The sequence below is a fragment of the Callospermophilus lateralis genome, chromosome X, assembly GCF_048772815.1.
Source record: "Callospermophilus lateralis isolate mCalLat2 chromosome X, mCalLat2.hap1, whole genome shotgun sequence".
In the NCBI taxonomy this organism is placed as follows: domain Eukaryota; kingdom Metazoa; phylum Chordata; class Mammalia; order Rodentia; family Sciuridae; genus Callospermophilus; species Callospermophilus lateralis.
The window spans coordinates 37,583,407-37,655,495 of record NC_135325.1 but is presented as its reverse complement, the minus strand read 5'-3'; the positions used below and the strand labels follow the sequence as shown (position 1 = coordinate 37,655,495).

Sequence of the window (72,089 nt, the reverse complement as noted above, 5' to 3'; positions counted from 1 at the left end):
ATAAGATCTATTTTCTTAGCCAGTTTCAACTACATAATATGGCTTATTGAGCATAGTCACCATGCTGTATATATATCTTCAGTACTTACTTATCTTAAAACTGATAGTTTGTACACTTTAAGGCAGGCATGGTGGCACATGTGGGTAATTCCAGTGACTTGGAAGGCTGAGTCAGGTAGATCACAACTTAATGAGATTTAACTGTTACTCAAGAAAAAAAAATAGGTAGGGATATAGCTTCAATGGTAGAATGTCCCTGGGTTCAATCCCCAGTACTGAAAAAAAGTTTGTGTCCCTTCATCCATTGCTCCCCATTCCCCTGCAGAGCACCCAGCTCCTAGCAACAATTATATTCTTCCTTCTGGGAACTTGACTATTTTAAAATCCATATATATAAGTAAGATCATATAGTGTTTGTTTGTGCCTGGTGTATTCCACTCAGTATAAAATTTCCTGGCTTCATCCATGCTGTCACATAGATCTATATGTTTGTTTTTGTGCCAATATCATACTGTTTTGATTACTGTGGCTTTGTAATATGTTTTGAAGTCAGGACATGTCAGGCCTCTAGTTCATATTTGGAGTCATTTATGTTTTTAGAAATTTTTTCTTCTGTCCCAAAATGCCATTGTGATTTTAATAGTTATTGCATTAAAACTGTAGGATGCTCTGGGGATACATTGAAATAACACTTATTCTTTTAAAGAGCTTACATATTTACTGAACACAGTTTTGTTACAAAATGTAACAGCATCTAGGTGTAGTGGTACTAGCCTCTAATCCCAGCTGTTCTGGAAGCTGAGGCAGAACAACTGAGTTCAAGGCCAGCCCATATAATATATGCTACATGGTAAGACCCTGTCTTTTACCCAGGGATGTTGAACCACTGAGCCACATCTTCAGCCCTTTTTAATAGTTAGAGACAGGATCTTGCTGAGTTGCTTGGGGTGTCACTAAGTTGCTGAGGCTGGCTTTGAACTCACAATTCTCCTGCCTCATCCTCTGAGCTGCTGAGATTACAGGCATGCACCACTGCACTCACCACAAGACCCTATCTTGAAGAGGAAGAGGGAAAAGAAAAATAGGGAGGGAAGGATGGAGAGAAAAGAAAAGAATAACAGTATTCAATCAGTGAATTCAATTTGCTCTACTTGTCTATAGCTAAGTGCTATAGCACTTGCCTAGCATACACAAGGCCCTGGGTTCAATCCCCACCACTAAAAAAATTGCCCTATATTCTGAGAACACTTGCTTAGAGCTATGCTCAGTACAAGACATTTTTCATAAATTACTGACAGTAAGTTTTATTAAGTTTGTTTCCAAGTGAAGGGACTGATGTAGGAAGCAGTGGAACCAGAGTTACAAAGCTGGGAGGCTAAGTAACATTCTGTGGTAACTTGATTATTCATGTCTCTGTCATATTCTCCTCTTTTGCAGGGGAAGAAGGGAGCTGAGGTCCTCCATTTTGCCTGCCTCACATTTCCATCTTTGAGGATTTCTGCTACAATAACTCTCCTGGGCTCTCTCCCATCCTCTCCCTTCACGTGGCAAATGAGTTGGCAAATTGGTGTAGCTAAGTGGAAGACTACTAGGAGTACATCATGGCTATCTCTCTTTCTTTCTTTCTTTTTTCATGGTTGTTGTTGTCACTGGGGATTGAACCCAGGAGCACTTAACCACTGAGCTACATCCCTAGCCCCTCTTTTAAAATTTTTATTTAGAGACAGGGCCTTGCTAAGTTACTTAGGGCCTCACTAAGTTGCTGAGGCTGGCTTTGAACTTGTGATCCTCCTGCCTCAACCTCCTGAGTCACTGGGATTATAGACATGCACCACCACACCTAGCTATGCCTACCTTTCTATTTCCTATCTTCCAATACAGTAATACTCTGAAAAAAATAAATATATGAGAAAGTGTACTGGGATTGAATCCAGGGCCATGCATGCCAGGCAAGTGCTGTACCACTTACCTATATCCCAGCTCTTCACTGATATTTTTATTCTCTATTTCTCTCCTTTTTGTGTCTATCAATTGGTTCTGAATTTGAGAGTGGGAGAGAGAGACATTATTACTCATCACTACCCCCACATACATCTGCCCAATCCATTTTTACTCAGACTGTGTGTCTTTCTGTCCACTTAATCTGTTCCCTATTGTCTCCTGAGTGTCTATGTGGGACTGTTCCTGAATACACTCTGATTGCACCTCTGATTGCCTAGAGGCCGCCTTTGTGTGTGCACGTCTGTATAACAGGAAGTGTGTGTGGGTATTAGGCCCAAGACTCCACAAGGTCCTAAGGAGAATTGATCTGAACATTGGTGGCAAGAAGAGGGAAAGAGAATGAAGGCATGTTCCTTGAACTTGGATTTAAGGGTCACTTTTCCATAATTATAATGATTTTTGTCCTTCTCTACCAGAAGCAGGCTCTATCTGGAAAGGCTGCTCAGACCCATTTATTTTCCTTTTCTTTTACTCTGGGGCCAAAGACTTCTGTCCTCCCATCTCTGTGCCAGCAGGGTCAGAAGTAGGAGACTAGTTGCTATTTCAGAACCCCTTGTGGTTCAATGATTGTTTGCAGATTGTTCACTGAACAGGGAGGTCTCATTTTTTCATAGGCAAATTATCATATTAGAGAAATTTAACCCGAGTTTTGCAGTTGTTATTTAGTGTCCTGTGATACATACTTCTACAATATTTTGGTCAATTTTACCAAGTCATTTTTTTAGTATTTTATTGTTCAGTTGTACATAATACCTTTGTTTTATTTATTTATTTATTTTTATGTGGTGCTGAGGATCAAACCCAGGGCCTCGCACATACTAGGTGAATGCTCTACCACTGAGCCACAACCCCAGCCCCCCAAGTCATCTTAATGTCATCACATCCTTGGGGAAAAATAGGGTGAGTCAGGATTACAGTCCCTACTTTATGGATGAAACCAAAGGTAGACTCAGTTAATTGCTTTGCTAATCATCTTTCCAATGCTTCCTTAGTAATTTGAGTGTTGGTGCATCCAGACTATTCCTAAGCTAGTTGACTCTTCAGGCAAAAGAAAACTCAGATCACTCTTTTGAAGGGTGGAGCTTAAAATAATTATATTTAAGAGGCTGGGATTGTAGCTCAGTGGTAGAGCACTTGTATAGCATGTGTGAGGCACTGGGTTTGATTCTCAGCACTGCATATAAATAAATAAAAAAATAAAAATCCATCAATGACTAAAAATATTTAAACAATAATTATATTTAAGAAGCACAATTAATTATAAATGCTATCTTATAATTAATGATTATTAATATTGACATTACCCTGAAAAGTAAACTGGAAGTAGTATTAAACTTATATATAAATATAAGCCAGGCATGGTGACACATACTTTTAATCCCAGTGACTCAGGAGCCTGAGGTAGGAGGATTACAAATTCAAGGCCAGCCAGAAGAAATTAATAAGACCCTGTCTCAAAATAAAAAATAAAAAGGACTTGGCATGTAACTCAGTGGTAAAGCACACCTTGCTTCACCTCCCAGTTCCACAATAAATAAATAGTTGTTGTAAAAAAATATTGCTAGCCCAGGAAAAGGTCAAAATTCCAAAATTCAAAGTGAATATCTTTTACTTTCACACCATTGTAAGTTGGGGACTCTATATTCTACTTGGGTAAGACAGAAAATAAGCACTGAACATTGTGACTAGGTAAATTACATAGTGTATTGGAATAAAAGCAATAGGTGCTGTGGGAAAAAAATAGAGCTGAACACGGAATGCATAAGTGGTGTTTGGTGTTAGTTTATAATATCAAGCAGTTTTCCAGGAGAGACCTAACTGAGAAGGTAGCATTTGAGGAATTATTTGAAGAAGGTACAAAGGCCCCCAGGCTAAGGATCAGTAAGGAAGACAGTAGGGCAGGAGCAGGTGAGCAAGGGGAAGAGTGGTTCGGAAATGAGAATGGAGACGTAAGAAGTTTGGCTGGGTTTTGTAGATTAAGGATTTCTCCAAGTCTGTATAAGGACTTGACTCCCAAACTAGATGGGACCATGCAGCCTTGTAAGCAGAGGAGTGACATGATTTTGAAAGGTTCATTCTTGAAGCTAAATTGGGCCTAGATTTCAGGGCTCACAGGTGGAAAGCAGGGACACAACAATGGCCCATTCCAGTAATATATCCAGACCACTCTGTTAGTGAAGCAGATCTCCTTAGAAATAATATCAAAACATGATCTTATGTTTTTTATTGATTTTGGTGCTGGGAATGAACACCAGGGCTTCAGACATACTAAGTGCCCAACCACTGAGCTACATCCTACCCCCCAAAGTGTTAGTTTTTAGCCTCCATAGTTGGATCTATCAGACTATTCTACTTGGATTTCTGGGGCTCCTGTTTCTCCCCTTCTCCATTGACTTCACCCTGCCCAACAATTATCTCGACTCATCTGGATATTTCTCACAGGGAGGAGATCTGGGGCAATGATAGTTTTAGTGGAGAAGGAAATAAGAGTCTAACATGGCAGATTACATGGGAACAACAGCAAGCTCCTCCTTCCCAAATACCTATGTATCTCAGAGTGTGTTGCAGGTGGGGGTGCAGTAAAGTAGGGTGGTCTCCTTGAAACCGTCTTTATCTAATTCCTTGGGAATTTTGCCTAGGGTGCAGGAAGATTTATGGTGAAGGACAGTTTCTTTTTAGTTATACATGGTGGTAGAATCCATTTTGATATATTTATATAAGAATGGAATATATCTTATTCTAATGAGGACTCTATTCTTGAGGATGTACATGAGAGTGGGATTCAGTGTGGTGTATTCATATGTGTACACAGGAAAATTATGTCAGATTCATCCCACCATGTTTCCTTTCCCTACCTGCCCTCCCTTCCTTTCATTCCCCTTTGTCTAATCTACTGAGCTTCTGTTGTTCCCCTCCCCACTATTTATTGTGGGTAGCTTCCACATATCAGGAATGGAACCACGATTTGACCCAGCTATCCTGCTCCTCAGTATATTCCTATGGATGTAAAATGAGCATACTACAGTGACGCAGCCACATCAATGTTTATAGCAGCTCAATTCACAATTGCCAAGCTTTGGACCCAGCCTCAGTGCCCTTCAACAGATGAATGGATAAAGAAAGTGAGGACAGTTTCTTTTGAGTTAACATTAGTATTAGTATAACATTAGTTCGAAAAATACTATAGCCTGAATACTATCTTGGTGAAATAAGATCTTACAAGTATATACTGCTGCAGAAATCTGGACTGTATGTTTCTCCTTGGGTAACTTTATGGAAATGATTTCTGTTGCAGAAATATATCATTTAGATCATCCTATGCTTTTACCCATTCAGAAAATACCCACTGTCTGTGGACTCTTAGGATCCATGTCTTTCTAATTGGTTAGAGACTCTAAGTTCAGAGCCTCTACATGCTCTTCATCCTCTTGAGCTGAGAAATCTAGACACTGTGTGTGTGTGTGTGTGTGTGTGTGTGTGTGTGTGTGTGTAAGAGGCTGCCATGTGTGATAGTTGGTGCTCTCAGAGAAGGCTTGTTGGAACAAGTGTTTGTTTGTGTTCCAAGTTCACACTCGTGTCAGCTCAATTGGAAATCCTTGATTTGCCCTTGGGAATACCAATCCCTTGCTACAAGTTCAGCTGAGCTGTGATGAATATTTGCCATGAATATTTGTGGTGAATATTTGCTCTCACACAGTTTATGCCAGTGACTGACTCTTTCTCCTATCAAGGATGTGAAAATTAGATAAACTTCTCACATCCAATATGTGGACTAAAGATGACCTCTTGGTGACTTCCTGTGAGCTGTATGTTCACCAATCTGTGCTGCTTATCAAATGCTGTTTCCAGTGAGCCATTACTCCTTGGTAATCCATAAAAATGTTTTTGGTACATATTAAGCTTTTACCTTGACTCCTCCAGAGATAGAAAGAAAAAAATTCGGAGCTCGAAGAAAGATGGTGGTGAATAAGTATATCGCGTCACTGTGCAGGTGAATAGCAAGTTAGAACGGCCAGAAGCTATCTTGTTAGGAATTTCTAGCAAAATTGGGGTGCATTGAAACCTAGAGGAAGGATTTCCAACACCCTAGAAGTCATTAGACAGCTCAATCACGAGTGAACCGTGCGCCTAGAGATTCAGGCTAATTGATCAGTGGCCAGCCCTGCAGCCGGAGCCTGCGCGCTGAGAAACAGCGCGACAGCAACGCAGAGAAACGGTGCAATGGATTCTGTGGGTCCTGCCAACTGTGCCCTCATACTGCTCCAGGCTGAGTTCTGGGTTTGAGATGGGGGAGAGAAACAGTCCAGATCTGCCCTCCACACTGGACAACCCACCAGGAAAGCCAGTGGCCACCATCTTGGAGAGCTGATGTCACCATTGCCAGTTTCCGACAGATCCGACCCCATTGCTGCAAGTTCAGCAATCGAACAGGTGTGTGACATTTAGCCCTTCTCCCATACAGCGGGGAAATCACATAAAATCTCTCCCCGGCTTTCCGGGGGCGTGATTATCAGAGTGAGCGTGAATAGAGGCATGGGGAAAGGTAAAGGCACCTGACCTCCAATTCCCCCCTCCCACCAGCAGCGAAAATGAAACCTGTCTCGCCAGCTCCCGGAGGAGTGGCTATCGGAGGGAATCAAATAATAGGGGGCTGGTTCCCAATAGCCGTGCTCCACATCCAGGAAACTGCAGGCCCAGAGTGTAGCTTGAACTGCAGAGAGTTATCACACTGGGGAAGGCCTGTCTGGCAGGAGAAGGAAGGAGAGTAGAGGCCAGGAATAAACCTAAGTGAACAGGATTGGAGAGACACCAGGTGGGGGAGGAGGGAGTGGCCTCATACGGATTGTTTCCTACAGCCCGAGGGCAAAATCTTGGTCCGGAAGGCACAGCTCCACCTACTGGAAGTGAAGAAAATAGAAGCCTAACAGTGCCTTTTTTTTTTTTTAAATTGTAATTTTTATTTTACTGTATTTTATTATTATTATTTTTTTATCATTTTTTCTTTTTCTTTTCTATTTTTTTCTCTTTCTTTCTTCTCTCCCTCTCTCTTTCTTGGTTTGCTTCCTTACCTTTTCCCTATCTTTCCTCCCAAGCATGACCACTCCGATTACGTGTAATTTACTAAATGCAAATAGATGAATACTATGAGTCGGTCTATAGTCTGCCTAAGCCCTTAACTACCCCCAAGTACTCCTGTCTATTCTCTTGTTAATATCTGCCTGCATTTGAGCAACCCCCCAAAGAAGGTAAGATATACTAACCTCCATACCATCAAATCACCCGACCTTAACATAAAATCCTAAGTTCAAACCTCAATTCTCTATATGCCATCAAAATATGTAGGCCTTTAATGAAACTAAGGAATCTATCTTAAATCACAATTAAATCCAACATCTCTAAACATTGTCCCCCAACACAAAGGAGAGATCTTGGAGCTACACAAAACCAAAACAAATTTATAGGAGAAAACAGAAACACAGCACTCAGAGTTGGAAAGTAATGTGAGCACCATGAAAAAACAAGGGAAAAAAAGGATTAAAAACAATGCAGGATAACTTAAATTTACAGGAGAACCTAGAGGCATCAGAAGAAGGGACAGAGAAAGAACTCAAGGCATACCTGACTCAGATGGAATGGAATCTTAAAGAAGTCATTAGACAGCAAGTCCAAACAATGAAAGAATACTTTGAAAATGAATTACATAAGCAGATACAAATAGCAAAAATGAACTCTACCAGGAGATAGAGATTAAAAAAAATCAAACAGTAATCCTGGAAATGCAGGAAACCATAAAACAAATCAAAAACTCAAATGAGAATATTACAAATAGACTAGATCAAATAGAAGTCAGAACATCAGATAATGAAGACAAAGTTTGTCAACTCGAAAAGACTATAGCTAACGCAGAAAGGCTGGTAAGAAACCATGAGCAAAAAATACAAGAGATATGGGATGTCATAAAAAAAAAACCAAACTTAAGAGTCATTGCGATAGAAGAAGGTATAGAGGTCCAAACCAAAGGAATGAAAAACGTATTGGATGAAATAATCTTAGAAGACTTTCCAGAAATGAAAGGTGGAATGGATTGCAAAAATCCTGGAAGCCTACAGGACCCCAAACATACAAAACTGTAATAGACCAATATCAAGACACATTATTATGAAGATATCCAACATACAGAACAAGGAGAAAATATTAAAAGCTACAAGAGAAAGGAGGCAGATTACATTCAGGGGTAAACCAATTAGGTTAACGGCTGATTTTTCATCACAGACGTTGAAAGCGAGAAGATCCTGGAACAACGTATTTCAAACACTGAAAAATAATGGATTCCAACCAAGAATATTGTATCCAGCAAAATTAAGCTTCAGGTTTGACAATGAAATTAAAATATTTCACGATAAACAAAAGTTAAAGGAATTCGCAGCCAGAAAACTAGCAATGCAAAGCATTTTGAGCAAAACACTACAAGAAGAGGAAACAAAAAACAGCACCCAAAACTAACAGTGGGAGGTAACTCAGTAAAGGGGGGGAATAACCAAAGAGGAAAAACTAGCCAAATTTAAATAAATAAATAAGTAAATAAACATGACTGGAAGTACAACCATATATCAATAGTAACCCTAAACGTTAATGGCTTAAACTCACCAATCAAGCGACATAGGCTAGTAATTTGGATTAAAAAAACAGACACAACAGTATGCTGCCTTCAGGAGACTCATCTGACAGGAAAAGACATACACAGGCTGAAGGTGAAAGGTTGGGAAAAATCATACCACTCACAAGGTCCTCGGAAGCAAGCAGGAGTGGCCATACTCATATTGAATAAAATCAACTTCAAACCTAAGTTAATCAAAAGGAATAAGGAAGGGCATTATATACTGTTAAAATTACTAACATACGGGATGAAAAAGGCAATATCACAACAGACACTACAGAAATACAGAACCATTCACCACCAAGACATTACAATTATCAATATGTATGCACCAAATAATGGTGCTGCGACGTTCATAAAACAAACTCTCCTCAAGTTCAAGAATCAAATAGACCACAACACAATAATTATAGGTGACTTCAACACACCTCTCTCACCATTGGACAGCTTCTCCAAACAAAAGCTGAATAAAGAAACTATAGAACTCAATAACACAATCAATAACCTAGACTTAACTGACATATACAGAATATATCAACCATCATCAAGTGGATACACTTTCTTCTCAGCAGCACATGGATCCTTCTCAAAGATAGACCATATATTATGCCGTAGGGCAACCCTTAGTAAATATAAAGGTGTGGAGATAATACCATGCATCTTATCTGATCATAATGGAATGAAACTGGAAATCAATGATAAATGAAGGAAGGAAAAATTCTGCATCACCTGGAAAATGAACAATATGTTACTGAATGATCAATGGGTTACACAAGACATCTTGGAGGAAATAAAAAAATGCTTAGAGATAAATGAAAATACAGATACAACATATCGGAATCTATGGGACACAATGAAAGCAGTTTTAAGAGGGAAATTCATTGCCTCTAGTTCATTCCTCAAAAAAAGAAAAAAAAACAACACATAAATGAGCTCACACTTCATCTCAAAACCCCAGAAAAGGAAGCACAAAACAACAGCAAAGGTAGCAGAAGGCAAGAAATAATTAAAATTAGAGCAGAAACCAACGAAATTGAAACAAAAGAAACCATGGAAAAAATTGACAAAACTAAAAGTTGGTTCTTCAAAAAAATAAATAAGATTGACAGACCCTTAGCCATGCTAACGAAGAGAAGAGAGAGAACTCAAATTACTAACATATGGGATGAAAAAGGCAATATCACAACAGACACTACAGAAATACAGAAGATATTAAGAAATTATTTTGAAACCCTATATTCCAATAAAATAGAAGATAGTGAAGATATTGACAAATTTCTTAAATCATATGATTTGCCCAGATTGAGTCAGGAAGATGCATACAATTTAAACAGACCAATAACAAAGGAGGAAATAGAAGAAGCCATCAAAAGACTTCCAACCAAGAAAAGCCCTGGACCAGATGGGTATACAGTGGAGTTTTACAAAACCTTTAAAGAAGAGTTAATACCAATACTTTTCAAGTTATTTCAGGAAATAGAAAAAGAAGGAGCTCTTCCAAATTCATTCTATGAGGCCAACATCACCCTGATCCCAAAACCAGACAAAGACACTTCAAAGAAAGAAAACTACAGACCAATATCTCTGATGAACCTAGATGCAAAAATCCTCAATAAAATTCTGGCGAATTGGATACAAAAGCATATCAAAAAAATTGTGCACCATGATCAAGTAGCATTCATCCCTGGGATGCAAGGCTGGTTCAATATACGGAAATCAATAAACATTCACCACATCAATAGACTTAAAGATAAGAACCATATATCATCTCGATAGATGCAGAAAAAGCATTTGACAAAGTACAGCATCCCTTTATGTTCAAAACCCTAGAAAAACTAGGGATAACAGGAACATGCTTCAACATTGTAAAAGCTATCTATGCTATGCCTCAGGCTAGTATCATTCTAAATGGAGAAAAACTGAAGGCATTCCCTCTAAAATCTGGAACAAGACAGGGATGCCCTCTCTCACCACTTCTATTCAATGTAGTTCTTGAAATACTGGCCAGAGCAATTAGACAGACAAAAGAAATTAAAGGCATTAAGATAGGAAAAGAAGAACTTAAATTATCACTATTTGCGGATAACATGATCTTATACCTAGAAGACCCAAAAAGGTCTACAAAGAAACTACTAGAACTAATAAATGAATTCAGAAAAGTGGCAGGATATAAAATCAACACGCATAAATCAAAGGCATTCCTGTATATCAGCGACAAATCTTCTGAAATGGAAATGAGAAAAACCACCCCATTCACAATATACTCAAAAAAAAATACTTGGGAATCAACCTGACAAAAGAGGTGAAAGATTTATACGATGTAATCTACAGAACCCTAAAGAGAAATAGAAGAAGATCTTAGAAGATGGAAAAATATACCCTGTTCATGGATAGGCAGAACTAACATCATCAAAATGGCGATATTACCAAAAGTTCTCTATAGGTTCAATGCAATGCCAATCAAAATCCCAATGGCATTTCTTGTAGAAATAGATAAAGCAATCATGAAATTCATATGGAAAAATAAAAGACTCAGAATAGCAAAAGCAATTCTAAGTAGGAAGTGTGAATCAGGCAGTATAGCAATACCAGATTTCAAACTATATTACAGAGCAATAGTAACAAAAACAGCATGGTACTGGTACCAAAACAGGCAGGTGGACCAATGGTACAGAATAGAGGACACAGAGACCAATCCACAAAATTACAACTATCTTATGTTTGATAAAGTGGCTAAAAGCATGCAATGGAGGAAGACTAGCATCTTCAACCAATGGTGCTGGGAAAACTGGAAATCCATATGCAACAAAATGAAACTGAATCCCTTTCTCTCACCATGCAGAAAATTTAACTCAAAATGGATCAAGGAGCTTGATATCAAATCAGATACTCTGTATCTGATAGAAAAAAAAGTTGGCTCCGATCTACATATTGTGGGGTCGGGCTCCAAATTCCTTAATAGGACACCCATAGTATAAGAGTTAAAAACAAGAATCAACAAATGGGACTTACTCAAACTAAAAAGTTTTTTCTCAGCAAGAGAAACAATAGAGAGTTAAATAGGGAACCTACATCCTGGGAACAAATTTTTACTCCTCACACTTCAGATAGAGCCCTAATATCCAGAGTATACAAAGAACTGAAAAAATTAAACAATAAGAAAACAAATAACCCAATCAACAAATGGGCCAAGGACCTGAACAGACACTTCTCAGAGGAGGACATACAATCAATCAACAAGTACATGAAAAAATGCTCACCGTCTCTAGCAGTCAGAGAAATGCAAATCAAAACCACCCTAAGATACCATCTCACTCCAGTAAGATTGGCAGCCATTATGAAGTCAAAGAACAACAAGTGCTGGCGAGGATGTGGGGAAAAGGGTACTCTTGTACATTGCTGGTGGGACTGCAAATTGGTGTGGCCAATATAGAAAGCAGTATGGAGATTCCTGGGAAAGCTGGGAATGGAACCACCATTTGACCCAGCTATTGCCCTTCTCGGACTATTCCCTGAAGACCTTAAAAGAGAGTACTATAGGGATACTGCTACATTGATGTTCATAGCAGCACAATTCACAATAGCTAGACTGTGGAACCAACCCAGATGCCCTTCAATAGATGAATGGATAAAAAAATGTGGCATTTATACACAATGCAGTATTACTCAGCACTAAAAAATGACAAAATCATGGCATTTGCAGGGAAATGGATAGCATTAGAGCAGATTATGCTACGTGAAGCTAGCCAATCCCTAAAAAACAAATGCCCAATGTCTTCTTTGATATAAGAAGAGCAACTAAGAACAGAGCAGGGAGGAAGAGCATGAGAAAAAGATTAACATTAAACAGGAATGAGAGGTTGGAGGGAAAGGGAGAGAGAAGGGAAATTTCATGGAAATGGAAGGAGACCCTCATTGTTATACAAAATTACATATAAGGGGATGTGAGGGGAAAGGGAAAACAAAACAAAACAACGGAGAGAAATGAATTACAGTAGATGGGATAGAGAGAGAAGATGGGAAGGGAGGGGAGTGGGATAGTAGAGGATAGGAAAGGTAGCAGAATACAACATACACTAGTATGGCAGTATGTAAAAACGTGGATGTGTAACCGATGTGATTCTGCAATCTGTATGCGGGGTAAAAATGGGAGTTCATAACCCACGTGAATCTAATGTATGAAATATGATATGTCAAGAGCTTTGTAATGTTTTGAACAACCAATAAAAAAAGAAAAAAGACACACACACACACACACACACACACACACACACAGGCCCCTTTCCTTTCAGAATGTTTCTGTCATGTTGCCCTCCTATAGTAATAGAGAAGGCCCACAAATTTATTAAAGATTTGAACAAAATTCAACCACCACAGCAGTTTTGGTTGAAGCTCTAGAGAAGTACAAAACTCTTGGTCAAAAAATTATTTGTGGTGTCAAATACTTATGAAATATTGGCTAAAGAGGAAGCCATTTGATCTGCCTCAAATCCAGAAAGTCCTAGCCCAATGAATAAAGAATACCAAGCTGCATTTGTTCAGGAGTCTGATGGGCTTCAGAAAAAGATGACTTTCTTCAAATGTTTTCTTTGGGGGAGGTGGTCACATGCCTAGATATCTCTTAATCATGGAATGGGAAATGAGAATTTTCCCACCTATTATGGCCAATAGGACACCTCAAAGAGGCTCCACTAGTGGCTCAGAACCCAAGAAAAGGGCGCTGAGACTGACCCAACTCCAGACATTTACCAACATATGATACTTGAAAACTAATAACAAAATGAAAATATGTAAAAAGTTGGCTGGTTTATAGGGAATACTCACTGTAATCTCTCTCTCTCTCTCTCTCTCTCTCTCTCTCTCTCTCTCTCTCTCTCTCCCCCCTCTCTCTCTCTCTCTCTCTGTGTGTGTGTGTGTGTGTGTGTGTGTGTGTGTGTGTTAGTGTGGATTGAACCAGGAACACTCTACCACTAAGCTACATACTCAGCAGGTTTTATTTGGAGATAGGGTCTTGATAAGTTGCTGAAGCTGGCCTCAAAATTTTGATTCTTCTGTCTTAGCCTCCCAAGTTGCTGGGATTATAGGTATGTGCCACCAGCAGTCTTCTTTTCTGAAAATAGTTTTGCATTTAATGCTTTGAAACTTTTTTGTGCCTCCATGGTGCTGGTGATCAAACCCAGGGACTCCAACATAGTATGCATGCCCTCTGTCATTGAGCTATACCCAGCCCACTGTCATCTTTTTAACAGCATTTTGGGTACTCCAGAAATTGGCCACTGCTTGGCTCTCCAGCTTTGTGTCTCCCTGCTCTGACTCTCACTCAATTCTCTGGCTCCACCAAACAGCTTAGAGTATCCCTTATATTGCAATGTGCCTCATGTTTCTGCTCATGCTCTCTGTCTGCTTTTGTTAGGTAACTCTTACCAACACTTTAAGACTCAGCTCAGACCTTACTTCTTCCAGGAAAACTTCTCCAACTACACAACATGCACACATGCACACACATACACAGAGTCTAGATGGATATCTATATGAATCAGGACTCTTGGTTGCAAGGGACAGAAATACAACACAAATAAGCTTAAGCCAAAAGAAAGGGGTGATGCAAATAAGAAAAGTTCAAGGCTAACTTTTGGCATGGCTGGATCCAGATGCTCAAATGATGTCATCAGCAATCTTTCTATCTCTTGGCTCCAGTTTCTTCTATGTTGACTCAGTTCTTAGGCAAGCTCTCCCACATGATGGCTGAGATAGCCACCAATGCTATAGATATGTATCTGTCCACTTATCAACCTCATTGGAAACACTGACATACTTTCTCAATAATCTTAGCAAAAGTTTCAAAATTGAGTCCATGAACCAATTACAATGGCCAGAGAAATGGATTCCTCTGATTGCTCATAGCTAGGTGATATAGCCATCTAGGAGGGATGCAATCTGTTATCAGAAGAAAACGGAGTGGGCAATAAAAGCACTATACACTTGTATTTAGCCCCATGTTCTTTTCTCCGATGAGACTGAATCACCAGTACTTTTTTTGTGTGTGTGGGGTACCCTCCTGTAGACTGAGTTCTTATGCCTATTTATCCCTCTATTTCTAGAGACAGTATGGGGGTTGGCTTTTAGTAAACGTTCTAAATCAGTGAAGGATGAATGAATGGCTCTGCTGTGCATTTTTAGCAGATGATTAAATTACAGGGAGCCATACTGAAGGCCAAGTTCAGGCAAATTTGATATTTAGACAAATTAATAACATGACTCTATTGGTTAAATGCACAATTGTTACTGGGTTCTATGGTAAAGAGGCATAAACAGTGAATGAGTCATTCAGCATTTCAAAATTATGTAGTAAATGCCTTCTATGTGTCAGGGGCTTTGGTAGACACTAAGATTAGCCTCTGTCAATTAATTAACCCCTTCCCATTAATGAGAGTCAGTATAATACAGTTATTGGGTGTGTAGGCTCTAGGACACTGAATTAAAATCCTAGCATCTGTATTTACTAGTTCAATGACCTTCAGCCAGTTACTCAACCACTGTGCTTAGTTTCCTTTTTTTTACAAATGGGAATAGTAGTTTTTTAATATTTATTTTTTAGTTATAGCTGGACACAATATCTTTTATTTTTTTATTTTTATGTGATGCTGAGGATTGAACCCCATGCCTGACACATGGTAGGCGAGTGCTCTACCTCTGAGCCATAACCCCAGCCCCAAGGGAATAGTACTTTCCATAGAGTATGTTGTGAGGATTAAATGTAGCAGTGGATGTGAAACATTGAAATATCAAATGTTTAACAAGTTAATTCTTATGATTAACTATTAATAGAAGCTCCTTTCTACCTAAGTATCACTTTACCTATTATACTTGACCTGAGGCAAGGCCCTGGGTCACTGACTTCAAATTGAGTTTAAATATAACTTCTGAGCTTCAAGAAAAGAGCATAGAATAGAATAGAATGGAAGCTTATCTAAGTCCAGGAAGGTCATATTTTAACATAGAACCTAGGATCTTGGCTCTCTTAGCATAAAATGATCATGTTCGAGGACTGAGGTGTAATTCCATGGCAGAGTGTTTACCTAGCATGAAGGAGGCCCTGAGTTCCATCCCCAGAACTGATCTATATATCATATATATAATTTGAATAATGGGGCTAACAATGGCACTTACATTTGGGGTTGTTGTGAGAATTAAATAAGTTAAGGCATGCAAAGTCCTTAGTACCATATACTGTACACTGAATGTTTTCCCCCATCCCAATTCAGATGTGGAAACCTAACCCCCAATGTTAGGGTATTCAGAGGAGGCACTTTGGGGAGATGATTAGGTCATGAGGGTGGAGCCTTCATGAATGGGAATAGTGCCCTTATAAAACGAGGTAGGAAAGAGCTTGCTTCACATTACTGTGTTCTCTGCCATGTGAGGACACAGCAAGGAGATGGTCACCAATGAACCAGGCAGTCTTCACCACACCCTGAATCTGTCAGCGAATTAATCTTGGACTGTCCAGTCTCCAGAACTGGGAGAAATAAATTTCTGGTGTTCATAAGCCATCCAGTCTACGATGTGTTTTATAGCACCCCAAACAAACACAGAGTACGTTGTACCCTGTACAGGTTTGGCATTTACAAGAACAATACTAGCATTTACCTCATAGGGCTCACTGTGGTGAAGGGGGAGGATAAATGTCAAGTGCCTGGCCAAATAGGTGCTAAATGTATGGTAGCTTGTCATCATCAAAATTGCTGCACTGTGAAGTCTCTTCCAGTAACAAAATTAATGGATGAGCTGGGTTTGGTGGCATATGTTTTTGGTCCCAAGTTACTCAAGAGACCAAGGCAGGAGGATTACAAGTTTGAGGCAAGCCTGGGCAAGCATCTCATAAAAAAAGATGATAGAAGGGGCATTTAATGCTAATATTGATATCAATCAGACTAGTTCTTGAAGAGAACAGGTACCTGTTAAAAATTTCTCAGCTGGGTGCTGTGGCACATGCCTGTAATCCCAATGGATTGGGAGGCTGATGCAGGAGGATTGTGAGTTCAAAGCCAGCCTCAGTAAAAGCAAGGTGCTAAGCAACTCAGTGAGACCCTGTCTCTAAATAAAATACAAAATAGGACTGGGGATGTGGCTTGGTGGTTGAGTGCCCCTGAATTCAATCCCTGGTACCAAAAAAAGTATTTGTCTCTCTACAATTAAAATTAAAAAAAATTCTAAATAATATGAAGTGTGGTGATCTGAAGTTAAGGGGTCCATGAGATGGTGACTTGGAAGGGAAAACACACAGAATAAAGCCAAAGCTCTTTTTAAAATCATGAAGAAACTCTAAGTAAGCAGAATGATTAATGCAGGTTATAAAAATTCATTGAACAGAACCCCAAGGAGTATACTGAAAGGTCAGAGGCAAATCAGTCAGAAAATTTTTAGGCAATCTTGAGGGAGCCAGGTGCAAGTGGGAAGTATGATCTGAGTACAGAAAAGAGAGACTAATGATAATAGCTAATTTCTAGTCTATATTTAGAACTTACTATGTGTCAAGAATTGTGCTAAATGATTTATGTACATTCCTTATTGTCCTTTGAGATTCATCCTTATTATTATCCCTATATTGTGGTCTGGACCCAGTAAGTGTACATGACTGTAAAACCATAAATCATATCAAGTCCCAAAAGAGTGGCTCCTGGAAATAAGTCAATGAATCAGGTTTAGAGTATCCAAAATGGAATTCATCATCTTTTCCCAGGGAATCCATCGTTCATTCTGTGTACTGTGTGATCAGAACATTACCAACTACCAAGTCATCTAAGTAAAAAAATATGGGAGTCAATCTTGAATTTTTATTCTTTTATTGAGTCAGTTACTAAGGAGTTACAATTTTGCTCTCTAAATATTTCTCAAATCCTTCTTTCCGTTTTTATTTCCTGTAATCCAGGTTCTCATCTTCCCTCACCTGGACCTATTCTAGCAGCGTACTCTCTGGATTCTCCAGCATACTCTCTGGATTCTCCGCCTCTAGTTTTTTTTTTCTTATTTGTTCTTTTTAGTTATATATCACAGTAGAATGTATTTTCACATATCATATATGCATGGAGTATAACTTCCCACTTTTGTGGTTGTAGACAATGTGGAGTTATACTGGTCATGTATTCATATATGAACATAGGAAACGTATGTCTAGTTCATTCTACTGTCTTTCCCATCCCCACTCCCCATCCCTTTCTCCACCCTGTCCAATCTGGTGAATCTCTCCCCTACCCCCACCTGGACCTGCTGTGAGTCAGCATCTGTATATCAGGTTTTGGGGAACTGGTTTATTTCACTTAGCATGATAGTCTCCAATTCCATACATTTACCTGCAAATGCCATAATTTCATTCTTCTTTATGTCTGCCTCTAGTTTTGACTTCCTTCTACTTATCCGAAAACTGTAGTAGCATAATTTCTGTCTTCTTTTTTTTTCAACAAAGAAACCTTTCTAAGATGCAATCTGATCATATCATTTCCCTCTTGAGAACTTTGTTATGGCATAATTTTCCTCTGAATGATGTCAGTGATTTGACTTTCCGTTACCTGAACTTGGCCTACTTCTCTGATTTTACCTACTGCACTCTCCAGCCCCTAAATTCATAAAGTTCCTTCTTACACACCTCAGTAGTTCATGGTCTTGTGACTTTGCTTATATTTTTGCTTCTGCCAAGGTCATTGTGCCCATGTCCTTTCCTCTTAGCTGCTGAGTCACAGCTTATGCCTCAGCACCTCCAGAAAGCCTTCCCCAATCCTTGTCTTTTCTAAGTGACACTCCTTTACTCTCTGCACCCTCACCTCATGTCTGATCTCTTACGACAATAGATTGAAAAGATCCTTGTGGTCAGGGGTCATGCCTCATTCATTTCTACACTTCTCAAAACCTAACAAGTGCTTGATCCATATTTGAATGTTTGTCTTTGGTCATTGATGAATCCTCAGTGCAAATAGAAGAACCTGGCACATAGTAGATTACCAGCAAATAGGTTTTTTTTTTTGATACTGTGAATTGAACTCAGGGGCAATCAAATACTGAGCCACATCCCCAACCCTATTTTGAATTTTATTTAGAAACATAGTCACACTGAGCTGCTTAGTGTCTTGCTTTTGCTTTGAACTCATGATCCTCTTGCATCAGCCTCCCAAGTTGCTGGGATTACAGGCATGCACCACCATGCCTGGATAGCAAATAGTGTCTGAACAAATGGAATATGTATGCACTTTCAATGCATAATCTTATTTAGACCTTACGGCAATCCTGCAAGGTAAGTACTAATAGTATTCAAATTTTTACTTTATAGGCAAGCAAAGTAAAGCTCCTCATCACTGTTCAGAATTACAAAGATTTTGAGTAACATGTTTTGATCCTATAGGTTCAAAGATGATTGACTCAGATCAGAGTTGGAAGATCATGCCACAAGATCATTGTGTCATGCAACAAAAATGTCAGCCCAATCAAATCACCAATTAAGAAGTGAATCTTGGTCAAGCTCAAAAGAATAGAAAGACTATGAAGTCCCTCCCCAGATATCACACATTCTACAGATAGAATCAGTTTTGTAACCTTAATAGTTTATTCTGTATCTTCTGTTCTAAGGGATATTTGGGGGACTTCAGAGGATTTTCATAGGAAAATTCTGCAGCTTGGCCATTGCAGTAAAGGTACAATTTTTGTAGACTGGCCCTTAAGGATTTGTAGAGAACAATTAGTTCATGGTACTGAGAACTAGGGTGCCTATTGTGTGGCCTCCTTAATTTCAAAACACCTACCTCTATAAGGATAGTTGAAAACCAAGCACTTTGCAAAAGGTCTTCCAAGGCTGCTTTTAGTCAGGGTCTAGAATTTCATCATTGTGTATGGAAATTGATCAATTTTCAATAAAGGTGACATACCCCCAGGACCTTTTAAGTCAAACTCAAGTTTGGCTTCTGCAGTTCCTCATTTTAGCTCTGGCTTCTTACACCCATTTGAGACTCATTTTCAAGTCTCTATAGACTAACTGCACTTATCAGATAAACTAGAAGGGGAGGAAAACATAGGCTTAGGACAGGTAGAAATGCTCCTTCCTATGTATTCTTGCTTCTTTTATTTCTTCAGGGCGGAAAACTTTCTTGAAATTTTCTAAAGTATGACAAAATAATTTTTCTCTGCATTAATTCCTCTCCCAAACAAAATATCTGATATCTGGCCAGGCATGCTGGCACACCCCTATAATCCCAGTGGCTCAGGAGGCTGAGGCAGTAGAATTGCTAGTTCAAAGCCAGCTTCAGGAAAAGTGAGGCACTAAGCAACTCAGTGAGACTCGGCTCTAAATAAAACACAAAATAGGGCTGAGGGTGTGGCTCAGACAAAGAAATGCTATGTAAATGTTCTATATCAGAAGACAATATGGATATATAATAACAAAGTTCAATACCTGATCCTGGGCTGGGGGTGTGGCTCAAGCAGTAGCATGCTCACCTGGCATGTGTGTGGCCCGGGTTCGATCCTCAGCACCACATACAAACAAAGATGTTGTGTCTGCTGAAAACTAAAAAAAAATAAATATCAAAATTCTCTCTCTCTCTCTTTAAAAAAAATACCTGATCCTAACCTGGATCCTTTATTGGCAGGAAAAAATGAACAAACATGCTATTAAGGACAGTTAATTGCTACAATTGGAATATAGAATATTTATTATGTGAAATGTAGAAAGTAGATTATATTGAAGTATCATATCAATGTAATAAATTGATATGATACTTGAATATATGGTAATAAAATATACTGAGGCTATGTAAGAAAATAGTAAAGTATTCATGCTTAAAAATACCATGATACATACAACAGACTTCCAAATGGTTCAGGAAACATCAACTATTATATGTGTGTGAATAGATGATACATTGATATATTGGTAGAGTGAGCAAATAGTTTTGTTGGCAGGGGATTGGGGATTGAACAAATACTGGTTTCAAACTTGTGATCTTCCCACCTCACCCACCCAGCTGCAGGGATTACAGGTGTGTGATATCACACCCTGAGCCAATTTATGAGCAATAGAGTTCTACTCAACCATAAAGAGTAGAAATCATGTCATTTGCTGGAAAATGGACAGAACTGGAGCACATCAAGCTAAGTAAAATAAGCCAGTCTCAGAAAGTCAGGGTCAAATACTTTCTCTCACATGTGGAAGCCAGAGAGAAAAAGGGGAATTAAAAAAGAGGATCTTGCAAAAATAGAAAGGAGATCAGTAGAGTAGAGGCAGGAACCAAGGGGAAGGAGGAGGAGAGGGAAAGGGGAACAACTAGGGAATGAAACTGACCAGATTATGCTCTGTGACTATAGGACTGCATCACAATGCATTCCAGTTTTATATATGACTATAATGTACCAATTAAAAAATAAATGGGGGTGTGTGTGGGATTGTGGCTCAGTAGTAGAGTACTTGCCTAGCACGGGTGAGACCCGGGTTCGATCCTCAGCACCACATAAAAAATAAAGGCATTGTGTTGTTTTAAAAAATAGTTTGAAAAAAATAAATGGAAGTAAGACCAATAAAGTAGAGAATATATATATCTGATATCTGTGTTATATTTCACACTTTGTTGAGTGTTTTCTATTTACATAGGGCAGTTTAATCAACAATCATTTTTTTTGGTACCAGGGAGTGAACCCAATCACTTCACTGAATATTTACTATCTTGTCTCTTGTTTCTGTAGGAAGATACACAAAGAACCGGCAAATAACCTGATCCTTACTAAATGACCCTAGATTTAGTGTCCACTGGTCCTTGCCAGAAATGATCTTTACCACGATGGTTGTAAAATTATTTTTCCAACTCTAGCATACCCTCCATGTTTACCAGTCAGCCCTTAGTATTCTACCCTTCCTTCTTCCTTCTTTATTTATCTATTTATTATCATCATAAGCTCATGGATTCCTATTTTTTATTAATGATGTATAATTCAATACTCTTCTTTAATTATTCGGATACTCAGATTGTTCCAGTTTGGATATTGTGAGCGTCTACAATCTGGTTCCTGTATCTTCGTGCCATGTCCATATCATGGCAGGCATGTCCATGATGAGGACATGGAATATGTATATATATATATATATATTTTTTTTTTCCTCTTATCTTCACCATCATGCTTCAACTATGAAATCAGTCATTTCTCTTAAAAAGCCCTGACTTCTTTTAGTGGGAAATAGTATTAGAGACCAAAATCTGGTGGGCACTAGGTTTGTTGAGCTTCACTTTTAAGAATAGATGATAGCACCTGTGGAAACTGGCCAGATAGACAAAAGTTGTCCTACCCATGGGGAAAAGAGAGGAGTATAGGGGTTAAGGATGTTCTCAAGAACATGCCCAGCTACCGTCACAAACACTGGTGGTTGCTCATATGACAGTTTTACATGTTTCTCTTCATGCTAAAAGAAGAAACCAGAATTGTTTCTGCCCAGCCCTGGAAAGTGAATGAAGCATTATTGGTTTAAACCAATTCTGGTAATCCCATTCCCATTCTCCTAGTGGGGTCTGCTCCTAAACAAGTGATCAGATGTGATTAGTGAAACCTTAGGGAAAGCCTATTGTAAGGTTTCAAGGAAGATTGTTCCTCTGATGAATGTGCAAGCCTTAGAATAAAATAGTGCCTTTTACCTATGTGCCTTTTATGCTACTTAACTGTTGTCCTTGTAGGATGTGAGGTATAGTGCTGCAATGCTAATCTTCATTCACTCATTTCATTCATTCACTCAATAAGTATTTATGGTGCATCTTATGTACCAGGCAATGTTCTAGGTACTTGAAAAAAGAGGAGTAAACAATGCAGATGTAAGTCTCTGTCTTTGTGGAGTTTTCATTCCAGTAGGAGGGAGGAAACAAATAAAACAAGTAAAAAAAATATGGAGATATTTGAGAAAATATGGAATGTTTCATGATTCAGATATAATTTTCATAGAAGGCTATGAAAATGTTGTGTCAATTTTAGGGGATATATACCATTTAAGAAAAGGTTGACATCGCTACATCCCTAGTATTAGAGACACTGAGCAGAAAAAAGGAAAGGGCCAAGTCTTTCATGACATCATCGAACTGCTGCATTAAGCCACCCTGGACAGCCAGACCGGAGGAGGAAGACGCCAGGCGCCCAGCCAGACTGGAGGAGGAAGTCCGGCCCCCGCCCCAGTGCTAGTCCGGAGGAAGCACATCAACCCTTAAAACCCATCAAAGGGGGTGTGGCTACCAGCACGGTTCTGCGGCTGATCCAGGTACCCGGTTTCCAACTCCCCCACCCTTAGCTGCGATAACTCAAATTATTTCCCACAAGCTTTTGGGGGTTGTAGCTATCAACGAAAAACAACAATTGTACAGGCACCTGGTTTCTACCTTAGAGACTAGAATAGGGAAGATACAGGTGGAAGCTCATTTCCTTTCACACTGGCTATACACCACCCTGAATACAGAGGCTCAAGCTAGGAATAGACAATGCCACCTACTGGAAGCAAGGAAAACGGTGTTCTGAGAGACTTTTTTTTTTTTGCTCTCTTTCTCTTTTCTTCTCTCTCTTCCACAACTTCAGCATATGTGAAATCAAGAACTGTACATGAACAACCGAATTACCAAAGTAATATAATATAGAGGAATTGCATATATCCCACCTCCCCCCATTTTTTTCTTTATTTCTCTCTTACTTCCCTTTCCCTTCTCTTATTTCTCTTTTCTTCCTTGTTTTTTTTCTTTTTTTTTATTCGTATTCTCTCTATCCCACTTTCAATCTCCTAACTTTTGCTATCTATACATAGGGTCACTATCTAAATAGATAGGAGGTTGAATATATACATTCTTCCATAAATTACCAGTCTAGTGGTTAGAGTTCTCCAAAGGTGCTAAGTTAGTTTAACCTCATACCCTCACTCCTTTCCCTCTAAGTATAACATCCTTTGTCTGAAATTAAGTTTTCTATATGCCACCAGATATAGTACGCCTTTTATGAAACTAAGGAATATATTCTTAAGTAATAATTAAAACCAATATCTATAGACTTAGATTCTAACTATAAATGTATTAATAATGAAAACTTGTGCCTAGATAATGTACTGTTGATATTGGGATCTGTTAACATTGTCTTTCTCCGCAAAAGAGGGATTTTGGAGCTATACAAGAACAATACAAATATATAAGGGGAAAAAATTAGCACAACAGTTTCACAAAGCTAGAAAGAATCATGAGCAGTATGAAAAGACAAGGAAAGAAAGGACCACAAGCAATACAGGTCAATTCAACATTAGATGAGGTAATATCTGCAGCTGATGGAATGTCAGACAAAGAGTTCAGGATATACATGCTTCAGATGATCTGGAGTTTCAAGGAAGACATTATTCATCAAATTCAGACAATGAAAAATCACTTTGACAATGAATTACATAAACAAATCCAAGAAGCAAAAGATCAACTCTATAGGGAGATAGAGGATAAAAAAAACCAAACAAACAGAAATCCTGGAAATGCAGGAAACAATAAACCAAATTAAAAGCTCAAATGAGAGTATTAGCAGCAGAGTAGAACACTTAGAAGATAGAACTTCAGACAACGAAGACAAAGTTTTTCAACTTGAAAAGAACATAGACAGCTCAGCGAGAATGTTAAGAAATCACGAGCAGAACATCCAAGAATTATGGGATAACATCAAGAAACCAAACCTAAGAGTTATTGGGATACAAGAGGGTACAGAGGTCCAAACCAAGGGAATGAGCAATCAATTCAATGAAATAATACTAGAAAACTTCCCAGACTTAAAGAATGAAAAAGAAATCGAAATACTAGAAGCCTACAGGACACCGAATATACAAAATCATAAGAGATCCACACCAAGACACATAATAATGAAGATACCCAACATACAGAATAAGGAGAGAATCTTAAAAGCCATAAGAGAGAGGAAGCAGATTACATATAGGGGTAAACCAATCAGGATAACTGCTGATCTTTCAACACAGACTCTGAAAGCTAGAAGATCCTGGAACAACATATTTCAAACGCTGAAAGAAAAAGGGTTCCAACCAAGAATCATGTATCCAGCAAAATTAAGCTTCAGGATAGAAGATGAAATAAAAATCTTCCATGATAAACAAAAGTTTAAAGAATTTGCAGCTAGAAAACCAGCTCTTCAAAACATCCTTGGCAAAACATTACAGGAAGAGGAAATGAAAAATAACAATGAAAACCAACAGCAAGAGGTAGTACAGTAAAGGAAAAACTAAGCATAGAGGAAAAACAAATCATGTTAAGTATGGTACATAACCAAATATGGCTGGAAATACAAACCATATCTCAATAGTAACCCTAAATGTTAATGGCTTAAATGCACCAATCAAAAGACATAGGCTAGTAGAATGGATTTAAAACAAAGATCCAACAATATGCTGCCTACAGGAGACGCATCTGATAGGAAAAGACATACACAGACTGAAGGTGAAAGGTTGGGAAAAATCATATCACTCATACGGACCCCGGAAGCAAGCAGGGGTGTCCATACTTGTATCAAATAAAATAGACTTCAAGACAAAGTTAATCAAAAGGGATAAACAAGGACACTACATACTGCTCAAGGGAACCATACACCAAAAAGACTTGACGATCATTAATATATATGCCCCAAATAATGGTGCAGCTACGTTCATCAAACAAACTCTTCTCAAGTTCAAGAGTCTAATAGACCACAACACAATAATCATGGGAGATTTTAACACATCTCTCTCACCACTGGACAGATCTTCCAAACAAAAGTTGAATAAAGAAACCATAAAGCTCAATAATACAATTAATAACTTAGACTTAATTGATATATACAGAATATACCACCCAACATCAAGCGGATACACTTTCTTCTCAGCAGCACATGGATCCTTCTCAAAAATAGACCATATATTATGTCACAGGGCAAATCTTAGCAATTACAAAGGAGTTGAGATACTACCATGCATTTTATCTGATCATAATGGAATGAAATTGGAAATCAATAATAAAATGAGAAAGGAAAAATCCTACATCACATGGAGATCAAATAATATGCTACTGAATGAAAAAAGGGTTACAGAAGACATCAAAGAGGAAATTACAAAATTCTTAGAGGTAAACGAAAACTCAGACACAACATATCGAAATCTCTGGGACACTATGAAAGCAGTACTAAGAGGAAAATTCATTTCATGGAGTTCATTCCTTAAAAAAAAGAAAAGCCAACAAATAAATGACCTCACCCTACACCTCGAAGCCTTAGAAAAAGAAGAACAAATCAGCAGCAAATACAGTAGAAGGCAAGAAATAATTAAAATTAGAGCTGAAATCAATGAAATCAAAACAAAAGAAACAATTGAAAAAATTGACAAAACTAAAAGTTGGTTCTTTGAAAAAATAAATAAGATTGATAGACCACTAGCCACACTAACAAAGAGAAGAAGAGAGAGAACCCAAATTACTAGCTTACGGGATGAAAAAGGCAACATCACAACAGACAATTCAGAAATACAGAAGATAATTAGAAACTATTTTGAAACCCTATACTCTAATAAAATAGAAGATAGTGAAGGCATCGATAAATTCCTTAAGACATATGAACTACCCAGATTGAGTCAGGAAGATATAAACAACCTAAACAGACCAATATCAAGTGAGGAAATAGAAGAAGCCATCAAAAGACTACCAACCAAGAAAAGCCCAGGACCGGATGGATATACAGCAGAGTTTTACAAGAACTTTAAAGAAGAACTAATACCAATACTCCACAATCTATTTCAGGAGATAGAAAAAGAAGGAGAACTTCCAAATTCATTCTATGAGGCCAATATCACCCTGATTCCCAAACCAGAGAAGGACACCTCAAAGAAAGAAAACTACAGACCAATATCCCTAATGAATTTAGATGCAAAAATCCTCAATAAAATTCTGGCAAATCGTATACAAAAACATATCAAAAAGATCATGCACCATGATCAAGTAGGATTCATCCCTGGGATGCAAGGCTGGTTCAATATACGGAAATCAATAAACGTTATTCACCACATCAATAGACTTAAAGATAAGAACCATATGATCATCTCGATAGACGCAGAAAAAGCATTTGACAAAGTACAGCATCCCTTTATGTTCAAAACATTAGAAAAACTAGGGAAAACAGGAACTTACCTCAAAATTGTAAAAGCTATATATGCAAAGCCTCAGGCTAGCATCATTCTAAATGGAAAAAAACTGAAGGCATTCCCTCTAAATTCTGGAACAAGACAGGGATGCCCTCTCTCACCACTTCTATTCAATATAGTTCTCGAAATACTGGCCAGAGCAATTAGACAGACAAAAGAAATTAAAGGCATTAAGATAGGAAAAGAAGAACTTAAATTATCACTATTTGCGGATGATATGATCCTATACCTAGAAGACACAAAAGGGTCTACAAAGAAACTACTAGAGCTAATAAATGAATTCAACAAAGTGGCAGGATATAAAATCAACACGCATAAATCAAAGGCATTCCTGTATATCAGCGACAAATCTTCTGAACTGGAAATGAGGAAAACCACTCCATTCACAATATCCTCAAAAAAAAAAAAATACTTGGGAATCAACCTAACAAAAGAGGCGAAAGACTTATACAATGAAAACTACATAACCCTAAAGAGAGAAATAGAAGAAGATCTTAGAAGATGGAAAAATATACCCTGTTCATGGATAGGTAGAACTAACATCATCAAAATGGTGATATTACCCAAAGTTCTCTATAGGTTTAATGCAATGCCAATCAAAATCCCAATGGCATTTCTTGTGGAAATAGATAAAGCAATCATGAAATTCATATGGAAAAATAAAAGACCTAGAATAGCAAAAGCAATTCTAAGCAGGAAGTGTGAATCAGGAGGTGTAGCGATACCAGATTTCAAACTGTATTACAAAGCAATAGTAACAAAAATGGCATGGTATTGGTACCAAAACAGGCAGGTGGACTAATGGGATAGAATAGAGGACACAGAAACCAATCCACAAAATTACAATTATCTTATATTCGATAAAGGGGCTAAAAGCATGCAATGGAGGAAGGACAGCATCTTCAACCAATGGTGCTGGGAAAACTGGAAATCCATATGCAACAAAATAAAACTGAATCCCCTCCTCTCGCCATGCACAAAAGTTAACTCAAAATGGATCAAGGAGCTTGATATCAAATCAGAGACTCTGCATCTGATAGAAGAAAAAGTTGGCTCCGATCTACATATTGTGGGGTCGGGCTCCAAATTCCTTAATAGGACACCCATAGCACAAGAGTTAATAACAAGAATCAACAAATGGGACTTACTTAAACTAAAAAGTTTTTTCTCAGCAAGAGAAACAATAAGAGAGGTAAACAGGGAGCCTACATCATGGGAACAAATTTTTATTCCTCACACTTCAGATAGAGCCCTAATATCCAGAGTATACAAAGAACTCAAAAAATTAAACAATAAGAAAACAAATAACCCAATCAACAAATGGGCCAAAGACCTGAACAGACACTTCTCAGAGGAGGACATACAATCAATCAACAAGTACATGAAAAAATGCTCACCGTCTCTAGCAGTCAGAGAAATGCAAATCAAAACCACCCTAAGATACCATCTCACTCCAGTAAGATTGGCAGCCATTATGAAGTCAAAGAACAACAAGTGCTGGCGAGGATGTGGGGAAAAGGGTACTCTTGTACATTGCTGGTGGGACTGCAAATTGGTGCGGCCAATATGGAAAGCAGTATGGAGATTCCTGGGAAAGCTGGGAATGAAACCACCATTTGACCCAGCTATTGCCCTTCTCGAACTATTCCCCGAAGACCTTAAAAGAGCGTACTACAAGGATACTGCCACATCGATGTTCATAGGAGCACAATTCACAATAGCTAGACTGTGGAACCAACCCTGATGCCCCTCAATAGATGAATGGATAAAAAAAATGTGGCATTTATACACAATGGAGTACTATGCAGCACTAAGAAATGACAAAATCATGGAATTTGCAGGGAAATGGATGGCATTAGAGCAGATTATGCTAAGTGAAGTTAGCCAATCCCTAAAAAATAAATGCCAAATGTCTTCTTTGATATAATGAGAGCAACTAAGAACAGAGCAGGGAGGAAGAGCAGGAGGAAAAGATTAACATTAAACAGAGTCATGAGGTGGGAGGGAAAGGGAGAGAAAAGGGAAATTTCATGAAAATGGAAGGAGACCCTCATTGTTATACAAAATTACATATAAGAGGCTGTGAGGGGAATGGGAAAAAAATAAGGAGAGAAATGAATTACAGTAGATGGGGTAGAGAGAGAAGATGGGAGGGGAGGGGAGGGGGATAGTAGAGGATAGAAAAGGTAGCAGAATACAACAGTTACTATTATGGCATTATGCGAAAATGTGGATGTGTAACCGATGTGATTCTGCAATCTTTGTAATGTTTTGAATAACCAATAAAAAAAAAAAGGAAAAAGAAAAGCCACCCTGGAATTGAATTGCTGTGAGCAGGCTGACTGACATCTAGGAAGGCCACACCCACCTCATGTGTTGTGTGGGGATTATAGGCAAAGCAAGCAAAAAGATGCTTATGTCACCCGCACAAATAGAGGGGCAACGTCAGTTCAGTCCACCCTGTACGCTCAATGCTCATAGTACACACACACACACAAAACCCTTGGCTGGCTTGCCCCATCTCCACACTCTCATTGCTCCAAGCTAAGGAGCACTCACTTCCCATGTGGCAGTTCCCAACAATATATTGCTTTACTTTCTGATAATTGAATGTATTTACATTCTGTGGCAAAATTTGGGGACTGAGTTAAATCTGAATAATTATGATTTTTTCTAGAAATATCAAAGTGGCAATAATAGGTGTGGTTATGCAAACACTACAAAGAATATGTTGGATATATATCCAAAGGAATTGAAGTAAATTTGTTGAAGAGGTATCTGACCTCCCATGTTCAAGCAGCACTGTTCACAATAGCTAAAATATGGAAACAACCTAAGTGTCCATCAAGAGATGATTTGATATAGAAACTATGGCATGTATACATAATGGAATAATATTTATTTAAAAAGAAGGAAATCCTGTGATTTGCAACAACATGAATGCATCTAAAGGACATTATGATAAGTGAAATAAAAAAGCCAGCCACAGAAAGACAAATACTGTATGGCCTTGATTTTATTATCATTATTATTATTATTACTATTATTTACACTCTACCACTGAACTACATCCCCAACCCTTTCAACTTTTTAATCTCTCACTAAATTGCCCAGGTTTGCCCCTCAAAGTTGTGATCCTCTAGCTTCAGCCTCCCAAGTTGCTGGAATTACAGGCATGTGGCACAACACCCAGCATGACCTCACTTTTATGTGGAATCTTGAAGAGGCAAACTCATAGATGAAGCAAATAGAATGGGGGTTACCAGGGGCTAGGGAGTGTGAATGGAGAAAGGGGAGGTGTTGGTAAGGAAGTAAAAAGTTTCAATTAGGAGGAAAAACTTCTGGTCATCTCTTGTATAGCATGGTAACTTTAGTCAATAATAGCATGTTGTATATTTCAAAATTGCTAAAAGATTTTAAGTGTTCTCACCAGAATGTCATAAGTACGTGAGAATGGATATGACTGGTTCATCTTAGCTAACATTTAGCTAACAAGATGTTTATATCATGTCATTTTTCTTGTCATTGGTTATATTCTTAATTTTGCATGTTTCATGGTTACCATTTTATCCTTAATTCACAAAATGCATCAATGGCTCAAATGTGGTTCATTGAAGTATAAATATAGTGATAAAAATTAATAGCAACTGAAAGTGACATTTAAGACATAGTGACCCAAAGGCATCCCCATGTCTAGGTGGTGGTTGGCTTTACCTGGAGCTGGGTGCTTCTGCGAGGGCTAAATTCAAAGAGGAGCAAAGACCTCTAAAAAGTCTTTGGAAATCTTTGTAATGGTGTATAAGCAGCTAAAGAGGAATCGACCCCAAAAGAACTAACTGAATAATTGAGGTAGGTTTCTGTGTGTCATCAAATTCTGTCCAGAAGTCGAAGAATCTTCCTTTGAACTCAAGACTGGTGTGCATTTAATAAGAGGATGAAATTTCAATTTAATTTCACTATAGAAGACCATCTGGAAAATGAATTAGCGCCTGCTGGGGATGGAGATTTGACTCTGGATTCCTCGAAAGCATCATCAGCGTCAGAAAGTCAAAAGGGAGAACACTCGAACAGAAAACATAGCCCCAGGAGTACCTGGGGAAGCACAAGTCAGTGGGGAATGCAGCCCTCACCCTTCAGATGCGGTCCCACCCAGGGCAGCTGAGAGCTCAGGGGGTTCTGGGCCACATGACGAACTGAACAGCTTTGCTTGAGACTTGCCAAAGAGCATGCTGTGCCTAGAGATTTGAAGAAAGTGCTGGAAAATAAAGTCATAGAAATATTGCCAGGTTTCCAGCCTGTGGACATAGTGAAAACCACCTTGTTGAAAGAGAACTTCCCTGGAGAAAACATAATTTCAGAAAGCTTTTCAACACACTCTGATCTGATTACAGGTGTTTATGAAGGAGGCTTAAAAATCTGGGTATGTACCTTTGACCTCCTGGCTTATTTCACAAAGGCCAATGTGAAATCTGCTGGGAAAAAAAAAGTGTTGGATCTTGGCTGTAGATCGGGATTGCTGGGTATAACTACACTCAAGGGAGGGGCCAGAGAAATTAATTTTCAAGATTATAACAATTTGGTGATTGATGAAGTGACCCTACCTAATGTAGTGGCTAACTCCACTTTGGAAGAGGAAGAAAATGATGTAAATGAACCAGATACAAAAAGGAAATCAAAAGTAGCCCAGGAATTGTGCAAGTGCCATTTCTTTTCTGGGGAGTGGTCTGAGTTTTGTAAGCTTGTAATAAGCAGTGAAAAACTCTTTGTAAAATATGACTTCATTCTCACCTAAGAAACCATTTATAACTCAGATTACTATAGTGCTTTGCACCAGGCGTTCCACAGACTGCTGGGTGAAAATGGGCGGGTTCTTCTGGCCAGCAAGGTCCATTATTTTGGTGTTGGTGGAGGTGTTCATCTCTTCCAGAAGTTTATAGAAGGAAGGGATATACTTGAGACTAGAATACTCAAAATAATGGATGAAGAGCTAAAGAGATTCCTAATTGAAATGACTTTTAAGCAGCCTGGTTAATATTCATGGAGTCTCCTAAGTGAAATAAACAGAATGACCCCTCCCCCCCCCAAAATAACATAGTGAGCTTGCCTTTGAGGTAAATATGGAATGCAAAGATACATGCATTTGGACAAGTAAATGTGCGTGTATGATGACCGAAAACAGGAATAGGAAACCCTCCAGAAATTAGTGAAGAGGAATTAAAATAATGAATATTGGAATACTGATTTATTTGGTGTTCATATTGTGTTATGAAACTTCATTCAACAATGCCACTGTAGGTTTTATAACCTTTTCATACAAAGCACAAAGATATCTCTGTCATTCAGTCCAATGTCTATAGAAAAAAGAACATATACTTTCCCATACTAAATTGATGAATATTATTATTACAGGGAGATAACATGCTTAAACTACAATGACATCCAAAAAAATCTACTTTTTCTTTTTCTTTTTTGTAGTACTGGAGATGGAACCCAGAATTGCATTGCCACTTAGCTATATACCTAGATCGTTTTTAATTTGTTATTATTATTATTTTTTAATTTTGAGAGAAGATCTCCCTAAGGTGCTTAGGGCCTCACTAAACTTCTGAGGCTGGCCTTGAACTTGTGATCATTCTGCTTCAGCCACTGTAGCCCTTGATATTATAAGTGTGCACCACCACAATCAGCTTCTAACACTATTTCTACAAATCTATAACTATGAAGTTGTGGTATCTATTATATTAAGAAAAAGTTCAGCATGCATTTTTGACACAATTTTTTTATTACTGTCATATTGTATAATACCATTGGATGACACAGTGCAAGAACAATTTATAAAACTTGAACATGCTATGGCATATTTTCAGTTGAAATATCTGATACACATATGCAAGAGAATCGCCATTGAACTTTTATTCCATTGTTATGGAAAAACCAGCCTACAAAAGAATATAACACCCATGTATTTAAAGATCATTTTATGATGCTTGATAAATATCAGAAAAACAAATCAAGGTGAAATCAGCCTGACAAAGCAACAGTTATGCATGTAACAAGGAAGGATGCTAAAGCCCCATGAAAAAAAGATGTTTTGCTTAATGTCAGTTTATACTTAGTTACCTTCAAGAAACATGGGTGGTCTGTAAGATCCCTTGTGACTTTGATCCAGTGTTGAAAAAGAGGCAAGACTGGGATTATGATAATACAACCTCTATTTGAGTGTTCATCTTTTCATGATGTCAAATGAAGAAATGGGCAGTGAAGAACAAGTCTATCTTTCAACACTGATTTATGAGGACTATCAAGGGAAAGATATTCCCCCAAGATTTTTGACAGTGGAACATAAAGTATTTTTTCATAACAGTGATAATACCAGAAAAAATCATCTATATGAATTCAATTGAATTTCTCAAGAGATATTTTGGCAATATATTCTACATTTTAAACAGCTTGAGCTTATCACTTCAGGGCTTAAATATTAAATGATATGAAGATTTATTTGGGTGAATTAAATATGGTACAAATGGTTTAATCACTAAAAGTTTGATGTGGTGATTTTTTCCCTTATCAGAGAAAAAAATGTCATATTCTAAAACCACATCCACGTGCTGAAATGAAATGGGAAAAAAATGCCTTTCAGAGCTGAATACAACCAAAGAAAAGATTAGATCCATTTGCTAGTATGTTCCAAATTGAAACATTTCAACCTTTCAGCTTGTAAGTGTGAAATGTTTATCATCTTCATATCCGACGAGGTGTCGAAAGTAGTCTTTAGTGAAATTGTTCCACAATTTCTAGTTAATTATCTATTTGAATATAAATATCCGAGACTGTCTGCCCAAGCCACCAAATCCTTTCTGCCATTCCCAACAACTTAAATTTGTGAATTGGGACTTTATCTTTTAGTGAAAGTAACAGGGAATCTACAGAATCAAGGCTGGAATTATAGGTATGAGCATTAAAAGCTATAACTAAAAACAAGGAGGCTGATATTTACAAATGTGGTGATATATTTTACAAATAAATTATTGTTATTAGCACTACAAAATGATGATTGACATTGATTGAATTTGGGTCTGGAAAACTTTCAATCCAGCTGAATCCTCCCATGCCTGAATTTCAGCTTTAAAAATTTCCTTTAATTTTTTTCAAATCATAAATCAATCCCCAGTACTTCCCCTTTCCTTCCCTGCTCCCTCTCCCCATACTCTCATCTACTCTATTGGTCTTCCTTCTATTTATTTATTGTTGTTGAAATTGGTGCATTAGAGTTATACATAAAAATAGAATTCATTGTGATATATTCATATAAGCACATACCAAATTATGTTAAGTGCATTTATGAATATATAAAAATGAACTCTATAGTTATGTAGGACTATAATGCACTAATAAAAAACTTACAATTAAAATGAAAATCCCATCCACAGTTAACATATTCAACTTCTATCAGTTATCAATGCCTTACTGCAGATGAATTTATTATATCTTTTCTCAAGTAATTGATAGATAAGTATACATTTTTTTTTAAAGAGAGAGAGAGAGAGAGAGAGAGAGAGAGAGAGAGAGAGAGAATTTTAATATTTATTTTTTAGTTATCGGCAGGCACAACATCTTTGTTTGTATGTGGTGCTGAGGATCGAACCCGGGCCGCACGCATTCAGGTGAGCGCGCTACCGCTTGAGCCACATCCCCAGCCCCATAAGTATACATTTTGATAGGGGAATGGGTGCAGTTGGGGAAGATAGACCCAGAGAGTAGGATTGGAGTCACCATCTAGGAAGCTATGAAGCAATATTGATGCCCAAGCCCCTTCCTAGACAATTGATTTTTAAAAGTCCCTAGAAGATTACGTCATGGAGCCAGGGTTTAGACCCAACAATAACCCCTAATATTATATATAATAGCTGCTTCTTAAAAAACCTAACAAAATATATGCAGTTCACATGGTGAAGTCACCAGCAACTAATGAAAGAAATTAAAGATTTCCATAAAGAGAGGGACAACTGTGTTAATGGCTTTCTAGATTTATAAAGGTATGATGCCAATCGTTCCCAAATTGATGATAGATTTAATGCAATTTTAATTAACATTGAAGCAGGATTTTTTTTGTAGATACAAACTAAGTGGTTCTAAAATGAAAGGGAAAATAACAAGAATAACCAAAATTTTTTGCAAACAGAATTCAAGATTAATACTAGAATAATTGTGACAGTGTTACACATAGCTGTAATTACATATATCTTTGTAAAAAATGGCCATAGTTTTGTGGGGAGCCAATAAAAAGGGGATAGTATTTTCCATAAATGGTTCTGGAAAAATTAGACATCTAGGGTATGTACCCTAGAAGAAAGGAAATTTATGGTCACACAAAATCTATGTACACATGTTTATGGCAGCTCTATTCATCATCATCCAAACCAGAAATAACCCAAATGTCCTTCAATGGGAGAATGAATAAAATACAATTTGGTATATCCATATAGTGGAACATCACTCAGAACAATACGAATGACAACTTGAACAAAACTCCAAGGCACTATGCCAAATAAGGAAAGCAATCATAAAATATTTCAGGCTAAATTATTCCATTTGTAGAATGTTCTTAAAAAAGAGTATAGTTATGAATAACAGGTCAGTGGTTGCCAGGGCTTAGGGGTGGAGGAAGGGAGTGACTACATAGGGATTATAAAAATATACAGAACGTTTGCATCACTTTTTGGAGTAATTCAAAAGTTCTGTATATTGATTGTGGTAGTATTTATATGAATCTATACATTTGCTACAATACATAGAACTATGCCAACACTAATGTATAATTTTTGTTAAAAATTGCCTATCAGGGCTGGGGTTATGGCTCAGTGGTAGAGCACTCATCTTGCACATGCGAGGCACTAAGTTCAATCCTCAGCACCACATAAAAATAAATAAATAAAATAAAGGTATTGTGTCCAACAAATTGTGGTATAAAAGTGTATTAAGAAATGTAATAAAAAATAATAAGAGAGCTCATGTATAATGGCATAATTTGGCGTGAACATACTTTATATACAGAGTTACAAAAAATTGGGCTGTGAATGTATAATTATGATTATAATGCACTCCACTATAGTCATGTATGTAAGAAATAAAAAATAAAGAAAGAAAGAAAGAAAGAAAGAAAGAAAGAAAGAAAGAAAGAAAGAAAGAAAGAAAGAAAGAAATTGCCTATCAGGCAGGTAAGAATCCTTGCTTTCTATAAAATTGACACAAGTGTTTGTATGCCTAAACATGACTACTATTTTCTTTTGAGTCATATATACAGGGAATCATATAGCATATTTTCATTTGTATCTGTATTCTTTCACTTAACATTATTATTCTCTGTATGGCTTGTTTCATTCCTTTTCATAGCTGTTTAGTATTTCATGGTGTGAATGTGACACATTCATTTATGCATTTTCTTTTTTTAAAATTTTTAGTTGTAGTTGGGAACAATACCTTTATTTTATTTATTTTTATGTGGTGCTGAGGATTGTACTCAGGGCCTCACACGTGTCAGGCGAGCGCTCAACCGCTGAGCCACATCCCCAGCCCTATGCATTTTCTTATAGGTGTATGATTGGGTTGTTTCCAGTTTTTAGCTTTAAAAAATAGGACTACTGTTTGAATATTATTGTATAGGAAAGATCATCATAGTTGGTTTACCATGGTAAGAAAATAAATACTTATCCAGTAGAAGAATTACTGAGTAAACTGTGGTGATGAGAAACAATCACATGTCATCAGAATCATCTCAGATTGTGTGAGCCACTGCTGGATAAATTACACAAGTGTTCCCCTGGTGGCTGTTGTGATGATGGCTCACAACTCTAATGGCATGTGGGCCTCAATAACCACTGCATCAGTAAGTTTAGCGAGCTCATCTAGGGTTCCTTGTGGGCAGAGACAAGAACAAAAAGAAAGGAGCTCACAACCATGAAGGTGCTTGCTCCAGGGCACTAGAGAGATGACCTCACCTGGTCCTGGGCCCATGGTTCTCATCATAGCCTCAGAGTTCTCCTCTACCTGGTTGCTCTGAGTACATCCCAGAAGCCAGCCCCTGGAAATGCCTGAATTGGCCCAAGTCAGTTTTTCCCACTGATTCTGACCCTCTCCTCCTTCTCCTGGGCTAGGACTGCTTTCTCATTACTTCAGCTCCCCTCCACTCATGAGTATCCTCTGCATGCTGGGAATGCCAATATGCCTATTAAGCAACTGAGGAAATTATTAAGCCCATAGAAGTCAGGGGCTGGGTCTGTAGCAGCACAGCAGTTCAGTTGTCATGTGGTGAGTAGGGTGCTTTTCAACTGCTTGAGTGGATGCTCAAGCCTCATGGAGATTTTCTGCTTCTTCCTCATCTGAGGGATTCTTCTGTCCAGTTTCTCAGCCTAGGATGATTGGGTCATCTATTCACTCCAACTAGGGGCTATCCAACCAGCATTCAGACCCTAAGAAGGGCTGCCCACAGGAAGAACTGGATGCTGTCTAGGGTGTGGCTGGGAGGAGTTGGAGGTCTTCTGTTGAGATTGATCCCAGTGCCTTCAGGATATATGCCTATGTCCTTACAACTGGCCAAGTTATAGTCTGACTGTCCATGGTACAGGCTGAATAGGCAGTGCATTTTTTTTTGCAGGGGGAGGTGTACCAGGGATTGAACTCAGGGGCACTCAATCACTGAGCAACATCTGCAGCCCAGTTTTGTATTTTATTTAGAGACAGGGTCTCATGAATTGCTTAGTACCTCACCATTGCTGAGGCTGGCTTTGAACTCACAATTCTCCTATCTCAGCCTCCTGAGCTGCTGGGATTATAGGCATGCAACCACCATGCCCAAGCAGCCAGTACATCTTGAGAAAACTAAAAACCAATAATGCTAACTTTAGAAGAGGAAGATTAAAAAATATAAGAATCTCTATTTAACCAAAGAAATGAGCTCATGGTGAAAGGAAAAGTGGAGGAAGAGAAGAGGAAAATGGAGGTCATCTGCAGAAAACTCCAAATATCACTAACCAAAATCAGGGCCCTTCTGGAGGAAGGGGTAGAGCTGGCCCAAGTCTCCTTCCAGCTGTCCACAATACACACAGAAGGAGGCGGTGATGTACATCTTGCCCTGGGGCTCGTGTAGGAGTAAATGTTTAAGACTTCTCCATTTTCTCTGTGGTTTTCCCTGTCTTACAGATGAGAAGTACCCTGCTGTGGTAGGCATGGTGGTACACACCTGTAATCCCAGTGATTTAGGAGACTGTGGCAGTGGGATTGCAAGTTTGAGGCCAGCTTGGGCAAATTAGTTAAGACCCTGTCTCAATAAAATGGAGATGGTTGGATATTACAGGCAGCCAGCACCCTGCTAGGATAATTTTTCCTGATCAGAAAGAAATAAGCCACCTGAGAAAAATAAGTCTCAAATAGTGAAGAATTATAGGCAGAGTCAAAAAATAGGTTTTAAAAGCAGGTTGCCTGTTAGGTTCTCCAGCTCTGATAGGAGCTGGAACTAAACACCTAGAAAATGCCTCCAGTTGTTTATTTAAGGGAGTACATTAAAGGCAGGTTTCAGAGGGAGGAGTCTTTCTTCTGGGTGTGGCCTGGCCAGAGACTTGCAGCAAACAGGTTGACTGGCATTTTGGCAAGCCACACCCATCTCTGAGAAGCTGTGTGTCTATCTGGCTTCAGCAGGTCACCCTATCTTGGTGCTGTGTGGAACCTGGCAGAGCTAGGTAGGAATTTCACATGTACTGGGTGATCTCATCAGTAAGAGTGTAACTGTGAGTTCCCAGATACTAGACTTTCTCACCTAATGGCTTTGACGCTGGTTTGATTCATGCACAGTTCACAGAGGGCACTTGACAGCTGGGGGTATAGCTTGGTGATAGAGTGCCCCAATACCACAAAATGGTCTCCTGCTGGCTTAAGTGGATATCATTGTAATGTGGACTGTCTATGACTGAGCTGTGACTGGTGACATTAAGATCTCACCATGGTACCAGAGCCACTATGGGGCTACAAATTTCAGTTCTAGATTTAGTGTGAGGAATGCATGATAAATGTAAAGTGCTTAGTGTCTGCTACAAAATCATGGTGAAGTAAATGCTGGTATTAATGTCATGAATCATTGTATTAGTTAGGATCCTCCAGCCAAAGGTTATAGTCAGATTTCTCTGAGTGAAAGGAAAAGTCACTTTCACTTATCAAGAAGCTCAGGTGTGGACCTGGCCTCCCCTGCACCAGACACACCCAAAATAGGAAATGGAGGAGTTATAGAACGTGAGCAGGTGACTGTAGGTTGAGGGCTGTGGACAGAGAGAGCAGGGGCCATTGTAAGATTCAGTTGCTGGACCTAGATATAAGGAGGAATAAAGAGATGATGATTAGGAAGGCCCTTGAAAAGGACTATGTTCAGGGTTGATGAGAACACAGAAGGCCTGCCCACCTGTAAAGGAGAGATAACAGTAAAATTTATACTTCTGGGTTTTGTGAGTCATGTAAAATGGCCAGCCAAGATCTGGTACAAAATCACAGTGAATAAATGGATTTTTGTATCAGGGTTCTTTAGAGAAGCAGAACCAATAGGATACACCTATAGATACAGATACAGGTATCTGTAGAGGGGATTCATTATGGAAATTGGCTCATGTGATTTTGGAGACTGAGAAGCACCAAGAACTAACTACCTTCTGCAAGCTAGAGAACCAGGAAGCAAGTGGTGTAATTTAGTTTGACTCTAAAGGACTGACAAACAGGGGAGTCAATGGTGTAACTCCTAGAGTTTGAAGGCCTGAGAATCTGGAGATTTGATGTCCAGGGCAAGAGAAGACGAGTGTCACAGCTCTAGAAGGAACAGAAAATTTGCCTTTTAAGTTCTTAAATTTGTCTTTTCAGTTTATCTTGGCCCTCAGGGGAATGGATGGTGACTACCCACATTAGGTGAGAGTAGACTTTCTTTATTCAGTCTACTGGTTCCAATGCAAATCTCTTCATAAACATCCTCAAAGACATATTGAGAAATAATGCTTTACCAGCTATCTGGATATCCTTTAGCCCAATCAGATTTACATCTAGAATGGCCCATCACAATAGTATATCAGGAATCACTTTGTTAACTGATTGTTCAGATTCTGTTTTCCTCTATAGGATGGACATGTTGTGAGAAAAATTTCTTCTGTGTTTATCTCTATGGCCCTGTTGTGAGAAGAGTGACATTTACCATAAAGGCTGGCCAAGGGATGGTATATATGTTAGGCAGAATGACAGCCCCCAAACATGTCCATGTCCTAATCTCTAGAAACTGTTCTAGCAAAGGATGGCAACAGTGTGCAGGTTCTGCCTTTGGTGACTGCCATGTCATCTTATTTTGCCCTCAAAAAGCCTGTGAGGAGGGAACATTATCATCATGATGACAGAAGAGCAAATGGAGGTACAGACAGCCTAAGTAAATTACCAGTCACTCAACATGTAATTCAGTCTTGACTGTGTAGCTCCAGCCCCTGCTCTTGCCTACCCTGGTGTGTTACATTGAGCACTATATGGATAGAATGTGGGCCAAGTTGAGGTTACATTATATGTTTTCCCAAATCCTGCAAATATTCTGCCTGCTGGGCATTGGTTCCATCTTATGAATGAGAATTAGAGACTCAGAGAAGACAGGTCACTTGCTCCAGGTCACACTACCAGGACATGGGGTCAAAGACTTTTAAATGAAGCTCTCAAATCCACATGTTCTGGTTTATGGTGGGTGTGATGAAGCCCATGGGTAAACAAACTTCAATATCTGAGGTCAAGAATGGCCAGACCTGCCCATGACCCAAGAGACGGGTGTCCCCTTCCCATGGCTGCTGTCAGGAGACACAGGATAAACAATTACTCACATTGTCTTCACCAATAGGGCTGAGAGAGACTCTAGCTTACTGGATAAAAAGCAGGATCTGAGCCCAGGGGATGTTGGGAAGGAAGCAAGCCACCTATAGTTTATGCTCTAGACCCAGAAGCTGGGGTCACTGGGATCCTTTGTGTAGGAGTCCCAGAAAGTCACCTTACTCCTATGTATCATTGCACTTTGTTTGACTTGTTACTTCTTTTGTTTACTGAGACTGTATGAAATATAATGGTGCATTTTAATGATGATGAATAAGTTGCACATTCATGTAACAACCAGCAAGTTTGAGGACATTGTCACCATCACAGATAACCCTGAGTTCCTTCCCAATCAGGGTCTATTTTCTTCACTGTTTCCCATCTTCTCACTTCTGCCTCTCTTCCATCCTAGATCCTTCCTCATTCCTGTAGTCCTCCATAAAATGTAGAAATGTTAAGATAGCCATGGTCACCATGTTACAACTTATCATTGATACTGTCAGGTTGACAGACGTTCAGTAGATGGCATCCTCCATATAGATCTGAGGCTAAATGCTGTTTTCTGATGCAACAGGAGGTCATCCCCCTTTTAGTAATTTCATATATGAACAGAAGGGCAGGCTGAGGCATGTCTCTGATTCCTGAGTTTACATCTATAATATGGTACTACTTCATATTCCTTCCAGGTTGTGGGAAAAATAGAGATGGGAATATCCCATTCCTTTCAGTGAGTGCTGTGTGCCAAAACTTGGCATGAGCTTTACCAGTATCCCAGGACTAGTTGGTATCCAGTATCCCACCAAGTACTTCCCTTCTCAGGGCTGCTACATGTGCTGCTCCTTCTGCCTAGAATTCTGCTTCCCCAGATAATTGCATGACCTCTTTTCTCAGTTCCTCCAGGTCTCTACTCAGTCAACACCATTTCTGGGAGGCCTTCCCTACACACCTTCAATAAAATAACAATATCCTGCCTACCTTATCCTTTTCCCTAATCCTGTCTCAACTCTCTATGTGGTGCTCGCTACTCTGTGATGTGCTATATATTTACTGATAAATTCTTCGGGATCAATTTTTTGGTTGTCTCATCTATGCATAGAAAATAGCTCAGAAAATACCTGTATAAAGGTGGCCAGGAGCCAGATACTTTAAAAACATTATGAAGACACAGTTTCCCTCCAAGGAAGAATTGGATTTATTTCAAAGGAAGCCATGAGTTGACCCCAACTGCAGGGAGGACTTGAAGGTCAAGTAAACACTATGTTTACAGACAAGGCAACCAAGTCAAAGGAAAAATTCATGGATAATTGGGTCAGACCAATTTCTCATTGTCTTTGGACACTGTTCAAATTGGCAGTTAGAATGAGGCCACAATCATTATCTTGTCTTGAAATTGATAGCGTTTCTTATTTCTGGAACTTGGTGTCCAGAAAACCTAGAAAGCTTACAAATAAAGAGGTTATTCACATGTGGAAATGATTTTGATAGTTTTGTGAGATATTTGCTAAGAACCTAGCTTTGTGATATCAGTTTTCCCAGTGAGAATAGACATCATCCCTACTGTCTACATCACTACCATCTATCAATTTATTCACTCTTGTCCCACTAACACATATTTGGAATATGCTTCCTAAGTGACACGTTCATGGTCTTTCTCTTCAGCCTCATTCCTCTGATCCTACCTGGCAACCTCAGTGTCTGTGAAGCTGAGCAGGCCACCACTGGAGCCTCTCCATCCTTAGAAATATTCTCCTCCTCTCCAGAGTCTCCTTGCCTGTGGTCATGCCTTGGGCATAAGGGAATACCCTGCCCCTTCCATGATGTTCATTTTTTGCATGCACCTCTCATCACCAGCAACACCACCTCCTGTTCTTCCAGCTCCCCCCTAATGCTTCTGCATTGACAGCCTTCAATCTCAGGGAGGCTTCCAGTCCACTCACTATACAGCATTCCTTATCCATTTTTCAAGGCCCTTCTTTAGCCAGTTTATCCAGAGCTATCCAGAACTCTCCCCCTCAAACACACCTCTTCTGCTCCTTCTCCCTCTTCCCCAATCTCCCCTAACACCCCTAAATAAACTCTGCTGTTGCCACACCTGTATCTTCTCTATTTTCTACCTAAGTAGTCCTCACAAGTACCAGCACCAAATATTTTCATAATGTTCACTGGTATTTCCTTGAGAAAACAGAATTAATCAGAGAGGCGCTCTAATTCCTTCCCAACACTGGGTCTGCACTAGTAAGCTCTGCTGTCCATCATGGAGGAAGTGACAGAATCCTGTTGAGGACAAGCCCTTCACCTGGATCCTATGCCCATCTGCCTTCTCAGTTCTAGATTTCCCAGAATTGTCACACTCCCCATTTCTTCTAAACTCTTCTCTTACTACAAACATACTCTTTTTTCTTACTTACTATATGAGTACATTTTATCATATGAGCACATTTCTCTGATGCTCCAAGCAGCAAACCTCTCTACTCTTGTTCTATAAACATGATACAAACATTGAAACCACTTCAACTGAGCTTCTACATGAATACCTCCAATAGAAAAATGTGATTTTTAAGGGCATCCATTGCCGCAGTCTGGCTGGGCACAATTCAGGAGCCACTTGTCAAAAGAAGCTAACTTTATTTTTAGAACCACACAAGATAAACAAAACAGCTCCTCAGGAAAAAACCTTCAGAGCCCAACTGCCACCACCGGCTTCCCACAAGCCACACACCCCAACAACCTCTTCCTCCCACAATCCTCCTGCTCTTGAGGCCGATTGGCTGGGTCGCATGGGCGGAGCCAAAAAAGTCCCCCAATGAGCAGCTCCGTGGTCTGAAAGGGCAGGGAAACAGCCCAATGAGCATCACCGCAGAGGAGCCAATCAGCTAGATGTTGCTGGGGCCGCTGTGAGCCAATCATCAGCTTGTAGTCTGAAAGTTTGCTGGGGCCCCTTCGGCTGTGGCTCTCAACAATCCATGGCCTTCATATTGCCTAATCTCATGATAGCATACTCCAAGCTACATCTCCAGATGCCATTAGCACACTTGACAATTGTCTCCTTTTCAAAGCTACTATATTCATCCATCCACACATCTGTATATCCATCCACTTGTACATGCATGTACATCCGCTTGTACATGCATGAATCCATCCACCCACTCAACTACCTATATATGCTTCCTTTCATCCTTGCCTCCCTGCCCTCTCTTCTCTCTTCTTTTATGTCTCTTTAAAAATTTTGGATTTGTGAAAATGATGCAACCAGTACATCTCCAACAATATCGGCATTCCATTCTATCTCACTATCTGTTTCTTTTTCTTTGTGTGTGTGTGTATAGATTTCATCTTTTTAATCAGTTTTGTGAAGCATATCCTAAATACTACATGAGACACAACAGAATATTTTTTCTTCCAGCATTAAAAAATGACATTCACAAACATTTTTAAGAACCTTGTCTGTATCATCAGGGTGGTAATCTTAAATTTTAAGAAAAAGTGTCATGTTTGACACAGATTGTTTATGGGTACATTTAGAAATTGCTTTCTAGACATGATAGACATTGTATACAGGTTTTAAAAATGTCTCCACTTTAGCTTTAAAAAATTAGATTTTAATTTTTAAAATTTATTTATTTATTTATTTTTGCCAGAAGCAATGATTCTGAGAGCCCAAACTAAAAACCTGGTAAAAGGAAAAATACCCAGGGGCTCAACAGATGTCCAAGAATTTGTCCTTAAAGGAGAAAAAAATACATGGAGCTTTTTAAAAGGTCATTTAACAAGCTACCTTGGGAGCTCAATTAAAAAATACAAGTCGTGAAAGATCTATACAATGAAAACTACAGAACTCTAAAGAAAGAAATAAAAGAAGACCTTAGAAGATGAAAAGATCTACCTAGCTCTTGGATACGCAGAATTAATATTATCAAAATGACATTACTACCAAAAGCACTATACAGATTTAATGCAATTCCGATCAAAATTCCAATGACATTCCTCATAGAAATAGAAAAAGCAGTCATGAAATTCATCTGGAAAAATAAGAGACCCAGAATAGCTGAAGCAATCCTTAGCAGGAAGAGTGAAACAGGTGGCATCACTATACCAGATCACTATACCAGACTTCTATAGCACAAGAATTAAAATCAAGAATCAATAAATGGGATGGATTCAAACTGAAAAGTTTCTTCTCAGAAAAAGAAACAATCTGTGAGGTGAACATCTCACTCCAGTCAGAATGGCAGCTATTATGAATACAAACAACAATAAGTGTTGGCGAGGATGTGGGGAAAAAGGTACATTTATACATTGCTGGTGGGACTGCAAATTGGTGCAGCCAATATGGAAAGCAGTATGGAAATTCCTTGGGAATCTGAGAATGGAATCACCATTTGACCCAGCTATTCCTTTCCTTGGTCTATACCCAAAGGACTTAACATACTACAGGGACACAGCCACATCAATGTTTATAGCAGCTAAATTCACAATAGCTAAACTGTGGAACCAACCTAGATGCTCTTTAATAGATGAATGGATAAAGAAGCTGTGATATTTATACACAATGAAATTTTACTCATCATTAAAAGAGAATAAAATCATGGCATTTGCAGGAAAATGGATGGCTTTGGAGAAGATAATGCTAAGTGAAGTTAGCCACCCCCCAAAAAAACCCCCAAAAAACAAATGCTGAATGTTTTCTCTGATATAAGGAGGTTGATTCATAGTGGGGTAAGGAGGGAGAGCATGGGAGGATTAGATTAATTCTAGATAGGGGAGAGGGGTGGGAGGGAAAGGGAGGGGGCAGGGGATTAGCAAGGATGGTGGAATGTTGATGGACATCATTATACAAAGTCCATGCATGAAGACTTGAATTGGGTATAACATACTTTATATACAAACATAGATATGAAAAATTGTGGAATATATGTGTATTAAGAATTGTAATGCAAAAAACCAAAGTACATGTATAAAGGCATAAATTGATGTGAACATACCTTATTTACAGAGATAAGAAAAATTGTGTTCCATATGTGTAATAAGAATTGTAATGCATTCCACTGCTGTCATGTATTTTAAAAAAATAAAATCAATAAAAAATGGAAATGTGGTACATATACCCAATGAAATATTACTCAGCCATAAAGAAGAATGAAATCATGGCATTTGCTGGTAAATGGCTTGAACTGGAAGCTATCATGCTCAGTGAAATAAGCTAATCTCCAAAAAAAATCAAAGACAGAAAATTTTCTCTGATATGTGGATGTTGACTCACAATAGATGGGGGGTTGTGGGAGGAGTGGAGGTTCAGTGGACTGGACAGGGGTAAATAGGGGGAAGTGAGTGGGAATGGGAATGAGAAACATAGTAGAATGAATTGGACTTACCTTTTTTATGTTCATATGTGAATATACAACCAGTATAACTCCACATCATGTACAACCACAACAATGGGAAGTTATACTCCATGTATGATATGTTAAAATATATTCTACTGTCATGTATAACTAAAAAGAACAAAAAAACCCTGCTTCATTTCAGAGTAGATAATAATAATAATAATAATAGTAATAATGAAATTCTTACAATGACTCAAAACATTGTGAAAAAATCCACTCATTGAGCTGGGCATGGTGGTGCACACCTGTAATCCAAGTGACTTGGGAGGCTGAAATAGGAAGATCACAAGTTCAAGGTCAGCCTGGGCAACTTAGCAAGAACCTGTCTCAGAATAAAAAAAAAAAAGAGCTGGTGAATGTAGCTCAGTGGTAATGTGCCCCCTGGGTTCAATCCCCAGTACTGGCAAAAAAAAAAAAAAAAAAAAAAAAGAAAAAGAAAAAGAAAAAAGAAAACCCCTGGTCCATTGAGCACATATATTGGTAGCTTACTTCTTTTTATTACTGAGTAGTATTCCATCACACAGATTTGCCCCACAGATGGTTTATTATTTAGCCAGTTGATGAGTATTTGGATTGTTTCTAATTTGGGGTAGTAATAAAACCTCTATAAACACCTAAAAAATAAATACATGTTTGATGTGAAGAAAAGCTTTTTACCCTGATTTGATCATTACATGTGATATACATATGTATTGAAATTTCATGATACCCCATAAATATACAAAAATTAATAGTCAATTAAATAAACTTAAAAAACCCTAGTTATCATGTGTCCACCAACCCTGAAAAAGTATATTGTAATTCCTTTCCAGTTCTAACCCCCATCCCCAACCTTGAATGATCTCCTTTTATACTAGACTTCAGAATCAGAATCTATATCCATGAAGCCTTTTCACCTATTAGATGCAAGTTTCTCTATCAAGAAAATCTGCTCCTTTAGAGCTTTAAACAAAAATTTTAGCTTTATCTTATTTGGATGAAATTTGGGGATGATGGTAATTATCTAATAACTACCGTCTACATCACACAACAATATATATAGCCTAGATCCTAGAATCAATATCTAAGTATATTTTCAAAGCATACCTTGGGTGAGTGACAACAGGTACAGTCTGGGAAATCTGTTACAAGTCCAGAGATATAAATGTACAAAATATACTCTCCAAGGTAACCCATTTATTCTACAGTATTCGAAGACATTGCAAAGATGACAAAAAATGAAACAAAACAAAAAAGGGACTGACTATTGAGACCTTTTTATGTGGTCTCATGTGAATTTAGATCCATAATAGTTTTTCTTGCTTTCACAGTGGGTCTTTATGAAATACTTCCTTTCCTATGGGTAACCCAGGGCTATCTATCCTCAAAGTTTCTAGAATTTCTTGTATAGAATGTAAGTTTGGGCAGGGAGAAAAAAAAAGAGTTGCTTGAGAATCTCATTGTATGGGACAGCATTCGTCTGACCAGTCGTGAGAATGGGATGGGTCCCAAACTTCGAATGCCTGACTCAGTGCGCATGCTCCCTGCTACAGAGGTGCTGACTTCCAGATGTGCCTAGAACTGTGGCAAGGTGGGTGGTGCCTTTATTCTTTCTGAAGTCTTCATTTTTGCTGAGTGTAATCTGGTAGTTCCTTAGATCAGCACTGTCAGAATCTAAGTGTTCATGAGTGTGAGGAGATGCCAGTGGGCTTCCAGAAGTTCGGGCTAAGTACCTAGGCTTGGAGGTAGGAATGACCTGTAGGTTGTCGTCCTTCTTGCCTGTGACACCACTGCCATGGCTGTTTGTGATCGTGGAGGGGAAAGGAGGAGGGAGTAAGTTGGCCTGTGTTGAGTATGGTTGTCCTTATACATGGGATGAGTGTTGGTGAAGGTGATGGAGTTGTCGGAATCCTAGAGGTGTGTGCAGGACCCAAGACAGATCCCTGAGTCTTTAGTGGGGACCCTGGATGGGGAGCAGATTGGGCAGTAAGGAACAAGAAATGCAAATCAAATCTACTCTAAGATATCATCTCACTCCAGTCAGAATGGCAGCTATTATGAAGACAAACAATAATAAGTGTTGGTGAGGATATGGGGAAAAAGGTACACTCATACACTGCTGGTGGGGTTGCAAATTGGTGCAATTTGCAATATGGAAAGCATTATGGAGATTTCTTGGAAAACTGGGAATGGAACCACCATTTGACCCAGCTATCCCTCTCCTCGGTCTATACCCAAAAGACTTAAAAACAGCATACTACATATATGGGGACAAGGTGGAGTTGTGTCTATGTTCTCTAGATGTGCAGAACATCAGTGGGTGGGTACATATTGCTCCATATCTCAATATCTTACCTCCGCTATGTATAGTACCAAAACAGCCCTTGAGAATTTGGGAGGCAATTAAGGATGCTGTGCATTGTAAAAGAACATAGTTTAGGGGCAAACATGCAGAGTTACTGAATGTATGACATAAACAATAGCCACTCATATTTTAATTCTATTTTCTTATATGTCCCCATGATGAGAAATCCACTTGTTTAAGCAAACCTCATGCAAAATATACTGTCTTTTTCTGTGTGCTTGCTGTAAGGAAGTTTCTTTGCCAGCATAGACAAAATATTGGCTCTGCAAGCACTGGGGATGCCTACTGAGATACAACTACCCTGGTATTTATGTTGAAAGAATTTTATACATTAAAAAAAGTTTACACATTATCTAGGGGCCATGGTTGGTCAAACATGCTGTCCTCCTCAATGCATATTTCAAATTACTCTTATTTAGCTTTCTGTGTGAAGTATGAGAAGACAAGGAAGATTAAGAATTAAAGCTAGAGGAAGAAGAAATGAGAAAGATCATGCTCACTCTGTTCAATCTACCATTGTGAGAGCTTTCGCATTTGGTGTCTTCTGTTACTAGAAACTTTTGAGAAAATGTTGTTGAATATTATAGATACACATAATATTCTTCCCTGCTGAGAAGGGGTTACAATTGGTCTTCTGAAGGAAGTATTGATCCAAGAGTGTTATGTTCTGTTTTGGCCTGGATGGATGCTCTTAGATTCCCAAGAAATATGCCTGCTGGCTTCCTTCTGATGCTTACTAACAGTAGAATGCACACATTCTTCCCAGCATAGATTAAAGTAATTTACAAAATCATTGCAGTTAACTCCTGTGGGACTTACCTCAGATTGGGAAGAGTAACTTTGTTAGAAATAAGTATGTAGGAGGCTTGGGGGGGGATTGGCTCAGTGGTAGAATGCTTGCCTGGCATGTGTGAGGCACTGGGTTTGATTCTCAGCACTGCATATAAATAAATAAAATAAAGGTTCATTGACAACTAAAAATATTTTAAGAAATAAGTATATAGAATCTGGCTGAGAAAGTCTTTAGCCCTCATTGAGATTACATATATGTATTTGTTGTGCATATTTAGGTTAGTACTGTACCATCAGCAAACTTTTCATTTTTACAATGCACACTCCAATAGGCCCAGCAGGCTGATGATGAACCACCTCAACAGGATCCTTCAAGTCAAAGTCAAGATATTACACCTAGTCAGAAGGTAGAAAATGAAGGACAACCTGAGGCTCAAGGTGATGGGAAGGGCAAGAAAAATGCCTGTGGGGGTAAGGTGTATGTGTGTATCATACATTATGACATCATCGATAACAGGAGGAAATAAACATTGGAAAACTATTTCAAACATTTCCTGAAAATTGTTTGGGAAAGTGGAGAGTATGGTTTACAGCTTTATGCTTTCCCTTGCTATAAAGAATGTTCCCTTTTCCTTGGAACTTTGTGGGTCTTTCAAACCTTGCTTTTCAGGATTAGCTTTACATTAGAAAATCCAAGGAAATGATTTTTAATTTTAATCATAATATTGCACATGATTTCTTAGTCATTGCATCAGAAGTGGAAGTATCTTTTTTATACTAGCCTGTGTAGAGAGTGCTGAGCCAATATACTTATAACATAGAAATAACATAATAAGGTCTATTTGCATGGGAATGTTAACTCATTTTCTACATGAGAAAGCAAGGGTTAGATATCATGTCTGAGAAAAAACACTTGCCTGATAGAGAAGAACCTTACTTCAAATCCAACATAGTGTTTTCTCATTATGTATTTTTTAAAGAAAAAATGAATTATTTTGCTTAAAATGCTTGATACTCATTTATGTATAAATTCAAATCCCTAAGTATTGTCCCAGGAAGTGACATATCAAAGAAGAAGGAGCTCAGTTAATGATAAATACTATTTATTTTATTGATACTCTTTCACCCGAAGGGGTGCAAAAGTTGTTAATTAAGCACAGTGACATACAGCTTGCCCACATTCCACTGTAATTTATTACTTATTTATTTATTAAAAATCAATAAAATAAAAATAAAAATACATGTATATATCTAAAAAGAACAAATAAAATTAAATCTTAAAAACAAAAAATAAAGTGAGTTTAGTGGATATTTGTAAACCTTTATGATTAGAAAAATCAAAAGTATCCCAAGATTATGATAAAACAGAACTCATTTCTTGAATAAGTAGTATTTCCAAGCTACATACCTACATAATTCAAGTCATAGATTATTTTAGCAGTTCCCTTTGAAGAGTTTTTCAGAATATGACAGACAAGAATGCTCATTAATTTCTTTCCACTCTACTTTTTAAAAGTCACTCTAAAACATTAATTTTGCTGTTAATCACAAATATTATGTTGCTGATATTATGTACTTTCTTCTGTGTGATATTCATTTATGACATAGAGGGCTACTGGACCTAAAAGTACCTCTTTTTTTTTCTACAAAATCACTTATGATAATTCCACTCAGCCATTCTTTCTGAGAAATATGTAGTAGTTTTATTTACAGACTGTCATTTCAAATAAGGTTTCATAATATGGGAAATCAACACAAAGATAATTCCACATTGCTGCTAATATGACAAAATTAATTCCTGTCTTTCTGAACCATAATCTGGTTGTTTATATTCTTTGTGATTTTTAGTTTACAGTTTCAAACAAATACAATTTACAGAAAATTATAACAGTGCCACAATTAAAACTTACTTTCATCTAGATTCACTAATTGCTGATATGTTTTGATGTTGATTTCATGTCCACCTTCCTCCTTACTATTTTTATTGTTCTATCTCACTGCTAATGTTTTCCTCCTCACTGTCTTTGTCATATAATGATATTCATATCTTTCTTTATATTCTTAATGATATTTTGTTAATTTTCTTTTTCTGTATTTTTGTTTATCTTCTTAATGCTGAATCATTTAATATTCAAATGTTATGAAAGAGTTTTAAACTATGTATGTGTATAAACAAAGAAAAAGTAAGTCTGTTGTATAACTTTGTGCAATTACTAAATTCAGGAAACTTGACAATAATAAATATCAAAGTTTTCATACACATTCTATATGTACATCTACATGCCCACTTAATCCAAGAGCTTATTTTATAGAATTTTCTTTTGTACTTGAGAGTCCAATCCATTAAATTTGTTTTCATGTATATTTAGTCTCATTTATTCTGGAACTTTTCTTTAGTCTTTCGTTTTTGACATCAACATTTTTTAAAGAGAAGAGGCCACTAAAACTTTTTACTGCTTTTTTGGTTCATTATAACCATATGTAATAGTAAGATTTATTGTGACATACTAATATGCCGCAGTCTGGCTGGTTTTTTTTTTATGTTATCCCATATCTCTTGGATGTTTTTCTTGTGATTTTTTACCAGCCTTTCTGAGTTGGCTAGACTCTTTTTGTCTTAATTATCTGACGTTCTGGCTTCTACGTGCTCCACTCTGTTAGTGATACTCTCATTTGAGTTTTTAATTTGGTTTATAATTTCCTTCATTTCTAGAATTATTGTTTGATTTTTTTATTATCTCTATCTCCTGATAAAGATGCTTAACTTCTTCTTTTATCTGTTTATGTAATTCATTTTCAATGTGTTCTTTCACTGTTTGAATTTGTTGTCTCGTATCCTCTTTAAGGTTCCATTCCATCTGTCTAAGGTATTCCTTGAGTTCTTTATATGACCGTTTTTCTGATGACTCTAGGTCCTCCTGAATATTTAGGCTGTCCTGCATTGTTTGTACTCCTTTTCTTCCTTGCTTTTTCATGCTGCTCATGTTACTTCTTGTTCTGTTTGACTGCTGAGTTACTGTTTACTCTTATAAATTTGTTTGATGCTTGGGAGGAAAGATATTAGAAGGGAAGGGAAGTAGTCACTAAAGAAAATGAGAGTAAGCAGGTAGAATTCAAGGAAGTGGGAGTAAGAACATTGAAAAGAAAAGAAAAGACAAAAGGAAAAAAATAGAAAATAAATTTTTTTTAAAAAAAATAATAATAAAAAAAGAAAATTAAAATTAAAAAATAATAAAAAAAGAAAAAATTAAAAGAAAAAAATTTAAAAACAACAACAGCAACAACAAAATGAAAATGAAAAAAAAACCCAAATTAAAAAAAAAAATTGATAAATGCAGTCTTAGAGTTTGATTAACTTCTCTTCCAGTAGGTGGAGCTGTTCCCACTGGGCCAAGCTTCTCCTCTCAATACACGGGAACCAATCCCTGTGCAGCAGCTCTTCCTCCCAGACTGGGCGGGTCTCCAATCCTGAGTGCCTAGGGCCTTCTCTTGTGTTTAGTCACTTCCCCACTTTTCCTCCAGCCAGGCCCCGCTTGCCGGTGATGCTCACCACAATACTAGCTACATGCCAGATCTGCTGCTCCTGGGAGCCCTGTTTTCATGAACTCCTGGGCACACTCTCCCTGTTTGCCATTCCCTCAGACCCTAAGTTTGTAGAGCTTGGGGCTGAGAACCCCCAGCAAATTTGCTTGCCCTCCGGTAGCCATGCCCCCGGTAGCTGGTGCAAGAGACCTCAGTTGTCAGCACTGGTGGGAGCGGTAGCCGGGAGTTCCGCGCCGTGAGTCCCACGCCACTCCTGATTCCCTCAGTCTGGCTATTGCGCTCACGGGAGAGCTGGGAGGGGCCCTTAAGGTTTCCCTGCTGTGTGGAGAGGGATGGCTAGGGGATTACACACCTGTCGCCGCTGGTTTCAATGAAGTTGTCTCCTCTGCCGCGTTTTGGTGACGTCAGTTCTCTGCCATGGTGGTATCCCATGCAAATGGTGACAGTTCGTTCCCTTTGCTGGGTGACCAATGCAATGGGTGGGTCCTGACTGTCTCTCCCATGCCCCGTTTCAATCCTGTGGCCACTGCCTATGAAGGCTCAGTTGGCTTTTACCTCCCTAAGTTCAGAAGGGCCGACCAGTTGTTTTGGCGCGATCATTAGTGCTGAGTCACAGGAGTTTGGGGAGGAGAGGCCTCCTTAGGTTCAGTAGCAAAGTACACTATAGCGAAAGAGGAGGAATTGGCTTTCCGCCAGAAAGGCGGAAACTTCCTTTCACCTAGACAGTGGAACCAGGTAGAGCCCCTCTGCTCAGATTTCCAGCAGACAGAAAGATGGGTGTTGATTTTATATCCTGCTATATTGCTGAATTCATTTCTTAGTTCTAGAAGTTTTCTGGTAGAATTTTTTTGGGTCTCCTAGGTAAAAAATCAGATCATTGGCAAATAGTACAAATTTGAGTTCTTCTTTTTCTATCTAATCACTTTAATTTCTTTCGTCAGCCTAATTGCTCTGGCTAGAGTTTTAAGATATAAGTTAAATAGAAGTGGTGAAAGAGGGCATCCTGTCTTGTTCCAGTTTTTAGAGGGAATGCTTTCAATTTTTCTCCACTTAGAATGATGTTGGCCTGGGGCTTACCATAGATAGCTTTTATAATGTTGAGATATGTTTCTGTCATCCCTAGTTTTTCTAGTGTTTTGAACATGAAATGGTGCTGTATTTTTTCAAATGCTTTTTTCTGCATCAATTGAGATGATCTTAGGATTCTTATCTTTAAGTCTATTGATGTGATGAATTACATTCATTGATTTCCATATGTTGAACCAACCTGTATCTCTGGGATGAACCCCAGTTGATCATGGTGCACTCTTTGTTTTTGTGTTAGATTTGCCAGAAAGTTATTGAGATTTTTTTGCATCTATGTTCAATAGAGTTATGGGTGTGAGGTTTTCTTTCTTTGATGTGTCTTTGTTGGGTTTTGGAATCAGGATGATATTGGCCTCAAAGAATGAGTTTGGAAGTGTTTTCCTCTTTTTCTATTTCATGAAATAATTTGAAGAGTATTGGTATTAATTTTTCTTTAAAGGTTTGTATAACTCAGCTGTGTATCCATCTAGTCCTGGACTTTTTTGGTTGGTAGGCTTCTAATGGTGTCTTCTATTTCTTTGCTTGAAATTAATCTGTTTAAATTGTGTATATAATCCTGATTCAGTTTCGGCAAATCATATGACTCTAGAAATTTTTCAATGCCTTCAATATTTTCTGTTTATTTCTAGTTATCTTCTGTATTTCTATAGTGTCTTTAGTGATATTTCCCTTTTCATCATGTATGTTAGTAATTTAAGTTTTCTCTCTCCTCTTAGCATAGCTAAGGGTTTATCAATCTTATTAATTTTTTTCAAAGAACCAACTTTTGTTCTGTCAGTTTTTTCTATTATTTCTTTTGTTTCAATTTCATTGATTTCAGCTCTGGTTTTAATTATTTCCTATCTTCTCCTGCTTTTGGTGTTGATTTATTTTTCCTTTTCTAGGGTTTTGAGATGTATTGTTAGGTCATTTATTTGTTGACTTTTTCTTCTTTTAAGGAATGAACTCCATGAAATGAACTTTCCTCTTAGCACTGCCTTTACAGTGCCTCAGAGATTTCAATATGTTGTATCAGTGTTCTCATTTACCTCTATGAATTTTTTAATCTCTTTTATGTCTTTTGCAACCCATTTTTCATTCAATACCACGTTTGTTGAGAGCCATAGCCGAAGGGGCCACAGCAAACTTCCAGCTGCCAACTGGATGGCTCCTCTGCGGTGATGCTCATTGGGCTGTTTCCCTGCCCTTTCAGACCACAGAGCTGCTCATTGGGGCACTTTTATTGGCTCTGCCCATGCGACCCAGCCAATCGGCCTCAAGAGCAGGAGGAGTGGGGGAGGTTGAGAGGCTTGTGGGAAGCCGGTGGTTGCAGTTGGGCTCTGAAGGTTTTTCCTGAGGAGCTGTTTTGTTTGGCGTGTGTGGTTCTAAAAATAAAGTTCATTTATTTGACAAGTGGCTCCTGAAATGTGCCCAGCCAGACTGCGGCATTTGGTGGCTTGCATGGGGGAACGACTGAGGGTAAGTGATAAGGTAAACTGCTTGCCCCTGAGGGCAGGGCGAGAGGATGGGTAGCCATTTTAAGATTCTTCTTTTGTTTTGCTTCACTTTTCTTTTAAGTTGCCTGTCCCTGGAGATGTGTAAGATGGAAGAAAAACTGCTCACATCTGAGGAACAGATAGGGAGAAAGGACGGATGGACATTTCAGGAGGATATAAAGGCTGATATAATGATTTTTTGTTGTTCCAATTTTGTTTCACTCTGTTTCAGTTTTATTTGGCGCTATCTTGTTGGGTTGTATTATAGTTATAGTAGAAAAATTCAAGTAAAAGAGAAGGTCTCTCGAGCTAGTCAGACAGAGAAAAAAATTCAAGTAAAAGAGAAGGTCTCTCGAACTAGTCAGACAGAGGAAAAAATTCAAGTAAAAAAGAAGGTTTCTCGAGCTAGTCAGACAGAGGAAGAAAGTTTAGAGCAGAAAAAGCCATCAGGGGGAAAGTTACAACAGGAGACTGCTACTAACACCTTTCTATCACCAGAGGGTGTAAGTGTTCAACCAACAACGCCACCTCCATATGCTGGGAGGCCCCCAACCCTCGCAGTTGAAAGATGGGATCCTGAGACAGGATCTCAAATATTAACATGCCCTGTATTTGAGCAGGCTGGAGGGCAGCGAATTCACCATGCTTTAAATTTTAAAGCAGTGAAGCAGCTAAAAGAGGCTATAACAACCTATGGACCTCAAGCACCCTTCACTGTAAACATGGTCGAATCCATTACCAACATGAACATGACGCCAGCAGATTGGGCTAATATGTGTAAAGCTGTGCTAAATGGAGGACAATACCTGTTATGGAAGGTTGCCAATGAGGAATTCTGCAAGGAGATGGCTAGGCGAAATGCAGCAGCTGGTTATCCTCAGAGAAATCTAGATATGTTGTTAGGAAAGGGAGCTTATGAGGGTCAGCAGCAACAAATTGCATATGATCCTGGCGTATACTCACAAATTGCTGTAGAAGCGGTTAGGGCATGGAAGACTTTACAAGGACATGGAGGTTTACAAGGTTTACAATTATCTAAGGTAATACAAGGAGCTAATGAACCTTACGCTGAATTTGTAGATAGGCTTATTCAAACAGCTACCAGAGCTTTTGGGAATACAGAACAAGCAATGCCATTAATAAAACAACTGGCTTATGAGCAAGCGAATCGTTGGTGCAGAGAAGTCATTAGACCATGGAAACATGAAGATTTAAACACATATATTAAATTATGTAGAGACATTAATGAACAAGGGCAAGTCTTGGCAGCTGCAGTACAACAGGTTTTAGATGCCAGGCCAAAAACATGCTACAATTGTGAACAAACAGGACATTTTAAAAGGAATTGCCCCATAGCAGGAGGGTTTAACAAAACTAGGTATCAAAGGAGTAGAATACCGGGTATTTGCCCACGATGCCATAGAGGGAGACATTGGGTTAATGAATGCCATTCTCAAACCACCATAGAGGGTACTCCGTTATCAAAAAATGAACAAGGACCAGGTGTCTATCCACGATATTGTGGAGAAAGGCATTGGGCTCCATTGCCAAAAAATGGACAGGGGGGCCCAATGCTCCGGAGCCCAAGACCACAAATATACGGAGCACTGGAGGAAACCAGCAACCCCATCAGGGTAGAGCCCAGGACACATTGTCCATTACATCCCTCATCAGACAAACCAGAGGGAGTGCAGGGTTGGACATCTGTGCCTCAGCCAGAGCAGTACTAACTCCAGAGATGGGAGTTCAAATCATTCCCACAGGGGTAAAAAAGACCTCTTCCCAAAGGAACAGTAGGCTTATTATTGGGACGCAGTTCTTCTACTCTAAAAGGACTTATGATAAGTCCTGGGGTAATTGATCCCGATTATGAAGGTGAAATAAAAATTATAGTCAATTCTCCAAAGGGTATATCAGTAATTTCACCAGGAGATAGAATAGCACAGTTACTAATAATACCCAGCCTACATGATAAATTTTCCAGTCATACTGTAGAAAGAGGTTCGAAGGGATTAGGCTCCACAGGTGAAGATTGGGCTATTCTTTCTTTAAATTGAGATTCTTGCCCCATGCTAAAACTAAATATTCAAGGACATGAATTTAATGGGCTACTGGATACAGGTGCAGACCTTAGCATCTTCTCTCGTCAAGAATGGCCAAAACATTGGCCATTACAACAAGCCACTCAAACACTCGAGGCCTAGGAGTGGTGACTAATCCCCATAGAAGTGCAATGGTATTAGATTGGAAGGATCCTGAAGGATGTGAAGGAACTACACAGCCATATGTATTGGATCATCTTCCCATAAATTTACGGGGATGAGATGTCCTAGATCAATTAGGTTTGACATTAACAAATAACATCAATCAAAATGCACCCACTATTATGGCTAGATAAGGTTTTAGGAAAGGAAAAAGATTAGAAAAAGAAGAACAAGGTGTAGCAGCACCAATACAAATAGATCAAGGAACGGACAGACATGGGTTGAATTTTCAGAAAGGGCCACTGAGACAATCAAAATTTCTTGGAAATCAGAAAGACCAGTATGGGTTCCTCAGTGGCCCCTGACTAAAGAAAAGATACAAGCAGCCCATGATCTTGTCAAACAACAATTAGTGGAAGGACATATAGAACCTTCTGTATCTCCCCACAATACTCCCATTTTTGTCATCAAAAAGAAATCTGGTAAATGGAGATTATTGCAAGATTTAAGAGCCATTAATAATGAGATGGTTATTATGAGACCTGTTCAATTGGGGATTCCTCAATTGTCTGCTTTGCCAAAAACCTGGTATGTTTTAGTTATAGATATTAAAGATTGTTTTTTTTCAATTCCAATTCATCCTGAGGATAGTCCAAGTTTTGCATTTACTATCCCTGCACTGAATCATGAAGGTCCTGATCAGAGATATGAATGGAAAGTACTCCCTCAAGGAATGGCTAACAGCTCAACTATGTGTCAAATTTATGTTAACAAAGTAATCCAGCCATTTAGAAATCAAAATCCTGAACTACAAATATTTCACTATATGGATGATGTACTATTAGCACACAAAGCTAAAAACACATTGCTAGAATGTTATGCCACACTTACAAACTTATTAAAAAATTATAATCTAGAGATAGCAATAGATAAAGTACAATTAAATTTTCTAATTAATTATTTAGGAGTTCTATTATCCTCAACCATGGTCTGTCCACCAAAAATTCAAATACAAGTAGATCAACTACAATCACTTAACGACTTTCAAAAGTTATTAGGAGACATAAATTGGATGAGGCCTTATCTAGGTATACCAACAGGAGAGTTGGGACCTTTATTTGATATCCTAAAAGGTCCATCAGATCCAAATTCACCCCGCATGTTAACGCCTGAAGCAAGAAAGGCATTAAAAATCATTGAAACACATATGGAAAATATGCATTTTGATAGAATTGATATAAGTTTGCCTTTATTATTTATTGTACTAACAACAAAAAATATTCCTACAGGAGTATTTTGGCAAGAAGGTCCATTATTATGGATACATTTATCTTATTCTCCTAACACTATTCTTACTAGGTATCCTGAGGCTGTAGGACAATTAATACTCAAAGGAATAAAAGCAGCAAAGGGAGTGTTTGGAATTTCTCCCAATAAAATTATTACTCCATATACTATGGATCAAATGAGGAGTTAGCTAATGAGATAAATACTTGGGCAATAATCATGTGCAAATCTAATGTTTCATTTGATAACCACTTACCATCTAATCCTTTATTGTCTTTTTGGTCATTGCATCCTGGAATTTTTCCAAAAATGACAAGAAAAACACCTGTCATGAATATTCCAAATATATTCACTGATGGGTCAAATAATGGTACAGCAGTAATAGTTACACCTGATCAAACTTTTACATTTTTAGTACCCAAACAATCAGCTCAAAAGGTAGAGCTTAATGCAGTATTCCAAGCTTTTGTGATGTTTAAAGATTCTGTATTTAATTTATTTTCCGATAGTCAGTATACACTTAATGCTATAGTATCCCTTGAAGATGCTGGTAGGATTTCCCCTTCCTCTACTGTTTTCTCTTTGATTTCCACTATACAAAGTCTAATCTGGGATAGAAAAGATCCATTCTTTATAGGACATATCAGGGCACATACAGGATGCCTGGAGCCCTTAGTTTGGGCAATGATTTAGCAGATAAACCTACACATGACATATATATTTTCTCTACACTAGAATGCCGCAGTCTGGCTGGGCACAATTCAGGAGCCACTTGTCAAAAGAAATGAACTTTATTTTTAGAACCACACGCCAAACAAAACAGCTCCTCAGGAAAAACCTTCAGAGCCCAACTGCCCCCACCGGCTTCCCACAAGCCTCTCAATCTCCCCCACTCCTTCTGCTCTTGAGGCTGATTGGCTGGGTTGCGTGGGCAGAGCCAAAAAAGTCCCCCAATGAGCAGCTCCGTGGTCTGAAAGGGCAGGGAAACAGCCCAATGAGCATCTCTGCAGAGGAGCCAATCAGTTGGCAGGTAGAAGTTTGCTGGGGCTGCTGTGAGCCAATCATCAACTGGCAGCTGGAAGTTTGCTGGCAGCTGGAAGTTTGCTGGGGCCCCTTCAGCTGCGGCTCTCAACACTAGAAGAAGCTACAAATTTCCATAAAAAGTTCCATGTCAACGCTAATCTTTACAAAAGCGTTTTAAAATAACTAAGTAACAAGCTAGACAAATAATAAAACAATGTCAAAATTGTGTGATCGTTTTACCACAAGTTAATCTTGGAGTCAATCCTAGAGGACTGATACCTAACCATATTTGGCAGATGGACATCACACACTTGCCAGAATTTGGAAAATTAAAATATTTGCATTTTACAGTTGATGCTTCTTCTGGATTTTTGATGGGCTCCCTTCATGCCAGAGAAAAAAACTAAAGATATTATAGCTCATTGCTTACAAATTTTTGCCACTGTGGGCATTCCAAAACAGTTAAAAACAGGTAATGCCCCTGGTTATACTTCTACCTCTTTTAAACAATTTTGCTCATCATTTGGCATTACTCATATAACAGGAATCCCATACAATTCACAGGGACAAGGCATAGTTGAAAGAGCTCATCAAACTATTAAAATGTACTTATTAAAGCAAAAAGAGGTAATTGGGAAGGGGTATATATTCCCCAAAGATAAACTTAAAATAACCCTTTTTACTCTAAACTTTTAAAATTTGGATTCATCAGGACTTAGTGCTGCGTAAAGGCATATGTGTCCAAAAAATGTACATTACCCCAAGGTACTTTGGAAGGATATTCTAACAGGACAATGGAAAGGTCCTGACCCAGTAATTGTCTGGAGTCGGGGGTCTGTTTGTGTGTTTCCACATGGAGAACAGCAGCCGATTTGGATTCCAGAGAGATTAACTAAAGCGATTTCTACAGACCAAAAAGAAGATGATTTGGCTCAAATCCATAACAGGTGATATCCAGACTCCAGTTTGGCTGTCCTTACATCTGCGACAGAACCAGGATGCTTTTTTCAATATCTATTTTATTATTGCCCTTTCCCACATCATGAAGTTCTATTTTGTTTTATGAGCTCATACAGACCTAGGTTAATGTTTTGCTGATCAGTTCTATTTTTTGACTATAGAGTTTTTAAACATTACAATGGAGATTTAACCTGTAAAAAGTTATAAGGCCTTTACTATTATGTTATGTGTTGTATGTATTATATTATGTGTGCACACTTGTGTTTTATGTTGTATGTTTGTATGTACGTATGTCCATATATCATATATGATGAGCGCTCATGAAAAAAATGGATCCAAATATTTTTTTTTATTCACGTGATTTAAATGGTTTAATTTAAATTGGGTAAACAGCTGTTGAGGATTGTTTTAATATGTGAACAAAACAGGAGGTTAACAGATCTGTTTGTTTACTTTCACCTTTCCTTTTCATTATAGTTAATAATTCTGTTCAAGATAATGTAAATTGTTCAGAAAATTGTTTTCTTTTAGTGCCTTCTGGAATGTTACATAATTTTTTCTTTAGCCATTATTGCCAGAATTCCTATCTTCATCCCAGTGCCGGTGAAGACAAAGATAAAACCCATCTACAGCTTCTGCAATTGCTATCACTGAACTGCTTGCAGAACTTGCCTGGACTATGTATCACTTGTATGCATTTTGAACTCACTAGTATGCATTGTGAACTATCTGTTGGGGCAGTGACTTGTGGTAGTGTTGGGGTATTTTTGCTGATGGTGTCATCGGTAGAACAATTTTTCCAAAAGGAGACATCAATTGGCTTGGTGTATCTTCCTCCCTTCTGCTTGTGATGGTCGTTCAGCTAAAATTTGGGGGCCAACAGAGGTGAGGCAAAGAACCTCTCCCCCCCGCTGGTACAAAGACCTATCCACAGGTGTGGCTTTATGCTGGACTGGTAGTCAATGATGGATAAAATCCAAGTGCTATGGTACCAACCTAAGGCAGGAGACTGATGCCTTGAGGTCAGCTCATCCAATGATGGGTAAGAACTATATGTAGTATTGGACAACCTAAGGCAGGCACGGTCCCTAAGCCACATGCTTGTTGTTTAAACAGGGAGGGGGAGATGTTGAGATCCACAGCCAAAGGGGCCCCAGCAAACTTCCAGCTGCCAGCTGATGATTGGCTCACAGCGGCCCCAGCAAACTTCTAGCTGCCAACTGATTGGCTCCTCTGCGGTGATGCTCATTGGGTTGTTTCCCCGCCCTTTCAGACCACAGAGCTGCTCATTGGGGGACTTTTTTTGGCTCCGCCCATGTGACCCAGCCAATCAGCCTCAAGAGCAGGAGGAGTGGGGGAGGTTGAGAGTCTTGTGGGAAGCCGGTGGTGGCAATTGGGCTCTGAGTGTTTTTCCTGAAGAGCTGTGTGGTGCGGTGTGTGTGTTCTAAAAATAAAGTTCGTTTCTTTTGACAAGTGGCTCCTGAATTGTGCCCAAAAGACTGCGGCATACATTATTTAGTCTTCAGTTGTTGGAGTATCTTTTATTTTTATTTTATCATTAATTTCTAATTTCATTCCATTATGATCTGATAGAATGAAGGGTAGTATCTCTACTTTTTGTATTTGCTAAGAGTTGCTTTGTGGGATAATATATATATACCAGTTAAGTCTAAGTTATTTATTGTATTATTGAGCTCTATGGTTTCTTTGTTTAGCTTTTTTGGAAGATCTATCCAGTGGTGGTGAAAGAGGTGTGTTAATGTCGCCCAGCATCATTGTGTTGTAATCTCTTTGACTCTTGACCTTGAGAAGGGTTTGATGAATGAAGATGCTCCATTTTGGGGGACAAATAAATTTATTATTGTTATGTCTTGTTGGTGATTGGTTCCTTTAAGCATTATGAATATCCTTCTTTATCCCTTTTGATTAACTTTGGCTTGAAATCTACTTTATTTGCTGTGAGGGTGGAAACACCTGCTTGCTTCTGCAGACCATGTGAGTGGTATGATTTTTCCCAACCTTTCACCTTCAGTCTGTTGATTCCTTTTCCTATGAGATGAGTCTCTTGGGGGCAGGATATTGTTGGGTCTTTTTTTTTAAATCCAATCTGTCAGTCTATATCTTTTGATTGGTGAGTTTAGGGTTAATATTGAGACATGATTTATATTCCCGGTCATTTTTGTTTATTTTGTTATTTACCTTGACTTGGTTTCACCTTTGATTACTTTTTCCTTTGTGTAATATCACCCTCTGCTGATTTTCATTATTGTTGTTTTTCATTTCCTCTTCATGGAACATTTTGCTGTGGATGTTCTCTAGTGCAGGCTTTCTAGTTGTAAATTATTTTTATTATGGAAGTTTTTATTTTGTGATCAATCCTCCTACCCTGGTATACTTCACCACTGCGAGGTGGAGATACAAACAAACAACCGACAACCCCACCAATTGGATGAGAAAGGAATCAGGAAAGATACTGAACTCCAACAAATAACTGGAGGTAAGGTGTATAATGAGATGTTGAGGGGGTAGTAGGTGAAGATATAGAGCTATTAGATCTTAGGATGTGTGAAAGAGGGATCTAAAGAAGTTGGTTAGTAGCAGGAGAAGAAAGAGGAATTGATTTTGGGGAGACAAGAAAGTGGGAAGGGAATAGGGTGCAACAGCAAACAAACATAAATATTACAAAATATAAAAAATGTAAAAATAGGAGGTAAGGGAATATACATCACAACTTTAATATACTATTCAGGCATCCCAGTCCTCAGTAGCCTAATTCATGCAAAGTACTTGGTTTCACAAATGTTGGGGATATGTAGTGGGAAAAGAGAGAGGGAGAAAAAAAAATCTCAGGAAGATACAAGGATTGTTTTTGTTGGTCTTGGTTGCAGGGATCCTGGAATTGGCATATATCACCTGCTGGTCCCCAATAGGAGAATGCATCCCAAGGATCTTCTTTGGGGCCTGCTCCTGTGATGTGCTCTTATCTCATTATGTCACCTGTAGACCTCACAATTCCTGGTCTCTAATTAATTAGTCTCTAAACTGTATCTCAATCACCCTCTCCCTTTCTACTTCCCAATCAGGAACCTTTTTCTCCAGATGCCTTGAAGGTTATGCTCTGGGGGCTGTGCACCTGTCTTGATGAACTGTTTTGTATTGGGTACACTGTGCTGGGTTAGCGGCTGCTGGGGAGAGGGGGGAGTTGGGGACTATAAGTAACTGCCTAGCCAGTGTTCCAAGCTGGAAGTTGTCCCAATTAAAGATGGTCATGAAGATGTCCCAAGATGGAGGTGGCTGCTTTCAGCAATGGGGTGTTGGGTTGGTTGGGGCCCTGTGGTGGTGTTAGGTGATGTGTTCAGAGGTGAGCTCTGTACAGTGTTGTGACTGATGGTTATCTCCAGACCCTCTGCAATGTCCCCAGGTACAGGCAGGCTACCGTGTGTAGGGGACAATAGTAGTGGCTACAGAGTTCCGAGATGGAGGTGACTGGTGGAGCCCCACGTTGGTAGATGGGGGTCCACACAGGAGTGGTGGCTAGAGTTCCTATGCATGGGAGTGGCATCTGTGATTCCTGCATGGATGGGTGGCCAGGAGCCCTGCATGGGTGCTGATACCAGTGGTCCTGCTCAGGCACCCAGGGTTCCTGTGTGGGCCAGTATCCAGGAGTCCTGCCCTGATGCTGAGGCCCAGAGACCTGCGTGGGCATCGCTGCCATGATTCCTGTGCAGGAGCAGAAGTGTGTGTGTGGGGGTGGGATCCACTGACACTCACAGAGAAACAGTATTCCCACTACTTGAATCCCAGATCCTGGTGCAACACAACATACAGCCTCCCTCTAGCCCCCATCTTGGATCTCCGATAAACAATGTATTACATAGATTTTAAGTAAAAGTGTTCAAAACTTTTGCTCTCAACTTAAAACTACCTTAATTTAATTTTTTTAGATGGACAGCATGCCTTTATTTTATTTATTTTTGTGGTACTAAGGATCAATCCAGTGCCTCACACATGCCAGGCAAGTGCTCTACCACTGAGCCATAGCCCAAGCCCATTATCTTCATTTGTAAAGATGTGTTTCATTAAATGAACTCACACTCTTGAATTCCTGTACCATTAGAGTGTATAATGTGCTGAAAGAAAAGTGATAATATATGTGCCACACTTCAGAGTCTCTACAGAGGTCTAATTAAATGTAAGTCAAACTGTGACACTTCAAGTTCTTGACTTAGTCTATTTTATAGAACCATAACTGTGGCATAATTTATATGCCTTTAATGTCATGTAAATGAAGTTCTGCTGAGTTATGTCCCAACTTTTATGTTTATATTATAGGTGAAGGACCACCTGAAGTATCAATGAAACCATGCCAGCTGTTGTTATATTGGATATTTGACTTCAGATTCTTTCAATAAACTTACACACATTTCTCCAAAGATATCTTGCACATGTGTTTAAAGTTTTATTCCTAGGAATTTGGTACAATTAAAATTGTATCATTTTTGAAATTTTTCAAGTTGAATATATAAGTGCTGTTATATACAGGTGTAGTGGTTGTATGTTGATTTTCTATCTGGCAGCCTTGCTAAATAGGCTTATTCAAGCTGTTTCTGCTATTTTAAACATTATCATTCTTTTCTTCTTCTTGTGTTACAACTCTGGACACACCCAATCCAGGACCACAGTGAATAGATCCCACATTAATAGGCATTCTTTTCTTGTGCCTGGTTTGAAATAATAAATTTAAACACCTCATCATGATGACCACTTTTTAATATTTTATCAGAATAAGGATTTTCCATTGTATTCTTAGTTTTCCAGTATTATTCTTGTGAACATATGATGACTTTTATCAAACATGCAGTTTATCTATTTTGGGAACCATCAGACTTTTCTTCATTAATCTGTTAATGTGGTGAATTAGTTTGGTAAGTTGATTTTTCTGAAAGTAAATATGTTGATTACAGAGCTGGTGTTATATCTGTTGATTTTAGCAGTAATCTGATGTATTAATAAAAATTTGGGGGTGTATATTTTATTGCTTAAAAAAGAGGCTTTGTTTTTCTATTGAAGATAGGGTTACTCAAAAGTTGGCACACCAAGGGCTGGGGTTGTGGCTCAGTGGTAGAGTGCTCACGTAGCATGGATGAGTCACTGGATTTGATCCTCAGCACCACATAAAAATAAATAAAAGTAAAAGCATTCTGTCCACATACAACTAAAAAAATATTTTTAAAAAATTGGCACACTGACTTTACATGGTATCCCTTGTTCAATCACTGTAACAAAATTGAGCATTTAAAAAAATTTCCAGTACCTTATTTTACTATGCTATAGAAAAAAATAACTAAAATACTGAAACTATTTGGAACATCTGTGGGGGACACAAAGAACTGTTATCACATATTCCCTGGAACAATTCTACATCATCTTCTATAAACACTTCTGAACATTCTTCAGAAAGTACTAAGAGGCATGGAGGGAGAAAAACAGATCTCCTTTTCTTTTCCATAAACACTCCACCCTATCATCACATGTCATTCAGAAGCCCTTCTAACTGCCTGTTTCCAACTTTCTACCTGTTACCATGCACAATCCAAGAATTACAACTCAGACCCATTAGCATCCATAGAGCCAAAAAGGTAATTTGGTAACAAATGACCCTACTGAGAATATACACACCATTCTTAAATGACATCATTGCCTGTAAATAACAAGGATGTCTTTCTCTCATGGTGTTTTAAAAATGTTTGTTGGTCCAAAAAGACCGAATACCAAGGTTTAAATAAAAATTGAGATCAAGTATAGGGTATGCCATTTTGCAATCAATTATGTGAGAAAACACTAGGTCATAGTGCTGGATGAAAGAACTAGGTAATAGGAAAGTGGTGAAAGAAGTCAACTGAGGCAAAGTTACTTGAATCCTGCCTACACAGCCTTCTTATTAGCTATAACATGCAGTAGCCATGGATTTCCACCTTGGTTCTGACACACCAGTAGTGGGAAAAGTACTTACATCATTTGGGTCTGTGCCTAACTCTAGAATAGTAATTGCATTCTTTCCACTAGTGTTTTGAGGAATGAATGTGATAACATGAAATAGGTAGTACATTGCAGATGAATTGTGTTTATTGTATTCCATTTTGTCAAAATCATTTTACAAATTGATTATTATTTTTGTTTGTTTAGTACTAGGTCAAGCACAAGGAGATTCTACCACTGAGCTATATTCTAGCCCTTTTATTTATTATTTTTGGATAGTATCTCACTCATTTGTGAAGATTGACCTTGAATATCCTATCCTCTTCCCTTACCCCCACCCCCAATGGTGTGCACCACAATGCACAAGTATAAAAAGTATTCTTTTTAGGTCACCTACCTCTACAATAACATGTATCAAGTGATACTCATTTTGATTTCAAATATGGATGTCAAGTTAACATTTTTCATTTTTGGTACCAAGGATTGAATCCAGAGGCACTTAAACACTGAACAACATCTCCAACCATTTTTTTAAAATTTCTATTTTGAGACAGAATCTCACTAAGTTGCTTAGGATCTCAGTAAATTACTGAGGCTACCTTTGAACTTGTGATCCTCCTGCCTCAGAACCTCCCCCCAGATGATAGGCATGCTCACCATGGCTGGCCAGGTTACCATTTTTTTTTAAACCAGGGATTGAACTCAGGGGCATTCGACCACTGAGCCACATCCCCAGCCCGATTTTGTGTTTTATTTAGAGACGGGGTCTCCCTGAGTTGCATAGCACCTCATTGTTGCTGAGGCTGACTTTGAACTCACAATCCTCCTGCCTCAGCCTCCCGAGCTGCTTGGATTACAGGCCTGCACTACCTCACCAGCCCAGGTTAACTTTTTAAATGAATTTGAGTCAGAAACCTATTTGATTTATTTAAATGCGATAATTAAGCATCAATGTAGCTGGTGTTAGACATGACATCAAATATAAAGTTAGTTTTTAAAAGCTCAGGTCTGACAAGTCCAACCCTAAGTCATTTTATGTGCTGAAAACTGCTGAGTGTGAACCCACAAAAATGAACTGAAGCAATCCCCCACAACTCAACACCAGAGATCATCTCTCAATTGTTCAAGCAGTCTTCAAGAAGCTCTGTGTTAGCTAAGCCAGCCACAGGGATCATTATTGCACTTGGCCATTTGAATTGTGACATATTCATGGATTGGGCTTGTAAGAAGACAACAAATACAAATGGATTGGAAGATTTTGTTAACTGAAGATACAGGAAAGGGAAAGGAGCATTGGGTCAGTTTTGTGAACCTCAGATTCATGCCACAGTGGGACACTGAAGTGAAGGTGCTGTGTGGTAGCACTTGGTACCACTGCCCTGGTGGGTCACTGCCCTGGTTATGGGCCCCTGGCTACACCCCACTGTATCTCAGAGCTGTACCCTAAGGTGAGGCAAGGGGAAATGTGCTCCACTGGAACTAGTGTGATGGATGAATAGCAGCCCTGTGTCAGCCTCCAGCAAGATGAGGTGGGTTAGAAAAAGCCCCGTAGCAGCTCCTCAACCTGTTGTTTTATCTCCCTGGCTCCAAAAAGAAAGGTGCTCTATCAAGACTCAGGTCAGACTGCAGTCTATCTTTGCCTACACTTCCTCTGTGAGGATGTGGAAGGTCTCCTGGGCATCACAAACAGAAGTTTCCTTTAAATGTACAATTTTGATAAAAAATTTTTCTATGTAGGTTAAGCCTCCTTTGCATGATACCACTATTTTTACATCTGTTTGTTCATTTCTTATTTCAGTGGGTAAATTCCTGTCCTATTTAACTGGATTCAGCTGTGATTTTTCTAGTCCTAAGCTGGTGTAAATGAAGACCAATGTGTGTAGTCAACATTCTACTGTGATGTTTATGAGGTGCCATTTCATACCAAAGGCTGAATGTTCTCTCTGATATGTGGATGCTAACATATAAAAAAGGGGCAGGATGCAGAATAGAACTTCACTGGATTAGCCAAAGGAGAATGAAGGGAAGGGAGGGGAAATGGAAATGGGAAAGACTCTAGAATTAATTGGACATTACTTATGTATGTTCATAAATGAATACATGACCAGTGAAACTCTACATCGTGTACAACCACAAGAATGGGAAGTTATACTCCATGTATGTATAATATGTCAAAATGCGTTTTACTATAATGTGTAACTAAAAATAACAAATAAAAAAAATTTAACAGGAGGTGTCATTTTGGAACCTGCTGAACTCCAGAGCATCTTCCTAAGTTAGCAGAATCACAAAGACTCAGTGATATACTAGCATAGTTATCCAAAACAAATGAGGCTTTACACTCTTTCAGATGAGACAGATTTCCCATGCCATTTGCAGGTAGTTTTTCACATATCTTACCTGTAATGATATGTTAAAAACACCTTGAAAAATAAGTAGGTAATGGTTTTCTACACTATGCCTCACTTGTTCACTTTTCATGATCTGGCATCTGCCTGCATTGCTGTCTTGTTCCAGCAGCCTCAGCCCAATTAATCCTGCTCTGCTAGACTGTAAGAATGGCTCCTGAATACATGTGTGTACACCCAACTGGGCATGCACAAGGGCTCCTGTGACAAACATATTACTGGGGTTCACAGTTTTGTGTCTTTGTTAGACCTCCCACAAAACAGCCTGTGTCTCAAATTCCATTCCTTTGTTTTCTCTGAGTCAGATAGAGCTTCAGTTTCTCTGGTATTTGACTTTGGACCTTTGTCATCACCTCTGCTCACAGAAAGACAATAAGAAGGGCATTGCACAGAGAAAACTGGCATAGCAAACAACTTTTAACAAACAACTCACAAAAGTGTAAAAATTGTTTCTTCAAATCAAAAATCTCTTCAGATGTATGGTTTCTGGATTTTCTGGACACCTATGTCCAGCGTAAGAAATATTGTCACATTCAGAATTCAATACAGAAAGTATTTGTGGCCTTGATCTGACTTGCCAATGTGATCAGTGTCCAAATATACAGTGAAAATTTGTCTTATGTAATTACCTACAAACTTGTCAAAATGAGATTTCTTTGACTTGGTTGCCTTGTCTAGGAACATGGTGTGTATGTGACCTTCAGTCCCTCCTTGCATTTGGGACCATCTCATTTCCTGTAAGTTATGGTGCCTCCTTTGATATCATTTGTGGATATGTCACTGAAAAATATTTATTATTTGCCTTTTGGAAACAACCACAGAGCAAATCATAATCATTCCTGGGATAGAAGACTGTCCACTCTGGCCCAAAATATTGAGAGTTCACATCTGATTGACACTCATCATCAACTAGTAAACCATGATATTTTAAGCCTGACAGACATGCAAATTTCTTTCAAAACCTTGAGATGCTTTGTTTTGTCAAGACTCACTTTAAACCTAATCAAAATCCTCTTGGAAGGAATCTGTGCATCTCAGATTTGTGTTTAAAGTTTCTGCTTTACAGCTACACTTCAACAAGTAATATTTACTGAGCAATGTTCTAGGATCTAGGAATGCAATATAGAACAAAATGGAAAAGAATAAGATCTTGCTGGGCTGGGTGGCACATACCGGTAATTCCAGTGAGTTGGAGGTTGAGACAGGAGGATTTCAGGTTCAACACCAGCCTCAGCTACCTACTGAGACCCTTCCTAGAAAAAAAAACAAAAAAAAAACTGAAGGACTGGGAATGTAGTTCAGTGGTAGTGCACCCTTAGGTTCAAACCTGAGTATCACACACAAAGAGTAAGATCATATATAATTTATTGTGAAATACTACAGAATGGCAAGTACTACATAGGAAAGGCAGGATCAGGGGGAAAGGGTAAATGGGCAAGATGCCATCTTTTTATTCAGGGTGTACAGGGAAGGCCTTTCTTAAATGGTGCTAACTGAGCAGAAACTTTGAGAAAGTGAGGAAGCAGGACATGCAGTTAATTGGAGGAACTGAATTCCAACCAGAAGGACAGCATGTGCAAATACACTAAGGTGGGAAGTTTTTGGTAGGATCCTGGATATTAAGGGTCCTATGATACTAGTAAAGCCTCATACCAGGTTTTGGCACTTATCACTCTTTGAAAAAAATCCTTGTGTCTCCATCTGTACTTCCCCCATAATCTGTGAGGAAGATGGTGCTAGGTCCATGTCATAGATGAAGGATCAGGACTCAGTGACGTGCCTGATCCTGTTCCCTTGCTCACATCTGTAATTTCTAAAATATGGATGGCCTTCTATTGAAACAAGAGATAGAACTTAGTATCATAACCAGATGGAAGATGCCATCAGCATTAGATAACCTGCTGTATGGATGATAAATTGTAATTTGGTGACTATGGCCATAGTAACCTTTCTACTTTTGATGGAGTGCAGGGCTACAGACATAAGGAAGGACTTGGGGTGGAGGGGAGAGGCTGAAAGAAGATGGGTAACAATGAGGAAAAACACTCTGATTGGAAAGAGACCCAGTGACTTCTGGGATGGTGACAATGGCCTTGAATTTGCTGGTTGTCACATGTATATATAACTTATTGTTCATTATTAATATGTACTGTTGTGTTTTATGTAAGTCTCAGGCAACAGAAGATTTCAAAATCAACTAACGAGTGACAGGAGAAGTAGGAGTAAAGTGATCATCTGGAACTCTTCCACAGATGATCCTAGGAATCCTGGCTACCTGGTCTAGAACACCCAGGGGGCCTACATCCTTCAAACTTCTGTGCTCAGAGTCCTGCCTTCTGTCCTGGAGGCTAAAGAAGCTTCCTCACCATGTTTTTGCAGATGATACTGTAGCAAATTATTTACCACATGCATCATGATGGTGGCTATGGGAGGGGACATCAGTCCCAAAAGGCATGGACAGGATCTACCCATATTGAACTCAGATGTTGAAGTTCATTTCATCTTTGATCTCATCATACCCATAATCGCATGGAACATGTTGGTTTGAGAGCCTCATTTAAAAACTTGCCACCCAGATTCTGACCTATGTAAACTTGGGCAATTTATATCTCCTGTCTGATTTTCCAATCCTCATTCATAAAAGAGGGCTAATCTCCCTCAGGCATGGTAGCTGTGGACTATGGGGAAAAAGTAAGGTTCTTCATCCAAACCCATATTTGATTGATCCGGTGCTTGTAGGGTGAGCCAGAGCAGAGATTGGAGTGTCACAGTCCAGAACTGAATTGTTGCTATGTCATATGATGAGCAATCTACCTAACTGCTCTGTGCCTCCCTTTGCTGATCTTTCATCAGGGTAATGCATCAGGT

General features: G+C 38.7%; 1 pseudogene; it reads left to right on the top strand.

Moving 5' to 3' along the window:
* The first annotated feature begins 30,801 nt into the window (after positions 1-30,801).
* LOC143638431 (histidine protein methyltransferase 1 homolog) lies at positions 30,802-31,899 on the top strand (annotated as a pseudogene).
* The last annotated feature ends 40,190 nt before the right edge of the window (positions 31,900-72,089 follow it).